This window comes from Cyprinus carpio, chromosome B20 (assembly GCF_018340385.1).
Source record: "Cyprinus carpio isolate SPL01 chromosome B20, ASM1834038v1, whole genome shotgun sequence".
NCBI lineage: Eukaryota > Metazoa > Chordata > Actinopteri > Cypriniformes > Cyprinidae > Cyprinus > Cyprinus carpio.
The window spans coordinates 30,494,141-30,565,212 of NC_056616.1; the positions used below are offsets into that span (position 1 = coordinate 30,494,141).

Consider the following 71,072-nt stretch of genomic DNA (forward strand, 5'->3'; position numbering starts at 1 on the left):
CATTACTACCCGGCTCTGCACATAATCAACACAATGACTAAATGAACCCATTCTCCAATACACAATTAGTCTCCCTACAGCCACATACATGTATGGCATGATTATTGCGCTTGTACGATTTTTTTCTGAAATCGATGTTCACTCTAACACATCTAAAGCACCTGCTAGTGTATTAAAGCATAGCTGATTCTGTCCCCTTTCCCGTTGCGTGTATTAGCACAGCTCCGTCTCCTCCATCTGAAGATGACCCTTTTGTTACGGCAATGTTTAACACCTGCACTCAATCCAGGATTTTACGTTAGCATTCTTGAATTCTCATGCAGTTTTGAAAGACAACCAATAAATACTGCCACATTTAATATTATCATAATTAGATTATTAATGAGCTTTTGTTCGAATTTCAAATTTTACAGCACATCCTCTCACATGTTCATTGAGATCACACAAGATAAGACTATAAAACCGTTTTAAAAAGCTTTTTTCTGTCATTGTTACTTCAACTAAACATTGTTTACAAAACTTGACACTTTGAACTTGTTCCAGCATATTAAAATGTATATTTGCCTTCAGGTAATTCTAAAAATAAAGCCATGGACAGAGCAAATGCTCAGATCTCTCACTGAGTACCAATTAAAAAAACACTTAATAAAACTACATTGTTAAGATTTTAAACAGTAACATGTACATGGCTGTCAGCCTGAGGAAGCACCACCATGAATCTTACTCTCTGAACCACAAATATTCGTGCTTAGGCCCATGATTCTTACAGAGGGAACCAATTAATTTTCTTTGATCAAATTATTTTGTGGTCAGAGTTTTCAAGAGTGATGGTTTGATCTTCACAACTCAGACTAATGCCCTGGGAAAAATGTACTTTTTTGCCATAAAGTGACATTTTGAGAACTTTTCCTGCAAAAATTTAGGGTGGCAATTCCCAGCAGCAGATGCAAATAGTCCAGAATTCATTAAAACAGCTCACCCTCTGTGACAAAGGCATTCATTTGATTTAATTTCGGTGCTAAGAAACTTTTACTGGTATTTGCCTGGTCCTATGACACCCATTTAGTTTCATTTCGTTTAAGCATATTACAACAAGCACACACTGAAGTAACGTGCTTGACGCTATTAAAAAGACAAACATGGCGCAGCAGAACAAGAGTGAGAGAGAAAAAACTGGTAATTTAAAGCATCAGAGAAAGATGTTTTCATCTGATCATCTGTCCTTTGGCAGTGATGTCTTCTCCCCTTTTCCAGTAGCCCTTCACTGCAGAACAACAAGATCCAGGAGGCGGTGGTTGGATCCCCATCTAGGGGGTGGAGATTGGTAGGTTAAGGGGTGGAGAATGGTAGGTTTAGGGGTGGAGAAGTGTGGGTTTAGGGATCAGGGGGTGGAGACGGGTAGGCTTAGGTATATGTAAGGTGGGAGGAGTTGGATCTGGATCCAACCACGCTCCCTGGATCTTGTGTTCTGCATTGAGGGACCCATCTCCCCTTTTAGAGCACAAACTGTTGACCCCTGGTTAGCTGTGATCCGTGGCAGGGTTTTGGGATGAGGTGGAAATTGGGGAATTTCTTGAGCTCGGTCCCTGGCCTTCTTTCGCACATAGATGATGGGACACACAAGAGCGTCCACACTAGCAACAACCTGACTTGCTCTCAGCAGGCACTGTTTGTTGGTGCAGTTTAATCTTGTCACCATTGTTCTCTTCACATGGAAGACCTTTATCATTAAGAAGAATGTTCTCCACCAGGAACCGGGCAGCCTCATCAACGTTGATGTTCTCCTGCAGTGAACAGAGTCAATGTTAAAGGGATAGTTAACCCGAAAATCATTCCTCATGTTGTTCCAAACCTGTAGAGTCTTCTTTCTTCTCCATAAGATAAAAAGAATACATTTTGTTGTTTCTTGAACTGTTTTTGAACATACAATGAAAGACAGTTGGGTCCAAATATCAGTGGACCTCTGTGTGATTTTCATTGTTGTATTTACAAAAAACACAGAGACATTCTTCAAAATATCTTTCTTTGTGTTCTGCAGAAAGAAATAAAGTAATACAGGTTTGGAACGACACTGGAATATTGAGATAATTGACAGAATATTGAGATAATTTACAGAACGGTCAATAGTCTAACATGTTAAGCTAAACTGAGTGCTTAGTGAAGCTTCGAGAGGTACTTCAGCATGAAGCTGGATTGATGGCATCCCGCCTACCACAACGTCTCTCTTATCATCGCTCTTTCGGACAATTCACTGTCTTTCCATTTACATCCCTCTATCCCCATCCGCAGTCTGGTGGCTTCAAAGCAATAAAGTGGGAATGAGACAGATTTTGAGGAAAAGGGCAGAAAACAGAAAGGTTTAAACAAAAGCCAACCATCCGTATTTGTCATTCACCCAGAGTACTGAACACAATAAAGGTGGCACAGCCATGCTGAGTGACAATGACCGTTTCTTTTAAACAACTGATGTCCAGCAGTGGGCAAGAAAAAAACAAGATAATCAGTAATGCTAATACATGGCCTACGGAGCACTATTTGCTTGCAGTGAACAGTGTAAATAACTTGAGTTTTTCAAGCTTGTTAAGAACACCATGAGACTGTTTTTGAGACATGACTTCCAGAAGGCGTTCTGTGCTCTTGCTTGTTTTAAAGGGCGAGTGAACTACTCTTTTGGTAGAAACTATTGCCATTTTGAAATCTGCATGGGCCACAGAAAGGCTTGATTGAACTTAAAGACTTGCTATGGAACTATAATGATAATCAATTAAAACTAAAGAGCTTACAGAAGCCCTGTAGCCTACTGGTCTGCCCACACATTTTCAGAGTATTTTGCCCAATTATCCAGTAAAAATGTCTAACATTTTAAAAAAAAAGACAAATTTTCTCTAGAATCAAAAATGTTTTACAAAGACTCTTTTATATTCAAAGAACATATCTTGAATCAAGTTTTCTTGCTCAATTTGTGCATTTTCTTCTTGTTGTTTTAAGCATTAAATGAACACAATTTTCATGAGATTTATGCTTAAACAATTTTGTTCCAAAATAAATGATGTTTAGTCAAGTTCACTGAAAAACAAGGAGGAAAATTAATTCTTTAATGCATGTTTTTTTTTATATATCTTTGGCGTTTTGGTGTTGTATACTGTATGAAAACCATATGTATTTTTGAGTATTTCTATCTCAGAAAAATACAAATTAATTGCAATTTCTATATCATTTGCTATATTATATTTCCCATGTCACTTCATATCTTGCAATGTGATTTCTTACCATTTCTTACAACGTTTTCACATTATAGCTCCCAATGTGATTTTATTTCTTATTTCATTTTTAAAACTTTATTCACACAATACTTTTTATGTATGTATGTATTTATTTATTTATATTTTTACTTCAAGGTTTATGGTCTTCCAACATTTTCTACAACTGTCATTTGTTCAAAAAGTGGGGTAATTTATTTTTAGGTGCAAAAACCAAAATACACATGCAGTCCACTGGGAGTGGAGCAATAGCAGGAGATAAAAAATAGAGAGAAAAGATCTTTATAGACGGACAGATCTTTTAGATCAGTCAGCGTTAGAGGCTTGATTGAAACACGAGGAGGTCCTGATAGATACATTTACCATACACAAACATGCACGTGCACAAAACACACATTTACACACGACAGGTGCCAGAGCTCCCTGCCAGACATCTGTGTGCTTGAGTCCCTAATGGAGAGATCTATTTCAGAAACATGTGCTTATGCAGACTGACTGATGAGACACCTTCTGTTAAACAGTTAAGACCAGACACTGCTACAGACAGAAACCGAACAAACACTTTTTAAATAGCAAGACACAGTTTTATGTAAGATATATTTAAGGCCAAAATGTGTGACTTGAAAATGCATTTCAAGGGGTACAATTTAACAGTTAAATACCTACACAATCACACAACCTTCAAGACACTGCACTCCTCGGATTTAACAAACAGACATTTCCTTCTCCCTCCTTCCTGTTCCTCTTTTCTAGCTTCTCTCAAACCCAGAGTATTTCTCTTTAGCCAATATGTATATACTTAATTTATCCAGACTCGCCTAGCATCCCTCAAATGTGTGTGTAATAATAGGAAAGAGATTAACGTGCAAAATATATCAAAGAAACGGCTGATGTAAAACTTTATCTTTTGCAGAGTTTTTAAGATTCCACCGATACTGTAAAATACAGTATGTGACTATATGGATCTTAGTCGGGAATGACAACCATTTGTAATAAAAACCATGTGAAAGTCAGCATACTACAGGCACTAAGAAAAATAACTTTATCTAGACAGGATGACTTTCCATGTCACAAACACAAGAGCATAAATAATATATAGTTAAATATAGTTGAATAAATCATATACATTAATTATAATAAGAATATAAACAATAATAATAAATAAACAAATTGATCAATTTAAAAGAAATTAGTAGCAAAATATTCAAAATGCATACATGTTTTTTACTGATGTAGACTGCAGATCATAATACATTACTGCTATTATTAATTGTGTCAAAAAGCAAAAATACACTACTGTTTAGTTTGTGGTCTGTTTTTATAATGTTTTTTAGTCTCTTATGTTTACCAAGGTTCCATTTATTTGATCAAAAATACTGTGATATACATTTTTTTCAGGATTTGTTTGATGATAGAAAGTTCAAAAGAACAGAATTTATTTAAAACCATTATAAACATCTCTAATGCCATTTTTGATGTTGCATCCTTGCTAAATAGAAGTATTAATTTCTTTTAAATAAAAATGACTCCAATGACTCTACCTTCAATTTAAATGACTCCAAAGTTTTGAATTGTAATATAATAAAAAATAACTCCTTTTAATAAATTAATAAAAACAATTTAAAAATGAATCAAAATAGTGTATTGCAATGCACTCAGTCAATCTTGATATTCAGGTTTTAGCCAATGTACTACTAAACATCGTGCTATTAGTACAACATTTTAAATCAGTGGGCAAAGTTTCATCAATTCAAGCTGAGATGAAAAATTTCTCCCTCAAAAATCCCATACATCCCGCTGCTTCACGTGATAAGTTACACATTGCGCATTTGACATTCGTCTGGTGATTCAAGCAGGAGGAGTGGCTAATGTTCTTAAGACTGCCGCAGTGGTGCCGTTTTGGCCTTAATACCATGGAGAATGTCAGCCATTTTAAAATACTTGATACTAATATGGCAGCTTTCATGGTAGTCTGAGCTGATTAGAGAGGAAAGGTGTAGTAAGAAGCTTCTATTCTTAGCAAAAATGTCTCGTGACAAGAACTCCTTCAGTTTGACCAAGCACAAACAAACATTTAAGTGGCTAAGTGAACATAGAATGAGCTTATATTACCTTAGCTGATGTTTCAAACCATCCCAAAAAGCCAGCCTCCTTGCAGAAGTTGTCCATAAGTGAGGAACTGTTGGATCCATCTTTCTTCTGGTCACATTTATTGGCGAGAAGGACAGAAGGGATGGGATTGCCATTGGCCAGTTTCACCTTGCTGTCCAAATCGTGCTTCCATTTTGAAACCGCCTCAAATGTAGAGCCTCGAGTAATGTCGAAAACAACAAACGCACCCACTGCCTCCTTATAGTAAACTCTGGTCATGTTCCCAAACCGTTCTTGACCTAAACTGAGACAAACATATAATACAAGCACAATTATTATGAGTGATAGAGAGGTTAACAAAATATGTAACAAACATATTCAACCAGTTTGAAATTCCCTAATGTGTTTTCCATACATTTTTATCATGGGAGTTAATGAGAGCATTTGGTTGCTAATTAAAAGCATGTTTTATATTAATCGCTGTAATACTGTGCTCTCGTGTTCCAGCCCACAGAACATAAAGTCTGACTGATTTTGGTCACAATCAGCTGAGATGTGCTGCTCGGTCTCATAGTTCATTTTGCCTGGGGAGGGATAAAGCCCAGCACAGCGCAAAATCTTTGAAAGCTAGATGGACATAAAAAAGGAAGAGTGGAGCGAAAGATTCGCCCAGCGGTAGTTGCTAATAACACATCAAAGAACCGTCTCAGTGCACACACACCCCTCTCATATCCCTCTCACCTAAATTCACCACACTCGTTGTCATTACATTTACTGCCTTAATGTGTAAAAATCAAGAGAATACACCAAGCTTTTATATTCAAGTGTACCTTTTTTAATGTACAAAACACGTGGAAAGCGGTTAAGAAATAGCTTTTGAACCTGCCATTTATTCTTACTAGCTTAAAAGGAAAAAAAAAAAAAAAGCTTGACCTCCTTTTTGATACAACACAGCAAGGCATTAAAACTAAGAGATGGTGAAGAGAACGGATGTAAATTGTAAAGAGAACAAGAACAAGACAAGACAACAAAAGGGAGACAAGCAATAGACAATTAGAGAAGGAGAAAATGATAGAAAGAGACAGTGGACTTGCTTCACTAGATACCAAAAGGGTTCTCATATTGAACCAAAGAGACAAGCTAGGCCTGTCGTGATTATTTGAACTAATCACAATCATTTATGATTACTGTGATTGTTACATACTTTAAATTCCAGTCACATATGACATCCAACATAAGGGAATTGTAAAGGGATAGTTCACTTGTACACACACGCACACAACACAAGGAAGTATGTACACATATATACCCAACAACACAAGGAAGAGTAAATAATGATGCATTTCTACAATAGCAAGATTAACTGAAGGCTTTTGAGTAATGCTGCATTTAATTGGTATATTTTTAGAGCGGTATGCTAAGCTAGATGCTATATTTTTAAAAAAGCGAGTTGTGAACACCTAGCATCAAGTAACCTAGAGCCCTCAGAATCAGATCTGTGACTTTCCCACAGGAACAAAAAGACTTCAGAGCAGTTTCATGAGTCTACAACACTCTAGTCTCAGTGTTTATGCAGCAGTAAAGCCAGAGTCCCAGCTGCTGTTTATTTTTGCTCAACCAGCGAAAACTGAAAGTTGAGTGAATGATTCAATGGCTCGCTCATTATGGCAGTCACTGAAGTAATTCATAAATGAATAAGTGTTGCTGAGTGAATGGTTGAATGAATGACTCACTTTTGAAGACAATCACTTGTTGCCACCTACTGGCATAACAATAGCTATGTTTCCATCCACCTATTTTTATGCGCATTTTGGATTATCGCATAAAAAAAAAAACACTGGATGGAAATGACAAGATGCGCATAAATTCTAAAAATGTGCATTAAAAACTTATGCGCACAACTGACTAGGATAAACTTTTTATCCGATAAGAAAAAATGTGCCTAAACTATGATGGAAACACATTTAAATTCACATCTTTTTAATAATTAAAATTAAGATTGACAGAATGCAGCTGTGCATAAATTTATTGTTACTTATTGCAGTAAATGTACTTTACTGCATCCTAAACAAAATTAGTGCTTTACTGTCAATTGATGCATTTTTAATAGGCAAAAAAAGCTATATTAATATAGTTAACTGCATCATATTCAGTAATATCTGCTGTTATAGATTTGTGGTATTTATTTATTTAAATTTAAATGTCCCAATAAGCCCTCAAGACATTTACAGAGGAATGTGTGGGCCACATGAACTGGATTTTTACAAGGCCAAATTTTTGTCCCAGTCCAACCATGCTCTCTACCGCTGCATTCAATACAGTAGGTTTATAGCGTGTAGACCCTTGGATGTCTATATTAGGTTTTCAGTGATCAGCATTGAAACATGGAGCACATTTCACCCCCCAACGGTCTCAGCTCCATTATCTTCGCTTGTTCAGTTACGCACTTCACACGCCAAAAGCTCCTTAGGTCTCTCAGCAGCTAATTGCTCTTGATTGCTGGTCTAAATTTAGACCATTTAACCTCAGGTGAACACACCGGAGGGCTGACACACAGACAGAACTTAATTCTTGGCTCCCGGTCCATTTTGGGCACACAGCCCTAAAAATCTTTTTAAAAACTCGCTCTGACGTATTAAAGAGACTGAATACCCAGAGATCACCCACATACGAACTCGTGAACGCATTTGGTGTGCTGGGCCAGCTGTCACAGAGCAAGTCAAGAAAGAAAATCTCAGAAATACTTTTAGTTCCTAGAAACAGCATGTGAAGGGCCAGAATCGTACCCTTGATCAATACTTTATGCCACAATATGCTGTGCATGCTGTTGTGAACTGGTATTTTCTCAGAATTAATTGTTCTCTGTGTGTGGCGCTACTATAGAAAAACAGAAGACCAGTGAACCAAGCGAACTGTACCTGCAGTGCTTCACAGACAGTCAGCTACTTATCGAAAGAGAAAAGGAGAACTGCTGAGAGAATAGTGTGAATGCTGAGGCTTAGCCCGACATGAAAAAAGGCAAATGGAGTAGAATGCTCTTGTATTAACTGTGAAAAAAGCCACAGTGTGATGTAATAGTTTCACAATGAAAGGTGCTTTCCCTGGTCCATGGCTCCCTGAGGGGTGTGTGAAATTGCACTAAAATGAAGAAGCCAAGAAAGACATTTTTGAGCTCATCTAGTTTGGCCAATTCAAAGAAATGCACATTTTCTTTGATTGTGAAAAAATTTGTACTGAAGTTGTGCTTATAAATACTTTTACTTTCTCTACAGGCAAGAAGACCTGATGGGCCTGATCTGAGGACAAACATACAACCGGTTCAGTTTATTTATATATATATATATATATATATATATATATATATATATATATATATATATATATATATATATATATATATATATATATATATATATATATATATATATATATATAAAATATGTGTGTGTGTGTGTGTGTGTGGTAATTTTTTTTTTTTTAATGAAAATGGCAGATTGTCCTAAAAAAATTGAACACATGGGAGGATTCATGATGATTACAGTGGTTGAAAAACCAGGGCTTATTATGCAGGAAAACCACAAGAGATCTGCACTTTGTTTTTTCTTTTGTTTTGTTTTTTTAATAGAGGCCTTTTTTGACAGGCGAGGTACAGTGATGGTAAGGTTTTTGTCATTTTTATTATTTTTCATCATTTGTGCTTCTGATCAATAATGTAGACGCTTCAGATTGTTCGTGCAGGGAATGAGAGCGTCAGGAATGATGGTGTCAATAATTGTGTGGTGGGAGACCTCATTCTCCCTCCTGGGGAAAAAATGTCAAGAATCAATCTCCATTTATCACCAATCAATGGACTTGTTTTTACAACTCACAAAAGAATCGATGGGACGTCGATCCGCCTGTGGCATGTGCAAATATAGCACAACACAAACTGACAGTTTCTCAACGGCAAAAAGGGACCTGAGGTAAACAAAAGCTTTGACTGCATGGCGGCAAAAGAGAGGGGCCAATCAACATTTTGAGAGGTCAATAGCGGCTAATGATTTAAAATAAATATGACTAACAATGAACAGTTTTGACAACACTGAGTGAGTCTTAATGATAGTGGAGGTTTATTCAGTGACTCATTCTGATAGCAGTTTCTGTTACTTCCTTTTAAAACCACACCAAGTAGCACTGGCTTTATTAAATATAATATATCAGTTCAATGAGAAATCATATGTGGAACAGAAATTCAATCAGTCATAGACAACTGACATCTCTAGCAAACAGCTTGCAATAAACTGGGTTAAACTTACATTTTTCAGAGTAAAAATTTAAAAAATTCAGAAGTTAAAAAATGCCATATCATAAAATATATTTCAATCATGACAACTCTCGGAACATTTTAGCATGGTGATGGATATTACAATGTTAATGTATTTGGTCTTGGCAGAACAGATCTGCTACACTTCTGCAGAAATTCCGCTGCTGTTGGTTATTGCTGTAGTTGTAGATTATCGCTGCTGCTGCAAGCAAGTACAGGAACTTGCTACTGCCATTGCATATGGCAATACAGTGCCGTGAGTATTTAAGACATACTGCTGCTGCAGAAATTGCATATAGAATAACCCATAGCAGATCTATACAGGTGGAGCTGGGGAAGGTGGAGGGTTTCAGAGAACTCTGAATGCGCACTGCAGGAAACTCAAGTAAATGCTAGCCAGCCATTTAAATGCAAGGCAGTAAGCTCATTGGCTGCATATGCAGCATGAACCAATGAGCTTGTGCCGAGTCGTTTAACTCTCTGAATATCATCAGTAACATTAACACCCCGTCAGCCAGCACCATAGAGTTTCATGACTAAACTATATATTGATTAAAGTAGCTGTATAATTGCATTTTTTTTTTTTTTTCATTTTCAATTAATTAATGTATAGGATAAAAAGAGTGTCATGACATTGACCCACATGCTGTAACTTTCAAACTATTACAGTAATGTGACGAGCAGCATTTTTTCTTATTTTAAAGTACCCTGTTGCTTAATTTCATGGTTAAATTTTACAACAAATCTATATACTTCTAAATATGAGTGCTAATGTGAATTATGGTGATCACTTCAAAAAAATCACTGAAAAGATCACTTAAAAGCTTGAGACAGTGAGAGAAAAGAGAGGGTGGTGGCGTAGGGAGACAGGGATACTCGCTGTCCATAGCCATGGCAACCTGAAGTTTCTCCTGCATGGCCTTTATCAAGATAACAATCTTGTGGGTGTGTTGCTATGGGAACAATCCAAGCCAGACGAGCCAGCTGCATATTTTTTTTGGTGTTTCGTGGAACATCAACACACTTCAGACGCTTTGGGCCACTGTTACATCCCTTACCAACAGTACAGCTAATGACCAGAGACAGAGGCTTCACAGCACTGGGGCAAAGGCTATCTGCAATCAACACCCCTGAAGACAACCCAATACTGACAGAGAACACTGTAACACACACACACACACGTGTGTGTGTGTGTGTGTGTGTGTGTGTGTGTGTGCGTGTGTGTATGTGTGCATGTGTATATATATATATATATATATTATTTTTTATTTTTTTAGTAAATATAGATTAATTTCATTAATTTCTGATGAAAATTCAGTTTTTCCGTCACATGAAAAAAAAATACTTTAAAATATAATAACAGTTATTTAAATGTTTTTAGAATATTTTACAATATTATTGTGTTTATTGTAATTTTGCTGAAATAAATGCAGTCTTGGTAAGCATTAGGCAATTCTTAAAAAACATTATATTTAGAAAAGAAGTTAACAACGTTATGTGAAGATTAAATAAATACATTAACAATGGGTATATATTTTATGGATGGATGGATGGAATGATAGATGGATGGATGGAATGATGGATGGATAGATAGATGGATGGATGGATGGATGGATGGATGGATGGATGGATGGATGGATGGAGGCACTGCTGCTCTAAGATGTCATCCCAATCCTTGGCACAATGTTAAGACTTTCTTTAAATCTCCATGTCTGTAATAAGCATGTCCCTTTCAGACAGCCCCAGTGGAGCACTGCTATTCTGGGCCAAGGTAGGAGGGTGAGCCACTGGCTTCAGTCAGGGTCCGACACATACGTATTTGCAGAAGGCCTTGATTACAGTCATCCAATTCAGGGTCATTATCATAAATGCTAGTCGGTGCGGGTATAGAAAACAGCGTACTTGATTACTACCACTGAGCTACCAATTATGTGCATGATTAACAGGGTTAATTAGCAGTGTAGAAGTAAATCCATAAATGGGGCAGACTTTGATCAACTTGATCTAGGATGATACAGGTCTGGACTAGCTTTGGGAACTGGGCCAGAATGTCACAGTGAACAGATGCCTGTGTTTTTAATCGCACATCATTGATATGGTACACCACACAGTAAAGTACAGCATTCCAACTGTTCTCCAGACACATTCACACATGCACCTACATACAGACTGAAAGAATGCAACCTCTGTGATTCACACTTCATTGATGTTGTCCTTGCAGCTCACTGTGACAACCAAGACTGAGGTGAGAGAATAAAAGGCTGAGTGAGAAAGCAATGAAGGAAGAAGGGTACATAAACTCTATTTTAAAGAAACACTGGCGTCTAAATGAAGGACAATCCACGGTTGATGAAACGCCACTCAATCCTCTAAAAATGGCTTTTAAATGCAGAAAACTCTAGCTCTTTGGCTAAGACAATGTACACTTGTTGCCATTCTAGGGTTTCAATTTTGTTTTATACTTTTTTTTACATAAATATACTTGATGGGTTTTTATTTGTTATACATTTCATTAAATATATAATGTACCTGATCTCATTCATTTAATCTCCATTTCCTATAAAATAATGCATTTTTAAGTATATATAGTAATGTTAAAATGTAATATAATGTGTTTTTTTCCCTATAGTGCCTGTTTTAATTTTTCATAATTGCTTGGACTTCATTCTTAAAATGTCCAAATAATTAGTGAACGACTAGTACAGGTAATTTTACAGATAATTTAAGAACATTTTCTGTGAAAAACGTATATAAACTATCAAAAAAATTTTTTTAACCTAAAATAAATTAAATAAAATAAAGTGTCTTACAGTACAATAACTTTGCCTCAGGATCTGAGATACAGAAATGAAACTACAAAAGGTTAACAAAGTTTATAACTCTTTGGCTAAAGACTGTATATTTGTTTGCCATTCCACGTTTTACAATTTTGTTTTATGCTTTTTACAGAAATGTATGCATGTTTCATTTGCTATATGTATATTTTTATTTGACATGAAATATACTTTTTTATTTAATCTCCACTTCCTGTAAAAAAAAAAAAAAAATCAAGTGTTTTTTTTCCCGACAGACTGTATACAGCCTTAAATTGTTCATAATTGCCTGGACTTTGTACTCAAAATGTCCACATGTTTGGTGAACAACTTTGTCCAGGTAATTATGCGAGAAAAAATTAGAAACTTACTGAAGAAAAAAATCTTATTAACTATCACACTTCCAAAAAAAACAAAAAACAAAAACAAAATTAGTCTTTCCTCATAATCTAAAATGAACAGAAATGAAGCTGGTCAGCTTGGCATTAAATACAGACAGTTAAATCATATACATTTCCTCTGCTGTATGTCTTGTTCAGTTTCATAATAGTGAACAAGAATGTTAGTGTCTCGTGTGTGTAACCAAGAACAGATGTCAGATGTTTTGTCTCTGCATTGTGTCCCAGTAACTGTGAAGTTGTGTCAGACTGACATTCATAACATCTATTAAAGAAACATGGCTTCAAAGAGAGCATCAGAGATATATTTCAATTTTAAAATACTTGTATCATTCCAGAGTACAGAGTTTAGGGTTCAGGGTAGGCAAGGTATAAGGTGATATATCATTATTTAGACCAATAAACCATCCCAGCCATACAAATCCACACAATTCAATTTCACAGGAGGCTGACGCACATGACACTAAAATTAAATTGAAAACTAAAGTTGTCCATTTGTTTGCTGTGGACAGTTGGTACGGTATATTGAATTACACATGCCTCCATGGTGCTATTGTGCTCGAAGAATAGTGCAGTGGAAAGACATAATCTGTCTTTGGGGAAATACAGAGATTGCAGTGTGGGTCTGCCTCTAATGACAGCAGCAGTGCAGCAATAGGAAGAGAAAGAGTGTGAATAGATTACAGACAAACAGCTCTCCAATGTCTCACAAGCACTTAAGTGTGAAAATGCGGAGTCATTACATTATTAACCTTACAAATCTTACTAGATCATATTTGATCCTCTAAATTATCAACTTGATCAAACCTTGAAAAACCTTTTGCTCCCATTAGTGACACTCACGCAGTGTTTACATACTCTATCACAGATAGTGATTAAAATGCGATATTTGTCAAATACCCAGACGTTTTAGAAACGTTTTCATGAGCAACAGAAACACTTTTTATATACTGCTTAATAAAGTGCCATCTTTCCAAAAATAAAGTTCAACATTATCATATACTATTTAAATACTAATAAAGTGGGGGTAAATATGCTTTTATCAGTGTTTTATGATAAATGTGACTCAATATAACAGTGCGACTACAGTAAAAAAAGCTTTTACCATTCTAAAAACACAGGTTTGTGGCCATTATTGGAATTGAAAAGGTTGGAATAAACCCGAAACACACTTGGTCGTTGTCATGTGGTGAATCTGGCCAATCGTGAAACAGCTGTGTTGTCATCAGCGCTCCTGCAGTCGCTGTGGCTTCCGCGTATGACAGATAACAGAAGTAATAAAAAAGTGTTTATTACGTTTAAAATATGGATATTTTTCTAACAAAAACACATGGATTCGCTACAGAAGGCCTTTGTTCCCCCCTTTAAGTGTAACAGGGACATGATTATATGTTGTTAATTGCCACAGATGAGATTTTTGACTCTTTGTCCATTATTATGTAGAAAAAAAGAAGAAGAAAAATATTTGATATGTCAGGCTTTTCAGGGTTAAATGTATGACAGTATATTGTATGGGTGGAGAAATTTTTATTGCATTTTTATTTTATTACAACAGAATAGCTATGGAATATTCCAGTCGTGTAGCCTAGATGTATGTGAAGTGCATGAAAAGTCCACGAACAGTGTTATTAAAGCTGTGTTCCTTTTTCATGTGGAGCGCCAGGCAATCTGCCGAATGTGATTTTATAAGCAAGTGAAGGCTAGTAGTTATACAATTCTCTCTCACTGTTACCTCACAAGGGAGACAGTGAAAGAAAGAAAGAAAGAAAGAAAGAAAGAAAGAAAGAAAGAAAGAAAGAAAGAAAGAAAGAAAGAAAGAAAGAAAGAAAGCTCAAAAAGAGATTGCGTTCTTGTTTTATGACTCGCTTGCATTCCATAACGTCATATGTTAATGTTTTGGTTGATACGTGATTTCACTTCCCTAAAGCATGTTCAGTTACACAGCACTGTAGCTCAGTCTGTGCCACCAAATCAACCAAAGATATTGGTTAGTAAACTTATGTACATTTAGGCTGTGTCTCAAAACACACTGAGCTGCTTACTGAGACAACATTTTTTAACACGTTCTGGCCCCTGTTATGTCTAGATTAGCAGCTCACGGAGTCATAATAGTGGCATGAAGCATATCGCTCCCCTCCCTCTCGTCTCACAACATGACCTACATTGCGTTAGTAATTATGTTGGCTAATGTGATCACAGTAAGCTAGGACTCACACTTATTCTGGGCTTTCAGAAATTTTAGAGCATTCTTTCCAAACTGATTATTTATTTATTATTTTTTGTGCATTTATTTAAATGTCATAATAGCCAGGATTTCCCTTTTTCATTTGAAGTAGCCTTGGGGTGCCTAACCGGGAGCATCTGGAATCAAAGCCATATCAGAAACGTTCATCGAGTCAGATTTTTTTTTTAAATTCACATAACACCGCTCAAATGTTCATGCAAAGAAAGAATGCGTAACTTTGATTCTCACTGTAGTAAGATGTTCATGTCATGGAGATGCTGTTGTGAAAGCGAAAACTACTTTGTTTGGCCTTCTAAAAGAGGACGAGGAAAATCTCCTGATTTCTAACTAACATTTCCGTCACACGCTTGAGAAATTCAACCAAAAAAATCAGATGTGTGCAGTGCATTTTACAGAGGACAAGGCCTTTAACCTGGGAGAGTAGACTACAATGCCGGTGTTCTGACAAATAATGCTGACTCACAGCCTGTCAGTATGTTTTCATATTTAAAGAATTTGCCACTGACGATTTAAACGCAAGTTTTGAGCAGTGTAGAGCAGTGCTAGTTGTTTGTTGCTTCTTTGATCACAAATACAGACATGGTTTTATGTTTATGCGGCATGATGCAACGCATAAAAAGACAATATAAGTCATTATAATCAGTAATTATGTCCCCACTGGATGCAACTAATGCCTCATTTGTAATGGATTTTATTGGTTTTGTCTCATCACACCGGGACATGGCATCACAGTATGGTAAGGGGCGTAACATTTCCGTCACACGCTTGAGGTATTCAGCCAATCACAACGCTCTGGATAGCTGGCCAATCAGAGCACACTTCGCTTTTCAGAACCATGAGCTTTGTAAAAATCGACACTTTTCAGAAAGGCAGGGCATAGAAGAGAAACAATAATGTGCAGTATGTGGAAAATGTGTTTTCTGAACCTTACACCACATAAACATGTTGCATTACAGCAAATACATAAAATAATGTTATTTTTTAGCAACATCATATTACCCTTTTAAGTTTTTCAACCGAGCAATAACAAAAGTAAATGTTGAGTTTATGTTGTAGCCTAAATGCAAATTATTTGGTTTGTGTTTTGAACCGAATCAAAGTGGACACATGAAATTAAACTATCATTTACATTTTAGGCTTTTAATAAAACTTAACTGAAATTAAAAATGCATATAGCCAACTGTTCTACAGACTTTAGGCTATATTTTATTTACCGTATTTACTGAAATGGTTAATCGCATATGTAATATGCTACGTCAGGATACAGGATACCACGCAATACCGGAACACGTCATGATTTACATTATAAGAAAAGTTGAATCTGTATACGATTCATTTAAACGAACTGTTCAGAGGAACCGAAACTCTGAATGAACTCGGACTTTCCATCATTAGTCTAAACTCAACATTACATTAAGAGTCATGTGCTACCTTGTGTGCGTGCCTGGAGGCTTATTTAATGTCGAGACAAGGAAAGAAAAAAAAACTTATAACTAGCTACTATAAGGGTGGCCATATAAAATACAAAACATTTAAAACTGTATCTGTAGGTTTATAAAATAAAACCGAGATTTAAGACATATCCATTTACACGTCCTTACCTGCGATGTCCCATAGCTGTAGCCGCACTAGTGTTTTACTGTCCCAGTTGAGGACTTTGAGCGCAAAATCCACTCCTATGGTCGCTCTGTAGTGTTGCGAAAAGAGTTGGTGCACGTATCGCTTGATGATGCTCGTCTTTCCCACACCAAGTTCCCCGATTACCAAAACTTTAAACAAATACTCCTTACACTCCGACACAGACCCGCCTGCCATGCTGCCAAATGTCAGTTATGAGAGAGGAAAGTTTTGGCAACTTTGAGCAACCACTTCCTCTCTACTCCCTCACACAGTTTGGAGAAGTGCTTTGGGCTCGGGGACGTGAGTAAGGAAAGTATTCAAACAGAAAGCACACGCTCCCTCTCCTCCCACCGGACAACCACCTGATAAGTCATAGGACCCGGAAATATCACGCCTCGATTGGATTGCTGTGCTTTTCACAAGGTTGGGCTTTATGGTCAGTGAAATAAAGAACACACACACTCACGCGCTGCGGTCTGGTGAGTCGTGGAAGTTACATAAAAGAGTTTGTATTTCAACATGTGCGGTTCCTGAGCGCGAGTCTCGAATGCAAAGATTGCGCAACATCATATTTGGTGTGATCAAAAGCAGACAGAAACGAACACGAAGATGAAATAAAACCATGATGTGGGCTTACCATTTAGAGTTCTTACAATATGAATAAATCGCTTTTATGGTGATGTGAGGTTAGAGAATGATGCTATTACGAAGTAACATTAAAATCTAATTTCGGAGATATTAAATATAATGATACCATGTCATAATAAAACTAAACTGACACTAAACGGTTCTTAATAGTGTATTAAAAACCCACTTGTATTTGCAATTCATAAAATAAAGATAGAAGTGCATAACCATTCTAAATCCATTAAAAGCATCAAGCTCTTAAACAGAAAAGGTGGTTAAAAACAAAAACAAAAGAGAGCATCAGATATAAAATATTTATTTTACAGCATGATTTCTCCTGGCAAAAAAGAGCATTCTCCTCATTTTTAAGTTTGACCATGTAAACAGGTGATCTTGTCAATTACTTTACATTGAACAAAGGATTCTGTTCCAAACAACTTACACTAAAAGACCTAATAATATTACAATCCATTATAACAATAACAATATGTAAGATATTCAAGAATATTGTTCTTTTGAGAGTTGCATTCTAATAGTCCTGTGAAACTTAAAGAGTTACAGTCGTAAATTCATGTGATAATCCTACGTGAGATTGGCAGTAAATGCTACAAGTTACCACTAGAAGCAACTACTCAGTTACAGTTTAAAAATGGAACATTAAAAGTTTGTAAAAGTCGCTGAAAAGTTACTCCAGCTTCAGTGCCACCATATACAGTATGTCCCTTTATCACAAAGAGCAAGTTATAAGATGTTGTTTTTAAAACTTACAAATATCTCACATTCTAATCATAGAAACATATAGCAGAAATACAAAGACACCATCTGTGTGGAAAACGATAGATGGCAGAACAGTATACAAACATTTGCAAAACATTTCTCCCTTTTTCAAGGATGAGTTCACGCATGAGACAAAGTAAAGTTAAGAAAAACAGTTTCTTTAATTTACCTTGGCTCCACATTTAAGCTAAAATAGTATTCTATACTTTACATTACAATCAGCATTCTTGCCCTTGACTCTCTAAGCAAAAGCACTGAAACTTACATTTAGGAGCCACAAGGAAATTGGAAAACACCTTAGTTGGGAAAACCTCCACATTTACTCATCCAGTCAACCAAGTGAGTTTTGTGCGCACATGATTTCTGTGTTTCACTCTGACTTGTGCACTGTTACTGAAGCTGGAAATCAGATACCAAAACCAGATACACAGCAGGGTGCTATGAGATTTGATTCTCTTGTATGCACGTGTTGCACTTATTTGTCTGTGCCTTCTACATCCTAAACCCTCATTTTTTCCACAACTGTTTTTGTGTTGCCAATAGAAACTAAACTTTTGAATCAGAACCAAGTCCAGCTACATAGTTCAAAAGCACATCAAATCCAAGAACGTGTGTCTCATCCTGCTAAGAGTGAAATAGTAAAGCAGTAAGCTGGCATTATCACTCCTGGACTATTGCGATGTCACTTGCCAGCGGATTTCGGGCACAGCAACACAATAATATTTGGCACTCCAACTTTCGGCAGCATTTTGGAAAACGGATGCTGCCAGCGCTGTCTCAGAGAAAAATATTCCAAACAGGATGTCCCATTTGTTTATTGTAAGGTTCTTCCTGCCTTCCGAAAGAGAGATTTACGAAGACTTACGAAGATAAGTAAGCAAGCAAATGATATCCTGCAGTGATCGAATAATAAACAGCGCTGTCCTGAGCGAGTGCTTTTACAGTGTAAAAGAGCTTTGTTTTGGGCGTAGTTCATACTTTGGGGAAAAGGGAGGGAGGGTTGTCAGAGCCGGGGGATCCGGGAATTGACCCCCCTGCCTGAAGCGAGTCCCTGAAGGGGGAAGGTGGAGTAAGCAGAGTCAGCTTACTCTGTGCCAGCTCTCCCTCCACACCTTCCCCTTCCTCCTCCTCTTCTTGTGTGGCACTCTCACACAGAAACCCCTGAATCAGGTCAAGAGCTTCCAATTCTGAACCTTCCTCAGGGAACGCCTCCCCTTGCAGGGGAAGAGGCAGCTGATTGGCGGATGACGAATAGGTGACAGGGCTCGACTTGTTGCCCGTGCCGATTACAACATTTGGTCAAAATCAGGAACCGTAGAGCTCAGGGTGTCCACCGGCCTCCCTTGAGGACAATCAGTGCTGTGGTCTATTAAATTAGGAGGGGAATAGGAAGGTGGTACCCCTCCTGCGTGGGTTGTAGGAGTTGGGGACCCCCATCGTGCCCCGCGCTGAGGTTGTAGAGATCCTTGTTGTCGGAGTGAGAGCCGTTGGGGGCTGTGTTGAGACCAGCATCATATTCAGACTCGGGGGGTTGTGAGGCATTAGTTAGGGGGTCGTATGACCGCCGTCCTGACTCTGGCCGACTGCTTGCCTCCTCACATGCACAGACAGTCTGTGGAACACACACTCGACCCCCTCCCCTGGGGTCTGGCACCTGATTCAGACCATGACACAGACTTTCCATTAGGACTATGAATGAAACAGAGACCCAACGTTATTCCCACGAAGACACGCCAGAATGCGACACAGAGACAGAGAAGAACATCACAGAAATGATGATCATTATGCATGTCATCATTCATACAATTCATACAATTATCAGCCATAAAACTCTCATGATTAGGGTTAGCACACGATGCATAACTCAACATTGTTAATTCATGAAGTCTCTGACAGAGTTCCCTCAAACATGCCAAGTGCGTATCGCATAATGACCTGCTTACAGAGCATTATGAAAGCCATGATGGCTCATTCTCTGCCATCCCTTCTCTCCACTTCTCTGCTTAAACTGAACGCCATGCAGTATGAATAAGGGCTTCATGGAATTCCCCTCAGTTTCAGATCAACATGGCATTCGCTGTCCGCTCTTAGTGTAATTAAGTTTAACTGGACAGTAAGGCCTCAGAGCTGAAACCTGCGTCAGAATCAAGGGGCGTTCACACTGACAGCGATTTGTAGCGGCAAAGTGACTGGAAGTCATTTGTTTTTAACAAGAGTGGGCAGATTTTGGCAATGTGATGTGGGGGTGTCTGGTGATGCATCAAAATAGAGAATAGTTTACATTTATGCAAATGAGCAGCAATGTGCCAAATACCAGCAAGGGTAAGGTTATGCAAACCATTTACATTTATGCAAATGACCAGTGATTACCAATGGCAGGAAAGTTTATGCAAAAGTTTAGGTTCATGCAAAAGAGCATTGATTTGATGAGGGCGTCAACATTAAGAGTATTTCAAGTATATGCAAATAAACAGTGACTTGATGCAGCAGCTACCAATAGGAGTGAAGTTTTGATGCAAATGAGCTGTGATTCATGTGAAGAATATCAAATGATTTGTCAAGTTAAGAAAAGTTTAATTTATGCAAATGAGCAGGGACTCAATGTGTCAACTACCAATGGGAGTCAAGTTTATGCAAATGTTTTCATTTATGCAAATATGGAGCAAATCACTGTGTAGTAACCAGTGAATACCAATAGGAGTTAAGTTTATGCAGACGTACTAATAATTCAATTTACAAATAAGTAGTAACGTGACATTGCGAGTACTAACAAAAGTTTACATTTATGGAATCCAGTAACAAATCAAAGTTGAGAATAGGTTATGCTTATGCAAATGAGCAGCGACGAGTCTGTTTCGTGCATAATTGTTCATCATGTTTACAATGCACTATGACTTGCTGTAATCTACAAAAAAATAGTACTTTATGTTTATTTTAATGTTATAAGTTTACTCTTTTAGCAGCCAGATTGCTCCATTAAATGAGCCTGGAATTTAATTTTGCCTGGAATACATCTCATTTTGTGATCAGACTTACTAAAGCCCACCAATCAACTTTTCCAGCAGTAGGAACGTAAATTATTATCATGCAATATCCAAAATCGCTATCAGTGTGAATGGGGCATTAGAAGGGAACTGGATATGGGGAGCTACAGCCTCTACAAGAACTGGGTTAAATATTTAGTCAGGAGAAGGTTTTGACATGGGGGAGGAGGCACACTGAAAAGTGGGTTAATACTGAGGAGGAGAGTGTTGTTGGGGGGGGACAGGGACTAAGTGGATGGGTAGTTTTATGAAAATTAGGTTTTGGACAAGGATTCAGCACAGATAGAGGACGACCGATAGTGTCTGGCTCTAGCTACATACATACTCGGTTTGCAGCAGGTAGAAAAACATGGGAGGAACAACTCAAATACACAACACTGCTAGAAAGAACATTTTCAGAGCTATCGCTGCAGTCCAACTTGGCGTGCTTCTGAGAAAGAAATACTATTATTTTATTTCCATCCGTTTCATAGCCTGTATGTGCATTTAGCTGATATTTCAGAAATGTGACTCAAACCTATTATTATTTGTCACTCACTTGGTGCTGCCGGTCGCGTTGTTGTTCTTCTTCTTCCTGCGAAACATGTTGAGGATGCTGTTGCTTTGGCAAGGAACCACCTTCCCGTCGCCCACATGCATACGAACCACGTCTGAGGTCGTAAAGGCGCTGCGTACGTTGCGCTCGGGCCTTGGCGATGATGAATTACATTCCTTGGGTGTGAACATGCAGCTCAGTGCTACAACAGTAACACTGAGACTGACTGAGAAGGAGGTGGTGATGATCTTGTAGTTGAAGAGCCGAAGTGGGTAGCTGTCAGCATGGGCACAAAAGCCAGCCAAGATAATACAGGTTGGTACATGGTGAATGCAATGTACTTGGCTTCGTTGAAGTTGGCAGGCACGTTGCGGGTCTTGAAGGCGTAGTACGTGCAGCTCATGATGAGCAGGCCGTTGTAAACCCAACGGACCACTACGCCCAAGTTACTTGTGTTACAGATGAGGTACACCTCCCTGATGCCTGGGGTAGCTCTTCACCGGCTCGGGGGGTTTCCAGCACGATCAGCGTAACCTCCCTACGGCCAGCTGGAGACTAATCAGGATGAAGGCCATTACCACCTGTGCCCAGGCGCTCATGAAGCGGGGCTTACGTGTGCAGATTTTCTTCTTGCTGCCGGCCAGGATGCGTGCAATGCGGTTGGTTTTAGTAACCAGGGCGGAGTAGCACATGGCAGATGACAAGCCCACTAGAAGGCGCTGCAGGTTAACAGGAGATCACAGTTTGGACGTGCGATGAGAGTGAAGGGGCAGATGTAGCCAAGGAAGATACCCGCCAGGATGATATAGCAAAGCTCACGACTGGAGGACTTCACCACTGGCGTGTCACGGTACTGGATGAAGATGAAGGTGACGAATAGAGTTACCAGAATACCGAGGCAGGAGAACACCACCGCGATAATGGACTCCACGCTGCTCCACTCCAGGTATTTGAGCGGGAGAGGCTTGCATTCTGGAATAAAACAAGCAGATGGGAAGTCAGATGGATGGAAAATAAATCAAGAACAGGCCAAAACAAATACAGATTTTTAGGACTGTCTGACTTCTGGATGTGCCAATCTTCTTGGCAAAGGTTGTTATGGTGTGTCCATCATGTGGTGTATGTACTATGTATGTACACATGAGTTTTATTGCCTTAACATAGTTTGAAGGGTCAGTGGCATTTAAAAAAGTATGCAAATCTAAAAAAAACACAACAACAACACGTTGGTTTTTCATATGGTATTGAAAAATTGAGATAAAATTTTCAAGAAAAGTATTTTTAAGTATTAAGTTCAAATGGAATTATGGTGCAACCATATTTTCCTTACACCTGGAATACCTGTAAATGTACTTGTGAAGCTTGTAAATATATTTTTTTCAAGGCAAAATTAATTACATTTTTTAACAAATATTGCAATGCAGCCAGTATTTTGTTAATAATAATAAGAACAGTGAAGCAGTAATGATGCTTGATATTAGGAAAATTAAAAATGTTCTTTTTAGTTCATTGTTACATTGTAATTTTTTTAATGCATTAATTTGTACCAGCAGGATGCATTAAATTGATCAATAGTTCCATTAAAAACTTTCATAATATTTAAAAAAAAATATTCTTATAAATGCTGTTCTTTTGAACTTTATGTATATAGGTTCCACAAAAATATTAATTTTTTCAACTTTGATAATAAATTTCAGCTTTGCCATTATAGAAACAACTTATTTTTAACTGTTATAATACTTCAAAATAATACTGTATTTTTTTTTATTCAATGACCTCAAACTTTCCAACGGTGGTGAATGCAATTGAATGTTTCAAATATATTAGTGTATATTAGTCAAACAATTAATCGCGATTATCACATCCAAAATAAAAAGTTTTTTGTTTGCAAAATATATGTATGTGTACTTTTTGTATATTTTATTATGTAATATATAAATACACATACATAGAGTATATCTTTTTTTTTTTAAATATTACATGTATATATACATTTATATATTTATATTCTTATATTTGATTTTATACATAAATATATTTAATATATAAACATAACATTATTTTTTCTTAAATATATACATGCATGTGTTTTTTATTTATATATACAGTACATAATAAATATACACAGTACACACACATATATTTAAACAAACTTATTTTGGGAGGCAATTAATCTTGATTAATCATTTTCACAGCACTAATATATATATGTGTATTTTTTCATTTATTTTTAAATGAATAGAAAAACATCACGTCATTGACCCTTAAGCTTCATATGCCCTACTTTTGTGTGTATTTCTTTCTATGGGATTCTGAACACACCTCTCATTCTTTGTGACAAAGCCTTCTATACATTGTTGAAGGGTCTCTTTTCTCACAATCAATATGACAGAGTTTTTTCTCTATCTCAGATCAGTCTGTCTCTCTGGTAATCAGAATTTCCCTGTTGCCTGCTCAGGTTCCGTGGTGAAACTGTTGAGCCTGACACACGGCTGCTGGGTACTAATGGGATTCCAGCCTCACCGTTATCCAGCTCTGCTCGCTGCTGCAAAGAGCTGTCAAAATAACGCGCGGTCTCACAGCCCATAGGATTAGAAAGTGGTGGGTAAGGCAGATGCGAAGGGCCCATAGAGAGAGGAGAAGAGCCCAAAAGGAGATAATGGGCTGAACAGAATCTAAAAGATAAACGTTGGAGGAATACAAGCAAATATAGTTTGAGCTATTCTCAATTAAATACTGGTCTAAGTTATTTTTTAAATGAAGAGCTATTTTAATAGATGTGGGGGATAATAAGGCGGATGAATGAAATGTAAAAAAAGTCTCTTACCTGCCAGTTCATCATCAGGCCACCAGCCCAGGTCACAAGCTCTGCATGTGAACTCAGCTTGAACGTATTCATTATCTTTACACGTAGTGCAGATCCAGCAGCAACTCACTTCTCCCTTTACGGATCACCTACAATCAGAAAACACCCAGAAATTTTTTACTTTGATGGCCACTATGGTAACACTTCACAATTCCACAAGTTTCATTGGTTCAAATCAGTTTAATACATCTCCAACAACTAACAATGTACATGTATTTATATATATATATATATATCTTATATATATATATATATATAGTATATATACTGTATACCACGGCAGGTAAAATAAGTATTGAACACCATTGTTTTTCTCAGTAAATATATTTCTAAAGGTGCTCTTGACATGAAATTTTCACTAGTTGTTGGTAACAACCCAAGTAATCCATACATACAAGGAAAAAAAAAACAAGTTCAGAAATTAAGTTCTGTATAATAAAGTGGAATGAGCCAGGGAAAAAGTATTGAACGCATGAAGAAAGGGAGGTGCAAAAAGGCATGAAAAGCCAAGACACCAGCAGAAAATCTATCAGTAATTAGAAAGCAATCCTGCCCCTAGTCAGTGGAAATTAATGTTAGCTGTTTTAGTCCCAACTGATGGTCTATAAAGGGTGTCTCGTTACCAACATGTCACACAAGAAACATTTCATGATGGGTCAAAGCAAAGAGCTTCTCAAGACCTTCACAACCTTATTGTTACAAAACAGACTGATGGAATTGGTTACAGAAGGATTTCTATACTTCAGAATGTACCAGTGAGCACTGTTGGGGCCATAATCCGAAAGTGAAAAGAACATAATTTCACCATAAACCGGTCACGACCAGGTCCTCCTCCTCTGACAGAGCAGTGAAAAAAAATATCAGAAGAGTTTTCTAAAAGCCAAGGACCACTTGTGGAGATCTTCAGAAAGACCTTGGAATTAGCAGGTACAATTGTTTCAAAGAAAACAATAAGTAATGCACTCACTTCAACCGCCATGGCCTGCATACACGCTCACCACACAAGTCTCCATTGCTGAAGAAAAAACATGTTGAAGCTCGTTTAAAGTTTGCTGCACCACATTTAGACAAGCCTGTGAAAATACTGGGAGAAATATAGTCTAGTTAGTCCGTGAGACCAAAAATTAAACTCTTTGGATGCCATAATACACACCCATGTTTTGGAGGTCAAATGGCACTGCACATCACCACCCCAAAAAACATCATGGTGTGGCACTGGCAAAATTCATACAACTGAATGAAGGATGAATGGAAAAATATACTGAGACATTCTTGATAAATATCTGCTGCCATCTACCAGGATGATGAAGATGAAACAAGGCTGGACATTTCAGCAAGACAATGATCCCAACACACAGCCAAGGCGGAACTCTCAATTGTTTTCAGAAAAGAAAAAAAAAAGCTGCTAGATTGGCCCAGCCATCGCCTGACTTGAATCCAATAGAAAATCTATGCAAAGAACTACAGATCAGAGTTCATAGAAGAGGCCCCAAAGAACCTTCAAGATTTGAAGACTGTTTGTGTGGAAGAATGGGTCAAAATCACACCTGAGCAATGCATATGCATGACTAGTTTCTCCACTCAGGAGGGTCTTGAAGCTGTCATTAACAACAAAGGCTTTTTGTACAAAGTAATAAATCAATTTCAGTAAGCATGTTCAAATACTTTTTCCCCCTTGGTAAAGATACAAAACAATCATTCTGTGCAGAAGAAACTTCAGCAAACTGAGATTGTAGATAGAATGTCTATGGTCCAATTTAGAGATAGGTGGTGGTAATGCACTTATAAGACTGCGATCTGCCGTAAAGCAAGAAGAAGAAGAAGATGCGAACACACGACACAGACAGTTTCGGACAAAAAACAATATAAATACTGTTCAATTTCTTGCACAGACCAATCGTTTTCATGTCTTTACACATCAGTGCATCGTCACGAGCTGCAGGGTTTAATTAGGTTTTGTTTGTGTTTTTTTTTTTTTTTTTTGACTCTCAAAGCCGTGATTCCCATTCACTTCCATTATATGACTGACAGACTGCAATGGTTTTGAGTTAAAAATCTTTGTTTGTGTTCTACTGAAGAAATAAAGTCACCTACATCTTGGATGCCCTGGGGGTAAGCAGATAAACATCAAATTTTCATTTTTGGGTGAACTATCCCTTTAAGGCAGTCATTGCCTGCAAAGGTTTCTTAAAGGGGTCATATGATGCGATTTCAAATTTTATTTTCTCTTTGGAGTGTTACAAGCTGTTAATGAACAGATAAGATCCCTAAAGTTGCAAAGACTAAAGTCTCAAACCCAAAGAGATATTCTTTTTTATATGAGTTTCAGAAAGGCGGGGCATAGAGGAACAACAATAATGTACAGTATGTGAAAAAATAATGTGCTTTTTGAACCTTAAACCGCATAAACACATTTTCTTACACCAAATACATAAAAAAAAAAATTTTTAGCAACATCATATGACCCCTTTAACAAAATATCAAAAACTTAACATTTTTATTTATATTTATTAGTCCAATTACATTTGAGCCCCTGAAAATGGTGGAACTGTGTATAAAAATTGTTGTAAATCCTAAGCATTTTGTTATGTTTTTGTTCAACCCCTTGAATTAACGCTTAAAGTCTGCACTTCAATTTCATCTTGATTGTTTCATTTTAAATCTATTCTGGTGCCATACAGAGCGAAAATTAAGAAAATTTTGTCAGTGTCCAAATATATGGACCTAACCATATGTAAACTGAAAATACAATACCTACATTGATTATGCTACATACAGACCTTGATCTGTCCCTTAGAACATGGTTCGCTGCAGACGGATCGGACCATTTCAGTGCGGTTCGTCATGAGTTTATAATCACTGATGCTCAGGAGACCTTCATGCCACGACCCCACTTTAATGTAATCATAGCGGCCCAACTCCTCCACATACTGAAGATTCATGATATCATACCTTAAATAAAAGAAAATGAGGAGAGGGGGGTAAAAGATATGGGTGAATGAAAAAAGAGAAAGAAAAAGAAGCAGTCTGCCATAATAAGTAGCTCAGTGCTGCTGAAGCCTCGGGGAGTAGCAAGAGGCAGAGTTCCACTTACACACTTTTACCATGTCCCACACATCCAAGTCTCTCAACTTCACATCCTCCACCTGGGATATGAATCCACAACCTCCTGAGTGCTCAGTCCACTCATCCATACTAATGACACTCCCTAGCTTACAGATGAGGCAAAGTGTCGCAAGCTCACACTTGTACACAAGGCAATGGCGGTCTTGGCAGCAGTAGAGCTGCCATATTTTTGTTCATATATAGCCAGGGTTACAGGAGCTGACCACATCAGGGTATTGGACTGGAGAGGACTGAAGCATCTCCTTGAGACAGGCAATCTGTTCCACTCCAAGTCGATTACCATCTGATACGCCACCTTTTTGCATGTGTTGGCAAGGGTGCCAAATCTAACCTGAGAGGGTGCGTGATCAATTGTTGCCTTAGAGAATAAGTATTCTTAATGCTCAGTGTCACACTGGACATTCAGGTACAAACTGTCATATTGACATTAAACTAAGCTCTGTTTTAAAACCTAATGAGCTGACTCGATACACTTGCCGTTTTCCTTCCACTCATTGAAATGCCTCATCTGGAACACCTCTACATAGACAGCAATTCAACACACAATTGTGTGTGATGTTAAGGGTGGCCATAGGTCCTCTTTTTTTTTGGACATGTTATATGGATGGGATTTATAAATTGGCAAAAATGTCAGGGTTTTGACTTTGTTTTATATTTGCTGAAGGTTAGGATTAAAAAGTAGTGCACAGGCATTGTACTGTATATAATTGAATTTATGAGGACTGTAGAGAACGTCAAAAAAAAAAGTCAAAACCTAGACATTTTAGGCAATTTAGAAATCCTAGTCAGGACCAAGAAAAATAGAACATATGGTCACCCTAGTGATGTTAGCACGGTGCTAAGCTAACAGTGTAATAATCCAAGCATAAAACTACACACAGTAATGGGATTTACTCTAATCTATAACTAAACTGGTCTTTAGCTGGTTTTGTTTTTACAGTGGTTTGGAGCACATTTCAAGTGGTCAGAGTAGAATGGCAGCTGACCGTCAAGGTAAATCAGCTAAACACCTGTTTGGTCTGGCTGGGAGACCACCTTAAAACTATTTATTTCTAGCAAAGTAGGTAGAGGCTGGTTTAAATGTAGGCTGTTTTTTTGGTTGTTTAGTTTTTGTTTTCAGCAGGTGACTGGTTTGGAACAATCTACTTTGCAATGTAGCAACTGCACAAGCAATAGTTTTTGACATTGGCATGTTAATAAGCTAACAGCATGATTCAGATTCAAATGTCATATGTGAGGTTAAAATTGAGTATCTAAGGAGAAAGCATTATTAATTTGTCTACCCTTGCCTCCATATGTAGCTTACTAGGTTTTAAAATAGAACACTAGTACTAGTACATACAAAGTATTCTTGATATTTACCTCCCAGGTGAGTCCCCATTTACATCAAAGTAGACTTCCTCCCCAGACACGCCGGAAAAGGAGGTCTTCAGTATATAGTCCAGCAGTTTACTGCCGTCAATGGGATCCATTGCCTCACACAGGCCAACATGATCTGGGCACAGCTCTTTATGCATATCATGAAGACCATGAGCCATCGCATAAATCGCATTGATCACGAAGCCCATCTTGCTGTCCTGGACATAGTTGTCTTTCAAGCTCTCATTTCCTGTCAGGAAAAGATTCCAAACCAGTGTGAGCAAAAGATTAAAAGTGAGGACTATAGACTATAGTCGTATTTGTGTGCCACTCTGCCTCCATCCATCCAGGATTTGTGTTTTTATATGCGTTTATCTATTGAATTTGTTGGCAATTTAGCAAATAAAAAATTTGGATGCTGAACAAATTAAATTACCCTGAAAAACTAAGTACAGCCAGAGGCTCTGTGCTGTCAAAATATAAACCAATACATTTGCAAATTTCTGATTATTAGTGACTAAAGGCAGAATGTCACTTTATCTTAATGTAATATATAATTTTATGCCCCTAATATTAAAATATGATCACATTTAACACACTGAAGAGACTGAATAAAGGGAAGGAGAGTCCCTGCTGGCAGGCTGGCAAACTACATGCTTTCATTGAATTTCATATCTTAGAACTGGCAAGCCACTGGACAAAAATGCCATATTCATAAGCCAACTGATGGAAAAGCCATTCCAGTGCTACATATACATTCAAGAGAGATCAGAAGCAAAAAAATTAAATCATAGATTAATTAAATATAATTATAATTTAAGTGCAGTTCCTGGAACTGTGGGCACAGCAAATATTAATTTCTTAATCAGTATTTTTGTCTTGTTTTCCGCCAGTAAAAAAATCCTTAAAACCATCCATCCTTAAAACAAAATAAATTCAAATGAAAGGAAAATTTGATATATATTTTTTAAAACCCATTAAATTGATTTCCCTACCCAATTAGTCCTTTTTTTCTTGTTTTAAGATTAAATTATCTAAATTTAATGAGATTTATGCATAAAACAAGAACAAATTTGCCAATGGGGTAAGATTTTAATACCTTTTTATTTTTAATTAAATCCAAGTAGTTTTGGCTTCTCACATACATTTGTTTTGTTTTAAGGATGTGTAGATATTTATGCTTGAAAAAAAGACAAAAATATTGATTCAGAAAGTGATTTGAGTGACTGTGACTAAATCAACCAGGTGAAGTCTTCACTCTCACACACATGCAGACAGTGTGGGTACCTCGTTACACTGTGATTGTGTCCTTTCTTTGCACATTCACACGGTTTCTCACACACACTTTGTGAAAGCTTATTTCTTCTTGTGCAACAAGCTTCTCTTGTGCTGTCAGTGCCATCAAGCCTACCTTACAAGCAGCACAGAAAAGCTGGACTGATATCTTGTTTTGGGCAGCATACTGTCTGACTTTGCTTGAGTTTTAGGCTAAATTGAAGTCTTGTAGAGATACAGCTCATCAAAATTTTATGATCGATATCAATCTGATGCCTTTCCAAACCCATGGTCAGGATACAACCATAAAAAATATGAAAAAAAGAACAGCCTTCGTATCAATCTTTCAGATAAATGTTCATAATATTTTTTCAGGATACGTATATTTTACAGAGGGTCTACAGCTTTTTATAATGAGAATGATGAAACTAACTGATGTTTTTCTGTCACTGTTTTCATTTCCCATCTTCAACTGTATGCGATACCTCTTTGAATTGCACATCATCTTCATAACTGAGAATAGCTCTGCCAATCAAAGAAGCCAAACACAGTCCAACCTATTGTGCTGTCTGTTGCCATAGTGAAGTGCTTCTTCAGTGCAGGTATCATAACATCATAATGTCTCTCATCAACTCTCACTTACCACCATGAGGGTCTTTCAGAAGAAGAGAACAATAACAAAACTATAAGCTCTTGTCACTTAATAAAAACAATCAAAATCTAACCTACATTACTACACAGATTTAACAGGCTTTAGTGAATCAATTACATTAAGATTATATTTGTTTTTGTGTACAAAGATATTCAACTATATTTCTATGTGGACAGGCAAAGAGAACAATTATTAGAAAAGCACAAAAGATGAGGGGGCACAACTCAGTTACCTATATCACCTTTAAAAGCGCCGACCAGATGATAATTACATGAAAAAAAATGGAGGGAAATATACAGAGTTACCATTAATAATTCAGTAAAATATCATGCATATAATATATTCCTAAAAACTGATTAATTCAATCAGACAGACATCAGTTATGTAACCGACAATATATAATGAAAATTATATACTTCTACTTGTTCTTCTTTATTTTATTTAAAACTAATATTAAATGTTACTGATAGCATATTGATATCATTTGAACAGCTTCTGGTTCTTTGTTTACCTGTGCAGATTTTCTGGTAGTTATGGTTCTCCTGAGGATGACCGGGAATGCGGCATTGGAAGCGGGTACTGCCAGAACTCAGCAAACCATGGGTTTCCCTTGTGTTGGTGTCCAAACGCAGCTTCAGAAAGTAGTCATTAAATGACTGAACTTCTTCCGTTTGCAGCTTCATTGTGATCCCACCATCTGCTTCCTGCTCATATCCTTCTACCACCTCATCATCACGATCTGCCCAGCCATCGCTTCAAAAACAGAGAGAGAACATAACATGTCAGATGATGAGGAATTTGTGTCATAAAGATCCAGCTTCTTTGTATAAACACAGCTTTCATATTACTGCATACAAATGAGATTCAGGTTTTGCACTTAAATCACCAGTGGGCACCAAAGCATTTTAGCTTTGGGCTGTGAGTGTTTTGTTTAGCTGATATAATGTAATCCTGGAAGTAAACTGAACAGTTTAGAAGAAATTTTTGAACAAATAACTTGGTTTTTTTCAGACATTATTAAAATGATTCACTTGAATGCTGGTGTCATAAAATTAAAAAGGCAGTATATTTGTCTTATGTTTTCATTTTTAATTTTCAAGGCATCTTTTACTTAAACTGTTATGTTGGCTCTTATACATGTATTTATAATATAAATAAATTAATGTAAAATATAAGCATTTTTACTACTTGTCACTGCAGCAGACTTTTAGACCTTCATTTTCTTTCTCTCTTCCTCACATATTTCTCACAGTCAGCATTTTTGGCTTTTTTATGTTTTGTTATTCAGTTACTGTAAGTATGGCATAAATCCATTTCCTCATCATTCTCTGCTTGCCTAATTTCACTTCAGTGCACAGCAGCGGTGCTGTGGTATCATAGAGCGAATCAGACAAAATTACCTTTAGAGGCTTTGACCTAAAATACATCTCCCTAAACAGCTTTGCACCCCACAGTAGAGCGGAAAATGGCAGAGATTAGATAGAGCAGAGTTCTACAGAGAGTTTTATTACCTCTATGAATAATGAATGAGCTGAAGCTTAGGTAGAGATTCACTGTGCTGCTATGATAGGCAGATATGGCAGTGTCCTGAGGCTGAAGACAGGCTAACTAGAGCAGCGATGGCACATACTGTAGGAGGACAGGAGCTGTTTGATTTCATCACGGCTCAATCCATCCCTTTTTCTCTTCTTAGATTAATCTCAACATGTTCACCTTCACCACATCATTTTTGACGCATCCTCTCAGTGCACACTTGCTATTACGCCTGCTTTTTTCCCCCATTTGTTTTTTTTTTTTCCCCGCCCATTCCTACTCGTTTTCTTTTCTTCTTCCTCCTTTCCTCTCCTTCCCCCTCTTTTACTTTAAGAAAATATATTGCAATAAGTAACAGAAAAGACATTTATTTCATTACAATAGATTTCTATTTTAAATAAATGCTGTGTCTTTTGAATGTTCTATTCATCAAAGAGTCCTGAAAAAAAAGTCTCCACAAAAATATTAAGCAGAGCAGTTGTTTTTAACATTTTTAATAAGCAGGAATGCTTTCATGAGCACCAGTACAGCATAGAATGATTTCTTTTGTCCTCTTTTTTTTTATTAGATTTTTCAATAAAACAACAGTGGTACTGGGTATCTCATAACAACATGTACAGCTAGTTCTTATTAGACATTATAAAAGAACATTATAAACCAAAAAATAGAAAGACATAGTCACTGACTATCCTCAAGAAAGTTCCAGAGAGAGGATCAAATGTTACAGAACTCCTCAGATCTTTGATGTAAATCATAAGCTAATTTTTCCAGTGGTAAAAGAGTAGTCGCCTGACTCAACCACATATTGACTGAAAGTACCTGAGCAGTTGACTATAATAATAGTATACATTTTTTGGCCAAGTATATACAAAAATTCAGTACACATTCTTTATCAGAGTCAAGACACAGACCTGCTGTACACTGTACACACCAGAAGGTATACCTTCGGGGACGATACCAATACATTTTGTATTGTTTTCACATAATTGAATAATTTTGTGAATCTCTTTCCAGTACATTTTGATTTTGACACAATTCCAAAATACATTCATCACTGTTCAAATGTCTGCCTTACATTTAAAGCATAGCCAAATTTTTATTTTGTTCGTAAACCGAAATTGAAGCACTTTTGGGGAAGCTATTTGAAGAGACAGAGAGCCACTCCTCATCACTCAAACTAGACCCTAAGTCCTTTCCCCATATCAACCTTAAAGAGTCATAGATTGAAGGACCAATATTAGAGAGCATTGTATATAATTCAGAGATCCTCTTTTCAAGAGTAAATGAGGAAAAGCTGTTTTTTCTTTTTCAAGTTAGATTTGAAAAATTCCTTGAAAAATACCTTCTTTTAACTGTAACTCTAAAAAGTGTCGTATTTGAAGAAATTGAGGTAAAACTGTCTCTTTACTGGGCAGGTTAAATTACGCGTCTTAACCGTCCTGAAATGATCTCATTTGGCAGTCATCAAATAAACCTAACTCCGAAACTCCTGTTGACCTCCAATATAAACCAACTTAAGGATATGAAAGTATGTGCTTAATTTGGTGGGCAGACCGAAAATATAATATTGAAAATTGGGTAGTGTGTGTAACCCCATCTAATCTATAATTTTTGTTTCAATCAAAACCGAAACCGAAAGTTTAAGTCTGGGTTTTCTTGTGGTTCCAAATATAATTGAAACTGAAGAATTCATCCTCTTAAAAAAAAGTTTGTTTTTAAGTAGCATGGTAGATTTTGGAATAGGAAGTTTAATCTCAGAAGGAAATTAATACTTAAAAACAAAAAAAGATAAATTTCTGATTAATTTTCGTGATTAAATAGAGATAACTGGCTTTAGAGAAGTCTTCCAAATTAGGAGTAATATTAATTCCCAAATATTGAAATCAAGAAAATTGCTAGTCAAAAGGGTGATTTTGAGATGGCTTTGGAGGAAGCATGCATATACAAAGCATATTTCTAAAAGATTAGCTACACTGAAAACTAGACTATTGGCTGCTGAAAACCTTAGTCATCACAGGAATTAGGGCTGTGCAGTATACCGTACCTATCGAAACATCTCAAATGTACATATTGCAATATGCATATCACTACGGCTTGCAATATTTTGGTGCCATGAACAAAAGACAAAGAGAAAAATCACTCACTGCTCTTATCTAAATAACTTATGTAGCTTAAATAAGAATCAGTGCATATTGAATTCATAGAGTAAATACTAAGCAGTGTTGTATTTTTCTGTTTTATTATTTAGTTCCTAAACTTGTTAAAATTATTACACTAATGTTAAAATGAAATTTTTATGTAATGCTAGAGTAAAACACACTACTGTTCATTTTCAGAAGGTGTTGTAAGGGTGCTTTCCTCTCACAAAAAGTGAAACATGTATACTAGTTATATTAGAATCAGGATCAGAATTAGCTGTTGTGATTTTACAGGAGCTCGATACATACATACGTACAAATAATAACCATATATATATATATATATATATATATATATATATATGACACAAGACAGTTATAGAAGTTCACAAAAACTGACTCAGCAACAGCTTAGTAAAACTGTTTCATCTGAGCATGTGGCACTATCGTATCGCATACTGAATATTGCATTATTTAATGAGTTATCGCATATTGCATTTTTCTTCAATATCACACAGACCTAACAGAAATAAATTACATTTTTATAAATCGTAATAAAATTTCATGATATTTCTGTTTTTTTTTTACTGTATTTTAAATCAAATAAACGCAGCTATGGTAAGAATAAGAGATTTCTTTTAAAAAAACATAAAAAAAAAATCTTACTAACCACAAACTTTTGAATGGTGGTATATCTGTATATTGTAAACGTATATTACAAACTGTCATATAATATAAATAAGAAGTCAGCTAATAGGTTATCAAATGCATCACAGTAACAGTTTATATTTCATTTTGATTGAAAAATGACTCCATTCAGTGATGGAGTCAGTTGTCAAACTGCTAACTCAAGGTTGTTTTGTGATTCTTTTCAAGTGACTCATTAAAAAGAACCGGTTCATAGGAGTCATTTGTTCAAATCAAACATCATTGTGTGTGCTGTGTATTTGTTGTTGTGTGCAGGACACGCTAAAGATCTAAAGATGTAATTAACTAACCTCACTTGATAAAACAGCATATGATATGCAGACAACGTTGAGCTATGGTGACTAGATGCTCTGCTTTTTTTGGTCTTCCTCCTCTTTTCTTTTCCTATTCTCCATTCTCTCATTACTCATTCAAATCCAGTATATTGTGCATGTGTGCTCTGGTTGACTGTAGTTCGATCCTCTCTAGAGGACTGAGTAAGACAGTACAGGCTTAGGCTGAGGGCCATTAGAACTCATCCAGAAGCCTTTACTAATTCATGGCGCTCCAGTTAGCAGCAGCCTGGCTCTGTGTTTCACAAGCAGCATTGCTGCTGCGAGCCCCTATCATGCCTGCTCTCGCTCGCCCCACACCAGCTTTCATCTGCCTCTATTACTCTCTCTCTCTCTCTCTCTCTCTCTCTCTCCATCTTACATTCACATGCACACATAATGAGCCTTTGTCATGTCCTCTCTGCATGTCCTTTTTTTATCCCCCTCCTGAACACCCCAAATCAGTCCATTCATACCCAAAACCTTTCAATGTCAGCCTCTTTTCTAATATTCTTTGAATTCACATGGGACAAAACTTGAAAACTTGCGTAGTGACGTAAAGTAAACAGTGTAGAATCAACTTCTTAAACATTACAACAGCAGTCTGAGCACAAACAGATGTGCTTGAAGTCCTATGGGACATGGTGTAATACAGTTCCAATGACAGGGCTGCTGGGATGCCTGCAGGCTTTCCTCACTCTAATGTAGTTTCCGCTGTAGCTGTTTGAACCTTAAAGACTTGAAAGTGACCTCAGAGCGCCTGTGAAGCACAGCAAAAGACTGGCAGGTCAACACAAACCACTTTATATCTCCAGCTTCTCAGAGTCTATATAATGTTAGTGCTGATTCAATCCAGCTACCTTGCTTTCTAGGGTTGTTTTTGTGCCAAAATCTCACAGAAACACAGTCTATTTTTCTTTCTTCCTGTATCTTTTCTCTCCCTTTTTACAGTTCCATCCCAAGCTTTACTCTAACGAACTGATTTTACAAGCCAAATGTGGGAACTTCCCATATGCAGAGATTTAGAAAACCTGTTAAAGTCAGTCTTTCTCACTCTCTGCTCGCCTTCATGACTAATAAATCTTTTAATACGTTCAAAATGGAGGGCTAATGAGAAAGAGATGTTTCCTGAGAATTAGCCTCGGCGGGGCTTTACAAGAGCGGTTCTCTTACAAAACCGCAATATCTGCAAATGATAACTTCTACAAGGAGGTCACAGGCAATCATGCAGTACTGAATGCACTGAAGAATGCTGAATCCAATTCTCCACATTACTTGAGAAGAAAATAACCTCAGAAGAAAAGCTATTTGGAGAGTTCAAGCGCACCTATGAGTAAATGACCCCACTTAAATACAAACGTGGGAAAGAATTGTGCTAAAGCCAAAAGGCAAGTTTAGAACATGAAACCATAAAGAGTTACACAAGAAGCAAAAGTGAAGCCAGGACCGAGATCAAAGGACGCAATGCTTTATTAAAAAATACTGATTGTTGAAATCAGAAAGTCAGTTTATCATTAGCAATGGTTGCAGGGTAATATTATCAAACAGACGCCCTTTTACAATTTGATGAATGGAATTTAAAATTATTTATTGAGAATCGTAAACAAATAACAAATTACAGGAAAATGTAATTCTGTTTTAACTTCTGTTTTAATAATTATGCCTTTTAGAAATAGTATTTCTAAAACAAGTTAACAAAAAAAAATACCTTTTTGAATGTATGATGCATGCATCTATCTATCTATCTACCTATATATATATATATATATATATATATATATATATATATATATATATATATATATATATATATATATATATATATATATATATATTAGCATTACAGCTGTTTTCAACATTGAAAATAATTATGATAATGATATTAATAATAGATAATGTTTTTTGAACAACAAATCATCATATTAGTATGATCTCTGAAGGATCATGTGACACTGAAGATTGGATAATAAATTAATAATTAATAATTATAGATTTAATGTAATATATTTAATAGAGTGTAAAAAAATTCTATGTAACAGGTCAAGGTTATAATAATACACAAATATTATATATATAATAATTATTTGTAAAAAATATCACCACTAAAAGTGAAAACATTTTGTCTTTAAAAAACTTTAACTAGTGAACTTTAATTTGGAGCAAGTGAAAAAGGGGGAGTGATTTTATTGCACCAGAGGTGTGCCACTTTGCTCACAGCTGATTGGTCCAGAACATAACCTTCCCCGGTGATAAATAAATACTGCTAAGAACTGAGCCACTTTCACACTGCTTAAAATCTGGGCTTGGTATGAACTAAACTGAAATATACCATACCATTGTATAGGTCCCTGGTGAATGGGACACACTGATAAGACTACTAATTTCTATCCATGAAGAGACACAACTAAAAAACAATGACAAGATGACAGCTGATTACAGAAAAAAAAATTGCAATATTCTCACAGGATGAGCAGAGCTGAGAGGCAGCGTGATGCTAATTAAAGAGAGAGGGCTTCTCAGGGACACTCAAATTGCAAGGGGAAACCTAAAGGATAATAACACAAAAATGTGCATATACTGTACTACTTAATATATTACATACCAAGTGAAAAAAATATATATAAATAATTGTGAGAGTATATATATATCCACCAGATATGTAAGCAACCACCTAAACAACCTTGCAACGATATAGCAATGCTCAAACAACCACTCAGAATACTGATAAACTACCCGCATTAGTCTATCATCGTGGTGCGAGTTTTGAAGATGAAGAAACCCAAATTCTCTTTTCTTTTATTTTTTCTGTTCTTTTAACTGAATGTGTAATAAGAGGCGAGAAGGAGTTCTTGGAGGAAAGCGCAAAAGGATTATTGGGACTGGGAACACAGAAGGCACTAGGGGAGGAGAGTGCTGCCATTTAAACATTTAATTTGGATTCCTGACAGTGCTTGAGACACAGCTGAAATACTGAGGAGCTGATGTTGTTTTTCTGTCCTGAGAGCAATACTATGTGCTTATGAAAATATCTCTGGGGCAAATTCTATATGGGACTCTGAATAAGCAGTAAAAAAATATAGCGGGAATGAACCATGATCATTAAGAGGCAGAAGCAAACACAGTGCCCAGTGTAGCCTAACAAATTCTGGGGAATCCAATGCAATAAGCTTTTATTAGAAGCAGCCTGTGAGACTTGAAGATGTTGATTAAAAAATTACAAAGTCAATGTTTTTTTCTGCTGCTGTGGAAAATTACATAGCCTGGTTTTGGGCTGGCTATGAATAAAACAAAGCAGAGGAGAAGAACACCTGGACCTCATTCTCTTTTTTACAGAAGAGCTCTCCAAACACACTATCTCTCTTTTTCTTAATCACTCTCTCTATCTCTATCTCAGATACACATCATCAACTGTCTTGGCCTGAAGGTTTAGACTTCGATTATCACGACAATGCAAGATATGTTTTAATGAATAAATCTCCATTAGTTCCCAAAAGGCGGTTTTGCTGTCTGTCTCTCCTACCCTCTCCTTTCCTCTCAAACATGTACTGATATAAACACACATGTTCGCTTCTATTACCCAGCTGAAAACTGAATGAGACAGGGTCATGCAAATACGAAAATAGATGAAAATCCAGACTCCAGACACAATGTACCTGACCTAGAAAGTCTGTTAGCTGAATATGATGGCCTGTCTGTGATCGTACGTGGGTGGGCTATAGATGTTGCCTTGATATAGATTAAACAAGATAGCTGCTACAATTCATTTCCAGATCTTCAAGTCTGCAAGGATTCCGTCCGAGAATATTATCCAGTGTTGCTCTGATTTTGCTATCAGACAGTTTGAGTGATCAGATAATAGCCTTTGTAAATCAAACCCAGAACTGTGGCAGAAAGTGTGTTTGATTGTATGATGATAACACTGGTTACCAAATTTGTCTGTCCACTTAGAGATATCTGAGGGGTCTTGTATCATCATAAAGGGTTTTTTTTTTTATTTATATAACGACTAGCTGACTGAACAGTATTCACCTTAATTATTCAGCAATCGAATTTGCCGAATATTAGGGAAACATCGAACTGCTTGACCAATTGACCAAACTGACCACATGCCACAGCTGACTAATTAGAAGTATTCTCAAGAATAAGTATCAAATAAAGTATCCAATAAAGAATATAATATTTTACAGGGGCTAATGGGGACCAGTATCTGTTTAGTGTCTTAATGTAGTATTTATAATTTTTTTAATTAGCTTTTATTTTTATATTTTCAGATTTTATTTTAATTTTAGTAACATTGTTATATTCTTTTGCCATTTTTATTATTATTTTTATATACATTTCTATATTTAGCTTACATTTATTTTTATTTTACTTTTACTAATTTCAGTACTTCAACTATTTTGCCAAGGCAACATCTTTTGTTTTTTCATGGTTTTTTTTCCATCAAGTTTTCCTTCTAATATTTATACTTTATATTATGTCAGCTTTTAGTTGTAGTTAATAATACTGATAAGGCCCCATATTTGATTCCGCTCCCCCTCTATCTACTTTATATGACCTTTACCCTTATATTACCCTTACGAAAACACTCAAATAACATATGGCACATTCTTAATTTCTTAATAAATTGCATGATGTATTTACTGTTGGGGGACCAAAGATCATCTTTTGCTTGCCTACTGGTTATTTGGCATCAGAAACATTTCCTGAGAGGCTGTGAGATTGAATATTTAATACCCAGCCCACAGCATTTTTCCATCCCTATCTGAAAACAAATGACCACCCTCTCTGGCACACGCACCCACACATAAACTCAAACACTCACATCACATAAGACAGAGGCAGGAGACAGTTTTCCAGGGATTTGTGAGCCAGCTACTGAATCACAAATTATTCATTAGCAGTGAAAAGTGTGAAAAGCGCCTCTGTTCACAATGTCCATATTTAATCTCATCTGGTTTCCCTGGAAACTTGTGTATTCGGTAGCAACACTTTTATTTCCAAGCATTCCAATGTCTGCTCTTCATTCGCAATAATATGAAACACATACATAGGCAATTAAAGCAACATATAAAATGTACTAATAATAATTCACAGTGCTAGAATCACATTTGCTTATTTTGCACACAATATGCAAAATAAAAATGATTCAGTTGTGATATAACCATGAGCAAGACACGTGGGTGTCATTTTGACTTCTTTGCCCTCTGTGTCTCTTCCAAAGCTTGCAATTTATTCCTCTGACATGATCGAACATTATCAAATTATTTCTAAGCATCGTGAGTGATATGGTTTCTCCAGCCCTGAAACGGAATGGTTTTCAGCCTTACCTTCCAATTAGCTGGAACTCTCCAGAAACCTCACGGCGCCGCATGGCCATCAGCAGGCCACGGACAGTCATTCCTTCACAAAAGCAGATGACCACGCGGGCTTTGGGCAGACGCTCCCGCAGTTTCTTAAGCAGACGGTCAAAGTGCTTTTCCCCAGCATTACTGTATATCTTATCAGAGTGTGCAATACATAGACCCTCCTCTGCAGCCAACTCCTTAAAGGCCTCCATGCCACTCTCGCCATAGTTACCTGTGTTCAGACACAAAATGTAGGACGGTTAATAAAGGATAAGCTAAAACTCATATGAAACTAGTGCAGCTTTAATCAAAGACACAGAATGGAGGATGGATTACCGCCACTGATCCAACACCTGTCAGACCAGTCAGAGCCCAGGATAAGAAATGGATGATAGTTGACTATGGAGGACACAAAATGACAGGCAGACAGGCAACTGAAAAACATGAAATGGAGAAATGGTCACCACCATTTTGGATACAAATGGTGTCATACAGTTAGAACGAAAACACAAAATAATAAAAAACAAATATATAAATCTCATATAAATGCCTTTTTGGAATACACGATTCTGAATGGTTGATCACAGCATTCTGTAATCAAATATTCTTGTTTAATAACTGATAAACAGCAACAGACTTTCTACATAGCTTGTTTATTCCCCATCATGTGATTCCAAAGCCATCATAATTTCAGGACACAATGAAAATCAAATGCAAAAACAGTTGAAACATTCTTCAAAAACATAATCATTAAGGTGACAGAATTTTCATTTTTGGGTGAACTACCCCTTTAAGTAGCTCATATCCCTCTCATGTTTCACAACCACATGTTTATTTATTATGAAAGTAGACAAAGCAATAAATCCCTTCAGAGTGATTCAAGACCTGATCACCCCGTCGGGGTTTATTTTGCGGTAAGGACCGGCTGACTGAACATTATCCTTTAATTATATTCCACAGGCATTGTACTGTAACTAGACAAGTAGGACACCAATAATACTTTGTGGTGCTCTTGAGAATTACTGCAAATTACCATAATAGGTCACTTGAACGCACTGTGTCCTTTTCAAAATACTGTATGAATCAGAAACTGGTCCGTACAAAAGCTGCAGGCTCACAACAGTACACTTAAAATATCTTCCGTTCCATCCTACTGTACGTCTGGGCTGCCAGGCGAAATTTACATCTTATTGTGCAGGCAGCAGAGGTCACTGCTGTTGACTGTGCTCAGGAGAAGAACAGTGCTTCTGTCTAATCAGGAAAGATGAGTGGTGTGTGGTCACTCATGACTGTCTGGAGGTCAGTCTCTCTAGTGTGGGTGTGCGGATAACAATTTGAGCACATTCACAGTTCTGTGGCTCTCTAACAATTCCTTTTTACTCTGTTTCTCTCTTTCTTTAGGTTGTTTGGAACAACTGTATTTGCAGGTTTAGGTTTTATTCTTTGTTGCTTCATTTTTCTCTTTCTCTCTATAAGCCCTAAAACCCTATTTTTTCTAAACCATGTATTTGGAATAAAAGGACACATGGCACCAGTGTTGTTATTGTTAACTAGCTAAACTGAAAGTAAAATTATTAAAAAATGTTTTTGGCTATTAAAATAAATTAGACATAAAATACTACATAAATGTTGTTGATTAATGAATATCGATGAACTTAAACTAAAATTAAACAGGTTGATAATATATACATATATATATATATATATATATATATATATATATATATATATATATGAAATCGTTTTAGCCTTCCTGCTTAGAATCATAAAATTATGTGGAGAAAAAAAAAAAAAAAACAAGACAAAAAAAAAACAGATTTGTGAATTAAGATACTGAACTCAAATGAACTTTAAAATCAAAATATTATACAGAGCACTCAATTTTTTCATTCATTTCATGCCTTTGTTAGAGTATGTGAACCTACTTTGAAACAAAAATAATTAAAATATACAAATGACCTACAAATGAGAGGTACCACAAGCAGAGTGTTAAATAAACCATTTTAATCTAATACTCAAAGTTCACTGCTTTGTTGTTTTGGTGATAACTAACTAGTGTGCCGATTTGGCTGGTTTTAGAGGGATTTTTGGTACTTTTTTTAGCTGCTCACACTGGGAGATCTGCCAAACCAGCTGAAGACCCCACTGAATGGCCAACTTAAACCAGTTAAAAGCAGCAACCAAGCTTTTATTTTTGACTTTTCAGCAGGATTTACATCCATAGAACTCCATGTATTGAGTGATTATCAAGCTTGTTTCAAACTGGTGCCTGTTTAAATATGGCCATTAAAATGTCTCTAAACCAGACAGATGAATTTATATTTGGCTGGGTAATTAATGTAATCAAAGATCTCTGCTGTTACTACGAGCAACAGGCAGAAATGTCCAAGACAGTTGCTGATGTTGTGTTTATGAGTCCACAGTTCGTGCCTGATAAACCATAACAGAGTCAATTCTGAGAGGGAAAATTCATCTTACTAATTATTTATCACCAAACTAACAGAGCAATGAACTTAGAATTTGCATTATATTGCTTATTTGTACATCTGTCTAAGGGTGCCCCTTTACTTTAGGAAATAGGATATTCTGATTTTAACAAATGCTTATTAGAAGTAGGTAGATATGAAATATGAAAACAAGGAGGGCATTACTAATAAAATTGTAACTTAGCAGCAGTTAAATTGTATTTTAGTCACTGAAGTATGCTGACAGTAACCTAAAGAGTTTATAAACCAATCATGTTTGACCTTATTTACATTCAATTCCATCAGCTAGTGGAACAGAATTAAAACACTAAAAAAAAAAAATAATAAAAAAAAAAAAGTGATGTGGCCCATGAGGACATAAATCACCACAATTGTGGTTTAACAGACAAGCTTTCCACCTCTGGACATTTTATAAACAAATCACCAGCTGAATTGAAAGTGATACACACAACAGTGCTGGAGGGAGCAACAAAAAATGTGTGTGTGTTGTGACCGAGAAGGGAAGAATACATTATTACCCTCATTTTGCATGGAGAAACTGACTGAGTCATTAAAGCATGCTTCCATATGCAAATAATAAAAGCTCTTTGGTCCACTTGCACTACAGCTCTAATGGGAGTGCATTACCATTTAGGTACATTTAAAGAGTGGTGCACTCATTATCTTCAAATACAACATTTCCAATTGTTTTTACTTAATTATAAATGTTAACACTTAAATCCTGTGTGTTATACGTTCACGCTTTTATATTTAAAGTCAGACTTACAGGACCTAATCTAATTTTGTCCACCTGTACTCAAAGTAAGGGAAACTAGAGAGTGTTGTAACATGGAGTCTTATCAATTAGAAAAGAGCTACAATGGTGAAATCCACTCATACCAGCACCCTCCTAAATTGACAGCAGAAGTTGTAAGATTCTGTATGTCTATACCCTGTATATACTGTATATAAGCCAAATTTCTGGCTTGATTTGCAATCATGTTAAAGGATGTTAAATGATAGAACTACTTTAGCTTTAATCTACATGTTTGAGAAAAAACAATGTTCTTCTACTGAACCCACAAATATTGCACATACACTGTATGGGCTATACATATGTGCACAACACCTACAATTACTGTTATGTTGTTTTTTTTTTTTTCTATAAGTTGCATTTTCTATACCTATTTATTTTGCTGTTTAGAATCGAAATGTTTAAAAATAAAATTGGAGGAGTAAATTTTGACAGTGTTTTGAAGTAGATTTAAATTGTGACATAATTTACTCACCCTTATGTTGTTCCGAACTTGTATGACTTTGTTTCTTTTGTGGAACACAAAAGAAGATATTTTGAAAAATGTTGGCAAGAAAACAGTCCCATTAATTTCCATTGTACTGTTGTTGATACAATAGAAAGTCAATGGGAACCAGAACTGTTTGGTTATAAACATTCTACTTTTTTTTCGTACTATTTTTGTACTCTACAAAATAAATGAAGTCATACATGTTTGGAACGACATGAGGGGGAGTAATTAATGACAGAATGTTTTCCCATTTACAATTCATCCAGTAATTCTTTGTTCTCTGCATTACTTCACACAATTTTGGGATAAGTTATATATTTCTAAACTACTTTGAGTAACAGACTTTTTTAAGTGTTACAACTAACACAAAAGTGCTAAAACACTCCCCCTTCTTACCAAGACACCAGCTCAGATTAATTAACTAATTTACACATTTTAGGGATCATTTGTAGATTTATAAACTATACAACCATTTTGAGCAAACAAATATTACACAGAAGTTTGAGTTAATGAGCCAAAATGAGCAACGAAAACGTGTTACAATCCTCAGTGAACCTGTATGACATTTGCGTCGTTTAGAAAAGTTGTTTAAAGGCCTCATACTTTTAAAGGAACAGTGAGAACGGTGACTTACCCTCCGTGTGAACCGCAGACACGTAAGTCCAGTTATAGTGTTTGACAATGTCAAGCATTGCGCGCGCCTGCAGCGTGTCAGAGGGCACGACACGGAGGAAGTATTTGAAGAGAGTTTTGTCGCTCAAGTCTATGCTGGTCGCCGAATAAGCGATCTGCGGGATGTTAAACAGCTGGAGGAGATTCTGCACCTGGATGGCCACCGAGCTGGAGCCCGGACCTATGACTCCTGCGATGGGCTTCTTGCTAGGAGGAGGCTGGTTGGAAGGGGTCCCGTCAATGCACCACTTAGATCCGTCTTTGTCGTCCCGAATAGAGATGAGGGAGTCTCGGATGAACTCGATGCTCTGCTCTAGCGCCACGGAAGAGTGCCAGCACGAGTCCCGGATCTCGCAGCCCAGGGTGATGTTGGGCAGCAGGTTCTGGTCGGCGTTAATACGGTCCAGCGTATAGAACATCGCTTCCACTCGCTGAATGCCGTACTGCTCCCGCACGTCTCCGCATTTCCTGTCGGCCACACGCTCGGCGGACGGCTGGTGGTGCACGGAAAACAGCGCACCGATGATCACGTCGCCATCCATGCGGGCGACAGATCGGGCCGCCGCGCGCTGGACCGCCGAACGCTTGTATATGTTCCCAAGCGCATGAGATGAGAGTGTCGGTAGAAACAGACATAGGAAAAGTGGAAAGTGTCCGCACGAGACCCAGGGCATCTTCAAGCGTGCCATGTTCAGCATTGTGTGACGGGCATAGCTTGCGAGCTGCTTGTGCCAGGTGCTTGTTTCTCTGCAGTCCCAGATTCAATTAAGGGACCATGATGCGCACGCGAGACCACATGAATGCGTCCTGACACCTGTCGAGAAAACATAACACAGAGTTAGTTAGAGAAGACAAGTGCATCTATTAGGAAAAGCGTTTTAAAAGCATGCATCCTTTAAAGGTCAGTGCAACCTCTGGAGAAACAGTGTATAGTTTAACACCGATGAAGTAGGGGAGTGATGTAACAGGGTTAGTTGTAACAATTTAGCTACCCAATTAAAAATGAGACACATGGGTGAAATCACTCTGACCACCAGCCTAATGCTGAGATTACAGTTGTAAGACATAAAAGATATGGAACAAATAAAAGGAGTTAGGCTTGGTTTAGAATTTAAGTGTGATTGATGACAGAAGTGGTATATCAGCAGTTTTCGTTTAATCTGATAAATAAATCCACACGCTTTTCATCAGTCTTTAAACTATAAACACTATTTTCAGGGGTTGTAAAACTTTCCCATCTATTTCTTCCCAAAAGATCGCACAATATTTTATAGACCATAGGCCACAAAGTTCCGTAACTATTGTGCTTTTAGCAAATGCTTGATGCATTTGCAGGTTTGAATTATAGGTCTACTATTTTAAATGATATAGGGTGGGGTGGCTTAACAATTATTTGAACAAGCGCATTTGATCACCACATTACGTGCACAAAATTTAAAATGTTTTCAGTTGTTGTTAGCGCTCACCTAGTGGGGCAGTTTGTAACAACAGCACCCTTTATAACCCTTTTGGCATTCATTTACATAGATTAAGAATAAGCGGTATATTTACGAACTAATTTTAGTAGCAGACAAAGGATTATTATATTAAAGTTTGAGACGCATAGCGTAAAACACAAAGTTCAAATCAAAATACGTAGGCTAATACGCGCCGGTCTCTGTTAGGTGACACTTCAGAAGCTTTCTGTGAACTACGAAGACAATTCATTTCAGACATTTTTTCATTCTGTGCTATATAATTATCGAACGAAAGACTCTCTGGTCGAAGAAACATGTAATTTCAGAATGAGCATCATTCCCAAGTTTTGTTGGCGAGGTCGTCGTTTTCACGTTCTTGCAGGGGTGATATCAGCACCGCGGACAGCGCAGACAGCCGGATGACGGACAGTCAATGAAACTATAAAACGTGCCTTTGTAGTCAAAGCACAACTACTAGATGCAATGTGTTTGTACACAGAACCACAGACTGTGTGCCCCCTTGAAACCCAATGCGAATATAGGAGATACAAGATATACTTGATTCAGGAAGAAGTAAATTGCGCTCATCTCACTAAAATCTTAATCTAAGTCTAAATTCAGGTAAGAGAGAAAACAGAATCCTAAAAAATAACTATTGTGCCGTATGATGCGTAACAGCAAAGACAAATGCCATACATTCAGAATCGTTTCTACGTTTCTTCTTCTATCGTTTCCATTCAGCACTTATAAGCATCAATGGCTTAATCGATTGACAAATGAGCCATAATCACAATGCAATGCCTCCTGTACTCTCACTGACTGACATTGTCGCACATCTGTCTGTACCTGCAGTTACAAAGAATACAAGCAACATTGTAAACATCTGCACAGGAATTCGATCATTACGCACCTGAGTCAATGAGACATCGCTTTACCTTCCTTCTGAGACAGCTGCTGCACTGATGATATACTTCAGTTATCAGTGTGCAGCCAGCCAGAGGAGCTCTCTCTCTCTCTTTCTCTCTCTCTCTCTCTCTCTTTCTCTAACATTTTGATATGTTAGTGGGCGGGATCCACCAGACTTGGCTTGTCAGTACAAGTCGTCAAATAAGTGGTGATGTGAATGTAAATATTAGTGCTGTCAAAAGATTATTCGCGATTAATCGCATCCGAAATAAAAGTTTTATAGTTTTTATATATAAATATACACACATAGAGTATATATTTTTTATATTTAGCCTACATGTATATACATTTCTATTCTTATATTTTATATTATACATAAAATATATTTAATATAGCCTATAAACATTACAAATTTTCCCCCTAAATATATGCATGCACGTGTTTGTATTTATACCTGCATAATAAATATACACAGTACACACAAATATATTATATAAACACAAACTTTTATTTTGGATGCGAGTAATCTTTGACAGCGCTAGTAAATATCAAATGGAACATAACGTGGACTGATTGACTGTCATAATAACCAGATGTCAACTATTTTTAAACAAACCACTATTTTTGTGATGAATTTATTATTTGTAGATTATCAAAGAATATGAAATAAGTTTTAAAATAATGATATTAATTATTAATTATAAGTGGGTCGAAATGTGTATGGCCTAAAAGTACATTCTTCTTTTATTGACAAATATATGGGGAAAAAAATTGACGATTAAAATGAATAAAGAGCTTGGTCCTCAGACAAAGGCTTCAAGGTGCAGGCAGCAATGGATGAACTTCTTACTGTGAAAATACTTTATGGTAAGAGACATGAAATACTTATGGATATTACAACACAGTTTAAACAACTGCTTCACATTTAGCATATTTAAAAGTAGTAATACATATTTTGGTATGAATCTCATGTGAAACAACATGACAGGCTGGATATTATCTATAGGCTACTCTCTATTCACTGTCAGAGCAGCACTCTATTTAGAAAGATTGGACTAGAAAATGTAGTATGAGTGTGAATTGGATTTGGAAGTATACAGTGCCACCTGCTGACAGAATGACTCTTCTGGTGTTTCTAGATTTGGCCATGTTTAATTGCAGACAGTAGTTATTCCTAAAAGGTTTAGGCTGTGCCAGTGTTATCTAATTTTCTGACCTAAAAAACTGATACTGATTTCCAGTTAGCTGAGCAGTTGTAAAGGTATACGTAAATGAAACAACTGAATTGGACTACAGATTATCTAGGCCTATAAAACAAAAATGCTGTTCAATATTTATTGCAGTGGTGCTCTCTGGTGATTAAGGTTGATAGTGCAAAACAATAAAATAAGGAGGTGTGAAATGTAGACTCATTACGTCTAGCTAAATGTTATTTATCAGTGTATTTTCATCTTTATTCAAGATGATAACACGAATTCAAGATAAACATTACATTTATTTTTCAGTTTTTATTATATAATTCTTTTTCGGTTTAGCCCTGCTCTTTTGTTATCTTATATTTATAGAAACGTCATAAAATTTTGAAATATCAATCTGTTGTTTTTGCATTTTGAAATGTAAACACAAAAAGTGCAGAATATTTTTTGTCCAGTTTACTTATATATATATATATATATATATATATATATATATATATATATATATATATATATATATATATATATATATATATATATTTTTTTTTTTTTTTTTTTTTTTTTTTTTAATGGACTCGACCACTGGGTGGCAGCATAACAAGAGTTCATGATCCAAGAGCTACCATGTTTATAATTCTATAAACAAAATTTATAGCCTACTGTTTTGTTTGTATCTTCTGTACAAACACTACGTTTGACAAATATTAATCATTACTTGTATGGGATTTTACAGCAGTTGTTGCTTGCTGGTGAAATGTCAATGCAAAGTAAAATACTAAAAAATATATATTATTGTAATAGTTTCATTGCACTGATTCGTGAGCGCTTGAATACACCTTTTTTTGGGGGGGGGGGCTGGTAAAGACTCATATGGTAAAAGTACTTTATAGTGGTTGGAACGGTCCCTCTACAAACACATATTGCACGCATGGTTTCGCCAGTTGAGCTTTATTATTATAAATGGTAACACTGGGAGGAACTGTGAGGCAAACACGTGGTAATACGATAGTGGAATGGCTAGTGTCATGTGGAACGAGGTCTGAAAAGAGGCGGAGCTTAGCGGCCAAACTAAATAATACTCTTTATATTTAAAGTTTTCAATGTCTGTTTTCATTTCAAAGGCTATTAATGTTTCACTGTCATTATTTGAGAGTAAAATATCACATATATAGCGGTTAAAGTAGCATGTGGTCCATGTTACTTTTCTCGGCGTCTGTCAGGACGAGCCAATCCCGACTGTTTGTTAGTCAACTTATTTTTAAAGCAGCTGTCGGTGCGGGTTTCTGTTTGCATGTCAAGTACCAGACCTAGGAATTAATACATTTAAACGGTACACTTTTTTTTCCTGTTTAAAAACACATATGTCTTCAATCAAACACAAAACATTTGTGACATTTGATTGCTGCTCAATGAAGATTTATGTTTGTGAGCCGCCAAGCGCCCCCTGCAGGAAAGCAGTTTTTGGTCCCAGGATTTTACAAGACACCGTCGTCATCCTAGTCACGTGATGCAGAAAGCAGGAAGCGCATCAACATCCACAGCAGCACTAGAGTGAAATTGCAGACAGCTCGACCTGAACGCCCGAAACAGGACTGCGAATAAACCAACTAGACATCATGTTTTGGAGGCTTCTCTTCGTGACAATATTACTAGCCCTCTTCGGATCGTTGACAAGCCAGGGATTTGCGCAGGGTGAGTGGATTGCGAATCTGTAAATGTAACAGTGAAATAGCGAGTCTTGCTGGCACAACACACTCCAAAACCGTCTCTATCCCGCCATCGGCTACAGCTTAACTGTGATTTTAATTAGGAGTGGTTGCGATTCCGGTTCCATAACGCATTATTTTTCACTTGCAATACATATTGGGTAATGATTCAGTTCTTCTTGCATCAACTGCACCCGGTAATGTTAGTCTGTTGCCAAATGACGAGGTCATTTTAGATTTCAAAAGAACGGATACAACTATTAAAAAATAAATTAGTTTTGAAAAGTCTTATGTAAATTAGAGAGACATTTTTAATGAACCGACTTATTTGAACTGGATTACCTACTACATTGACCACCCTGCATATTTTAATCCACTAAAAAGAACCGGCTCCCAAGAGTCGTTTATTTAGGAATCGAACTACTTCGGTCGCTGTGTATGTGTTTGATTCAACAAAAATACCTGATTCTTAAGAGTCATTTGGTCTTGCATTGAAATTTCCTGGTTCTGTATGTTTCGCGATTATAGATTCAGTTGTGATGTAGTTACAATAATCCACGGTGTTTTTGAATGAATCATTCGAAAGAACTGGTTGTTGATTCCCAACCTTAGGTTTAATAAAATATTGTTAAACGCGGGTGATGCACTTTGGCCTCGTTACGATTTTTTTGCGATCTTTTTCGATTTAACGTTACCATCTGTGTTTTAGATATTGCCCAATACTGAACTCAATCTGTACATATTTTTTAAACCTGTCTAAAATAATTGAACTCTTATCGTGTGTCTCACAATGATCGCTGGCTTGCCCTTTTTATGTAATCCTACACATCAGGGTTTATATTTTATTCTCTTGTGGCTTTGCTTCCATTGAGATCAGCTGCGTTGTGAAGATCTATATTTATCCAGAGAATCACATGCTGGGCTGTAAAATAAACCAGAGAAGACTCTCTCTCTCTCTTTCTCCCTCCTCTGTTGGGGCAAAGGCACTAAGCACTTGGGCTTTATCTTAAAATCTACTGGGCTGCCTACATACGCAACCATTTTGGGCCCAGCATGAAAATCGAATTAATTCTTTATCTATTTAATGCATGTTATTAATCTTATTGTGAGCAGTTGTGATCTTGTAATATTTAATCTAAATGTCATAACTGGACCTTTGGTGAAAATGACAGGCTTCTCTCTGGAGATGTATACAGGGCTTTCTTTTGTGATTTGTTATACTCACAATGTGGGGGAAAAATCTTCTGTCTTCTCCATCTCACAGAAGCTTTAAGCCTTTCACAATGTTTTTAAATGACCTTGGTTTGTGTGCGAGTTGCCAGAGACATCAGATCATGTTCATTTGGTCACAAGACTCATTGGTCCTATTGCCAGTTTTTCTGTTACGCCTCTTCTACACAGTTTAAGATTAAATGTGTCAATTCAGTAGCAGAAAAGATTTTAGGTTTCCATAAAGTGGGTATGGCTCTGATGTGTTTCAGCTAGAGACTTGGAGAATGTTTTGCTAATATTTTGTGGTTACTCAGTGTGCCTTGTTTTTAGGTTTAAAGGCGAAGAGTTAACAATGACACATACTCTGGCAACAAATCTAGGTCGACAACACAAGAAACCTGTATTAAAATGCCAATGTGTTTGTTGCTTGAATATGACATTCTTAATGGAAATCTCAGTGATATTTTTTTAGGTATGCAAGATATGCTATTTAATGGGTGGTTTCTTTTGCAGATGAAGACTGTGGTTCATTGACATCTTGTCAAGCATGTGAAAATGTGACTCACTGCCAGTGGATGATGTGTTCAGGTCAGTCCCTCCTCCATGTCAAATTCAAAGCTCATATGACAACAATCAACTTGCCGCCAAGGCGCATTACTAAAGCACACTTGAAAATTTTCTGTTAAGCTTTTTCTATGTTTTTCCAAGCCAACATTTTGATCTGTTTGGTATGATGCACACATGCTTCACCTGACTTTTTAGTCACAGTGAATTGTCTGCTTTAGCATAGTACTCGTTTCTCATTAATGGTAAATGGATTTGGCCTTCCAGCAGCATGTGATTTTTATTTTTATTTTTTTTGCTGTTGTTTGAATATATAGCTTTGTTTTTGCTTCAGTGGTGTTGATATCCAGTTTTGTTTGCTATCCAGTTGTATTTCCCCTTTACATAAAGAGAAAATGAAAAGCATAACCTTCAGTTTTCCTGTTCCCAGATTATAATTATGGATTTTCTACCAAATCATCTCAGATGATTAGCATGGGTCTGCACATTGTTGGTTCAAAACACCAATCCTGTAACTGTCTAAAGCGTAATGTGGTGTACAGATAATAGATAACATTGTAAACCAGGGTTTATGTGTTTGGCGGTTCATTCAGTGCTTAATGCTGGCTTCGGTCAGTGTGAGCCTGAAGTAACTGCCCTTTTATCCCTGGAGTCCTTCTCCATGCCTCTTTGCTAATGGATGACGTGAAATGAATCAGGGAGAGTAAACATACTAATGAAACACACACACTGTTGCTATGGTGCTCGAGGCTCTTCAGAAAAAAAAAAAATGGGAGAGTAAGTAAGCAGAAAGTAAGTGGCCATTTCTTGCATGAAAAGAGCGGAAAATTCAAATTACAGCAGGAATGAATGAATAATAATGAAATATCTTTCATATGTTGTTTTAAATAAAATTTAATTTTATTTGGTTTTAAGACACAGGTGATCTTAAACGTTTATCCATTTTGAGTTTAGGTGCATCAAAAAATCAGATGTAAGGTTTTCACTTTGGCCCAGCATAAAGTCACTGCACTGAAGTCAGACAGCAAATATCCAAAATATAAAAAAAAAATAAATGAATAAGGCTTACCGGGTCCACATGTGATGCAAAATATCTTTACAGGGCTGTGAATTAACATATAAGTTTTAACAGAACATAATAACCTGTTCTGGCTCTGTTGTATCACTTTTAATTTATTTATTTTACTTTACTTACTTAAGTGACAGTGTGTCTTGTAGGTTAAGTATGGTAACCCATACATGAAATGCACACATACTATAAAAACTCACCCTAAGAGCAGTGGGTGGCCATTTGCAGCCATGAGGGTGGTGTATGACTGTGTAGCGTGGTGTCAAACTGAGTGCCGATTACCCTGATGCAGCGAGATCAGAGCTGTGTTATCAGAACTCTCTGCAGGTGGTTGAGGCAGACCGGAAGCTGAAGCATAACCTAAGGAAGAAGAGCACTGCAAACAAGAGCGCTTGATGCATGGCAGTTGTGGCCTAATGGTTAGAGAGTTTGACTTGTAACCCAAAGATTGTGGGTTCGATTCTACCAGCAGGAAATGTTGGTGGTGGAAGTGGCACGCTGTTCCACACTCAATACCTACAACTCGATACTTTCTTCCACACTCAATTCCCACACTCAGCTTGACGGCACACTCTGCACAGTCATTTACGACAAAATGGCAGTGACAGTGGGTAAATAAGTAAAGGAAATAAAGAAAGAAATTATGTGCAAGTCACCAAACCCCCAATTGCTCCCGGGCACCCCAGCAAAATTGCTTGTCAATATACAATTTAATATGTATGAAATTGTTTTGCTACTTGACATGCATTAGTTATAGGGCCAAAAAAAAAGTTTTAAGAGGTAGAATGTAATTAGCATGTAAGCTTGTTGTTTGTTTTTGTGTCGTACTTTTTATTTCGTTTGAAATCTGTCCTCTGGTTATTAGTGGAGCAGATCATTTATATTAAACTGTCTACCACAATACAGTTATAAACCACTTCCTTTGCAGTTTCACAGGCTTTGTTCTCGATCTTAAATTAAACATCACCTGTTATTCTCCATATTCAGAGAGTCTGTATTGTTTCTCTAAGTATGAGAGCTTGACAGTAAGGAGAAGTGGTCTGACGGGCCTGAGCAGGTGTAGGGTGTCTGTAACCGCACCTCCCCCTATAACAAAGCCAGTAGCGTTAGCATTGTGCTATCAGCTCCCCAGAGATGATGCGATCGGTTTACACTGATTCAATGAAACATCTTACTGGAAATATCTGGGTCTTTCCTGCTGTAGTGCAGACTAGTATAATCACGTTAAAATGTTTCAAAGTGTTAAGATTATTAGAAATAGGTTTGCGAATAGTGTTGTGTTTAGATACAAAATATGGGGTAAATGCTGGTAATCAGTTTTTAGGACAGGACTTTTTGATTCTGTTTTGAGGGTGTTTCTACAAAGCTATCATGATTTTCATGGCCTATTTAAAACAATGTTCAGGCTAAATCAACATGTTGTGACATGAGCTGTAAATGCGCTCATGTGAATTGACATATGGCTCTTTGTGGGTGTAGGAGGAAGGTGAGACGACCTCGAAGGTGTGATGTTTGTGCAACAAATATTTAACCGTTTCACTACATCAGTTGCATTCGATATTAGATTTACAATTAGACCTGTTTGCTAACCTTATCTCAGAACTTGATAGCATGCTGTATGTAAACTTCTGACCAAAATCTCACACCTGTTTTAGAATATGTATGTAGTGCTTTTCTTACAGATTTGTGCCACACAGATTCAGACATGTTTTAAATACACACACACACACACACACACACACACACACACACCCACACACACACATACATATATATATATTCTGTCACTCTTACTACATTTCTACTCTCACACACTTACATTCTCCATTCACATACATACATTTCTACTCTCACACACTTACATTCTCCTTTTACATACATGCATACATTTTTACTCTCACGCATACATTCTCCTTTCACATACATGCATTTCTACTCTCTCACACACATACATTCTCCTTTTACATACATACATTTCTACTCTCTCACACACATACATTCTCCTTTTACATACATACATTTCTACTATATTTCTGTTTAAGCAGGAAGTCACTCTCAGACCAGGAAATACATGTGCAAGACTTGCTCAGCTCTTCCTCACTATTTTACAGTTATGCTATTCAGCGTCATCCTGTTTTCTTTTTAAGTACATATTTTTACAAGTTTTTAACTTTAACATATCATTATGTAACCTACGTGTTCTACAGATCTGTGTACAAGTGTCAAGACACTGATTTTGATCGTATTGACAGGGCTTAACACTAAGGAAGTGTTCTACTGGTCCGGTTCGGCCAGTGGTTTAAATTTTTTACTTGCCCTGGGAAAATTTTCACAGGCCTTGCCACAATCAATCAATCAATAAATCATTAAATAAGATTTATTGTTTTCACTGTTGACTGTAACATTGTATTGTAATAAATATTAACCATTTTGCACAAATAGGTACAATAGTTCAAAGATAAAACTGAAATGAACCATGCTTTTTCAGGTAGGTCTAACTCTATTCCAGTTCAGGATGCACTGATCAGGATTTTTCATGACTGATTCCGATTTTATTTATTTATTTTACAATCAAATGAGCCGATTCCCATACTCGTTGCCAATTTATTTAGTTCTTATTACTTATATTATTATTATTTTTACATTTATTAAATATTTATTTTGCTCTGTTACTGGCCAAACTAACCTTGAACAAACAAACAAACAACCAAAAATATATGCAACATGAAGCAACTGCACAAAACAAAAATATTACTACAACACAATATCATTACAACAATAACAACCCCAATAATATAAACACACTCACCAATAAAGTACTTTCTGTACTGGAAGCTCCTGACACCAAGACGAATTCCTTCTGCGTGTAAACACACTTGGCAATAAAGCTCTTTCTGATTCTGATGAAAATGCAAATTCAATCTCTGACAGGTGGCGCTTATAGAACACTAGCGTTTCCTGAGTTATTGCTGCACGCAGCGCTGCGCTAATTAACACTCCTTTAATGTGTATTTAACGACAGTAAGAGGAAAAAGAAAATGCCATCGAAACTTTTCGGAAGACTGTCAGTTCTCCTCAGAAATACATCCTTATTCACCCCACCCTTATTCCATAATTATGGTTTTCTTTCAGTATTTCAATGAATTTGTTCTGATTGGTACAGTATTTTCTCTGCTTGCGTGACTATTTTCTCCTCTTTGTGTCCGTCTTCAGTGCATCTGTCTTAAAGATAATATATCATGATGATCACTATGTTTGTGTCACCAAATTGCATACTGTCAGGAATAACCTACCCGCGCTGTTTTTAACCAGCTCGTTTTTGATTACTTTCAGTTATACTGGCGTTGCCAGATATTGAAAACCTTTTTTTTTTTTTTAAATAAATCAACCGCAATGAGTCCAAATCTTGAGTTATGGAAATAATATAAAGATATTGCTCTCCCTAACTTTTAAACTCCCACTTTATTCACTTCCTAAATTAAGTGAAAAAAACCAAACAAACAAACAAAAAAAACATAGACGCTTATAATACGTGTATCTGGCAACACCACTGAGGCTGAGCCCATGTCCTCAATCAACCTTTTCACAAAGATAATATTTATTTATTTATTTTTATTTTTTCTAACCTGCCTTCCGTTTCCACTATACTCTCTCTCACACATACATACATTCTTCTCTTACATACACACATTTTCTTCAGACATACATACGTTCTATATATATGTGTGTATGTTAAAGGAGACTGTATCTGTGTGTGAGAGTAGAAATATATGTATGTGAATGGAGAATGTATGTATGTGTGTGTAAGAGTAGAAATGTATGCATGTGTAAGGAGAATGTAAGTGTGTGAGAGTGCCAGAATGAATCATGGCTTGTTTGGCCAAACATGCATATATATATATATATATATACACACATCAACCAAAATATCCAGAAATAACATATTATATAAAGGTTAGGAATTGATTTGCATTTCAGTGAGTGAAATAAGTATTTGATCCCCTACCAATCAGATTGGATATGTGCCCATACGAACACATATTAGTCCTGTCACTTTAAGAAGTTACTCCTAATGTCAGCCCGTATAAAAGACAACTGTCCACACAATCTGTATCTTCCATTCCAACCTCTCCCATCACCATGGGCAAGACAAAAAGAGCTGTCAAAGGATGTCAGAGAAAAAATTGTAGGTCTGCACATGGCTTGAATGGGCTACAAGACCATCAGCAAGAAGCTTGGTGAGAAGGAGACAACTGTTGTTGGGAGAAGCTTGTTAATTATCTTAAGGCAATTGGGACAACAGTCACCAAGTAAAATCATTGGTAACACACTACGCCGCAATGGACTGAAATCCTGCCGCACCTAAGGGTCCCCCTGCTCAAGAAGGCACATGTACAGGCCTGTTAAAGTTTGCCAAAGAACATCTAAATGATTCAGAGAAGGTTTGGGAGAAAGTGCTGTGGTCAGATGATACCAAAAAACACCACTTTCCTACTTACCCTACTCACCATGTTTGGAGGGAGAGAAATGCTGACTATGACCCCAAAATCACCATCCCTACAGTCAAGCACGGAGGTGGAAACATTATCCTTTGGGGCTGTTTTTCTGCTAAGGGTACAGGAAGACTTCACTGCATTGAGAGGCAAATGAACGGAGCCATGTACTGTAAAATCTTGGACGAGAACCTCCTTCCCTCAGCCAGAACACTGAAGATGGGTAATGAATGGGTCTTCCAGCATGACAATGACCCTCAGAAAATCGTGAGGGAGCTTAAACTTTGAGTTGCCAAACGACAGCCATTCAGATAGGATTCAGAGAGGATCTGTAAAGAGTGGATCAAAATCCCTCCTGAGAAGTGTGCAAACCTGGTGACCAACTACAAAAAACGTCTTACCTCTGTGCTTGCCAACAAGGGTTTCTGCACCAAGTTCTAAGTCATGTTTTGCTTGGGGAACAAATACTTTATTTCATTCACTGAAATGCAAATCAATTTCTAAACTTTATATAATGTGTTTTTTTTTTCTGGATATTTTGGTTGATATTCTTCTGTCTCTATACGTTAAAATAAACCTACCATAAAAATTACTGACCCTTCATTTCTTTGTAAGTGGGTAATCTTACAAAATCAGCAGGGGATTAAATAAATATTTTAATAATAAATATTTTATATATACATATATACATACATACACACATACATACATACACACACACACACACACACACACACACACACACACATGTATATACACACACACACACACACACACACACACATATATGTATATACACACACACACACACACATATATGTGTGTGTGTGTGTATGTATGTATGTATATGTGTGTCTGTGTGTGTATATATATGTATATGTATATATGCATATGCATGTACTCTTATTCTTTATTATTTTGATAAAGAAACCAGGAAATGTATGTGGTGCTTCACTTACGCTTACGTGTACTGAGACAGAAGCACAGATGTTCTCTCTGTTCTTTTAAGAATAGAATCTCAGTGGCAGGTTTTGTGGTCTAATCTGTGAAAACCGGTAAAAGCAGGCCGGTTGACATCATATTCATTCATCTGATTGCTCCAGAGTGCTTGTTCAGTCCTTTTAAAGTAATGAACATGTATGCATTTCCCTTCAGTCATTACTTGAGACTGGGTAACTGAATTTGTTTTGCTGTCTGTACAAACTGAGGGCTAAGAAGTAGTGTGGAACGCATTTCTGCAAGTGAAGCACTTATTCAGACAGCAAGGAATTGAAAACATCTTAACGTTGTCATAGTATGGAATTTCAACATGAGAGTTGTACCTTTCACAAAAGCATGTGTCATTTCTTTCTCAGTGTTGGCTGTTTTGAGGCCATAAAGAACACAATGTACTTCCATACATGGATGTGTAGTTTAGCCCACTTGTTAAGATGTTTTCTTGGGGCTCTGTTTACATTTGACATAAAATACTCAAAGCCTGTCACGGTTCAGGACATGTATTGAAAGAGAAGGTCACAAAGCAACACACGTTGTAGCAACAGCCAAATATCTTTTATAATGGCCTGGACTACATTATTTCTCAAACATTGAGAACATAGTTATTTGATTAATGAAAATGTATTTAATATTTTTTTTTTTTTAACGATTAACAAATTCCATAGATACTGAGTTATTTTATGTGATTTGAAGTTCTACATTCTGCTCTTTTTCCCTATTATTGTAAAGTGTTTAATTTCTAAGTAATTTAAAGCATAAATTAATTGGTGTATATGTTTTCTTTTTGAAAAGAATTTAAGCACATATGTCATGTGTGTAAGCACAGTTAGTGAATTAGACTGTTGTGACTCAAGGCTTTATGAACTTAAGTCAATGACAAACATAACTGTCGGTAAAGTGGATTACGAAACAATGCATAAAAATTGAATTATTGCTATCAATAGGAATTTCTGCGCTGAGCTGTCAGTTGAATTAGCACACAATGCTATTCATGTGTAACGGGAGGTTACTCTAAATGGAAACCAGCTGATAGTGACAGAGGTTTCTGGAAAATCTTCCTTGTTTCCTCCTTTTCTCTTTATCTCTTTCTTATGTCAATATGACATACTGTCAGTTCATCCACTTATTTCTGTGTCTTATACCTTTTTATGAGTCGAGGAAGTGTTTGTGATTTTATTCTTTATCTGATGGTATGTAAGGTTGATTGATTAATTGATACGATCACATAGTTCTTTCTACATTTTTATAATCTATTTTATTACTATTTTTATTTCATTTTATTTATTTATTTTTGCCTTTTTTTTTTTTTTTTTAAGCCACTTTGCATTTTATTTTATTTTTAAAGACCAGTAAGCCAGTTACTCAGTATGGTGTTTTTTTTTTTTTTTTTTTCTTTCTCCCCATGTGCTTCTGGTTATTAATATTAATTAACTTGTTTCAGATATTTTTTCCCCCTCCAGCTCTGGTGTACAGCAAATATTATTTGAACAAGACATAGTTCAGAAAATATTTGAGCAAGTTACTTTTTTTTTTTTTTTTTTTTCATTTTCAAATGCACAATTACTTTGTTTGGTCTTGTGTTGTTGTTTTCTCTCTCTCCTTAGATTGATGTATAAATAGTTTTGTTTTTTCACTACATTTCAGGTACTCAGAACGCATCTTGTGTTAACAGCAGTGCTGAGAACCAAACAGCCAGCTGCAACAGTGTGAACTGCACAGGTACGTTCTGTCCTACTATCTTAAGATCATTTTTACACTCATCAACTGCAAAAAAAATAAAGTTGCAAGTTGCAAATATGGCATGGCCAATTGTATGTTGGGATGATGTGGGTTTAATATGTGCATTTTCTCTGAACTGCAGAGCTGAACCCGATCCCATCAGTGAGCCCCCACCACAAACGCTACCATCAATGGTACAGCCATCCAGATTCATCTCTTTTACATTCATGCACACCTGCTTAATTTAAAGCCAATTGCAAAGCCCAACACCAATATTTTATCAACCATAAAATATAAATAAAGAGCCATAACATATAAAAATGTACCTGTATCCGTTCATAACACAGAACAGACTATACAATTTGATGCGTCTGCTTCATTACTGTTTATTGCTGATGTAGAAAAATTATTCTGAACAGCACTTTTTTTTTCTGTTTAGCTTCCACAACAGCCCCCACCACAGCAGTTGTTCCGACTCAAAACAGCACCGTCACAAGTACGTACAGCTTTCTCTAATAGAATGAACACTTCCTTTATGCTTTTAAGTTTCACTGAAAATGTTGCCTTTCCTCAGATGTCACGTCTACGTCTCCTACTCGTGCTCCTACTCGTGCTCCTACTCCTGCTCCTACTCCTACTCCTACTCATTCTCCATCTAAATCATCCACATTTGATGGTGCCAGTTTCATCGGTGGAATTGTGTTAGTCCTTGGCCTTCAAGCTGTCATCTTTTTTCTTTACAAGTTCTGCAGATCCAAGGATCGCAACTACCACACCCTGTAACACGCTGTCCACCTGGAGGCACCACAAAACCCACACTCCGACCCAAAAAAGAGAGAGACAGACACATTGTACTCACAGATTCTTAAATACTCTTGTAATTCCCCATGTTTAACCTCATATTTGACATTTAATTCCTGTGACTTGAGCTTTGTTTTGTTAATGTTAGAGCTCTCACAAGCATTCGAGTTCATTAACACAAATCCACCCAACACAGAGTAAATATGAATTGTGGGGTATACGAAACGTGTCCTGTTTCGTGTACAACCACAGCTGTCCGTAAATGTTTCAATATATGACAACACAGCTATTTGTCTGCTCAATATCATGGTGGTTCCCCTCAAAGGCATAGGAGGGGGCAACTTCTCATCATGCCTGTCCCAATACTTCCCAACTTCCAGTGTTAATTTCAGGTAACTTTACTAGAACAGTATTTTATATAGTTGCCATGACTGATGGTTCTCAATATTCCACCAAGTCCTTACTCATCACCATCGTCATCATGTTCAGAAATAATATCTATATAGTTCAAGACTGGACAAATGAATGAACAAAGTTTTTCCCCCTTCATTTCAAAGTTGTTTTGAATCTTCACATAAACCTTTGGGTGGTATATGTCCATGTGTGGTGTGATATTAAAAAATAGTATTTTTTTCCCCCATTCCTCTTAATTGTGCCAACCAAGAGAGCCAAAATGTTGCAATAAATTACATTCCCCAGCTTAGTCCCTCACTGTTAACCATCTACAGTTCATCTACAGAACATCATTTCTTAAAACTAGTTAAAAGAGCCATCTCGCTCCTTTTTCTCCCCCAAATGTGTCAGTGGAGTGCTGGGTAATATCAGAGATTTATTATATACCCATAGTTGGCATCCTGTCATTCTGGGGGACTTGCCAGCATATCGGCCATCTTTAAGTTATACTTTTGGGAGTTTGTGGATTTGAAACAATAGAAGCTCAGCCAATCCAATTCCACTAACAGCTGAAATGAGTCTTCATTAGAATTAATCGATTTTGCTGGACATGCGAATAGAACCAGGCACTATGAGAGTGGAGGATCCATGATCCCATTCAGAATTATTGACAGTTGAGTCAAAGTGCCTTTAGGTGGAGGCAGTGGCTTGCCTGCCTTAAAAGTGAGCCTTAAAAGTGTGAATGCGTTTGTGTTGGGCCTCCGTCGAGGCCAGGCTCTGTGTAAGTGTGTCTGCTTGTATGTCCGTGTGTTTATAGACACGCATGCGTGCTTGTTTCAATGATGTAGATCTAGTGTCTGCCGGCTGGACTGATCGCTATATTATACAGAGTAGATAATTAAAAGTGAATTCATTTGTTGGATAATATGTCATGGTTCCTAAAAGCTTCTCTCAGTTCTGGAGGTTTATTTTTTGCTAGTGCAGAAACATCGGTCGGATTCTAGCACTCCCTTTCAAAAACATAGATATTTGTACATAATCAGATCTCTTTGACCATGAACTGAATTAATATCGTTATATATAAGGAATTCAAATGTCTTAAACTGAGGTGTAATACTTCAGGGTAATTAAAACAGGCTTGTATGTAGATCCTGATATTTTTTTTAGGAGCCTTTGTGTTAAATACCATAAAGAGAACTGAAATATGCCCTAGAAAAGTGCATTTAGGATATATTTTTGCTTATTACGTCATTTTGTTTTTCTGTTGCTACAATTATCTGAAGATTTTGATGGAGTCTTAGAATAGAGCTGTGTCAGTCTCATAATTTAATGCTTGGGTTTGATTTTTTTAAATATAGTTACTGGGTAGATTTGATTCAACTGCAGAATTGAACTACACTACGTCTTATTACTGCCTTGCTGAGCGTATTTAGTTTGGTAATCTGTTCATAAAATCATTTTGTCTGGGTAGTGTTTTGGCACGTTTATAGGCTGAGGGCATGTATATTTTTTTCCCCCTTCATTCCTGGGATATGAAATTTAAAATGTAATAATCTTAATTAGTTTGCAGCTAATAACTTCCTCTGTGAGTCAGAATGTCATTGGCTTGGGAAGTGATTTGCGTTATTTGGGTTGCAAATTTTGTAATGGCAGAAATGAATTGTTTTGTTTGGTGCATGCTTTTGTTTTCAGCTGCTTTGTTGACATCCTAATGTCAAAGTGTTTCATTCCCAGCATGTTTCTCAGAAGATGACTATTAAGGCCTTACTTTCTTTGTTGAACCACTCTTATTGCTTGTCCATTGTCGTATCACAGTGCTTAAATGCCAACGGTGTCTATTTTAGCATGAGTCACTGAAAAGCTGCTATAATGCTTCACAAGCTTCATCGTTCCCAAAGTGTAGTCAGATGAAATGAAATCCTATTGTTTGCCATTTTGCTTCAGCTTTGCCAAATTAAAAGCACTGTTTACATAAGAAAAGTTCAGACTGCACGGTGTTTTTCGATTGTGTATTCTTTTTCAATAATTAACATAAAACACAATTACACAACTCATCACAGTATTGTCTGTTTAGAGTCAGGCTACATCCAAAGATCCCACTTAGTTGCAAATGGATTTTAGCTGTGCGTGCAAAGGGCTGTAAAGGACATGCTACATTTTCGGGTGAACTGTTTTATCTGTTTTAATTCCATATTCGGAGCTCAGTGAAGGATGCTTATGTTTGAGAAGGTAAACGGCTCAGAGAATTCAACCTACTTCAAGTAGTCTGTGGCCTTGATTTCTTATGCCTTTATGTTTGTGTGAATGCGTGCATCAGATTTCCACAGAAACATCTATAACAATGCCATATTCTGTCATCGCTCTGAGCTAGTGTTGCATTCCTTGCCTGCACCTTTTGAAGATGAAGTGCCTTAATTATTTAAGATTAGACGATGAAGATTATAATTGTCATGAAGATTTGCACTCAAAGGGACTTGAATGTTTTAGAGTGAAGCTTTGGTTTATTGAAGTTGTGAGTGTATAATGAGAGGTACATGGAGTATAGCATCTTGCTTGTGCCACCATTTTGTTATCTAATTGCTAAGACTTAACTGAATTATTAATGTTTTTTTTTTTGTTTTGTTTGTTTAAATGACTGTAATTACTTTTGGCCTGTTGTCTAGTAGTGCATTTTTTTTTTTTATTGCTTTACATAAACATGTACATGCCCCACATTCACTCTTGTCAATTAGAAGATGCTTACTGTTGCGTCTGTGTCTGTCCAGAAAGTATGCCTTAATTGTTTTATGCTCTAGTATGGTGGTTTTATTTCTCTAGAACTCTTTCTTTTGTTCTTGTGTTTTCTCTCGTTTCGGATCTGCATTTGCAATTAGGTTGGAAATGTGATTAATTCATTAAAGTTTGAGTATTGTAAAACAGTTTTGGGTGTTGTTTTATGTTGTCTTTTTCTTTAAGAAACCTTTGTAACTCAGACCTTTACGTTACCATATATAGTTATGAAAAAAGATGCATTAAGAGTTGGGGGGTGAAAACTTTTGAACATGATGAAGATGGCCAAATTTTTCTTATTTTGTTGAAATATATATATTTTATTCCATTTAGTTCTGCCCTTCGTAAGCAACAGAAGATACTTGTATGTTTCCCGGAACACAAATTAAGTACAATTTACCTTAATCTTCAAAATTCCAAAAGTTTTCGACCCCCAGCTCTTAATGCATCTTGTTTCCTTCTGGAGCATCAATGAATGTTTGAACCTTTTTTAATAGTTGTGTTTGAGTGCCTCAATTGTCCTCAGTGTGAAAAGATGTATCTCAAAAATCATACAGTCACTGCTGAAAGGGTTCAAATATGCAAAGATGCTGGAAAACTGAAGAATCTGCAGGACCTTAAAGATTTTTCTGAAGAACATTTCTCAGTTTAACTGTTCAGAACAAACAAGGGACTCATGCACAACCATCACAAAACAGAAAAACAGTCGTGGATCATCCAGGTAACCCACACACAGCATTAAGAACCAAGGGTTCCCAAACTTTTGAATGGGGTTATTTTAATAATTTCAGCATTTTTTTGTCTTGTAGACTAAATGTAAACATCTTTTATGTACAATATCTTACTCAGGACAGTACTAAATAAAAAAATAACATGCAATTTTAGTATGATCTCTCTGATTTTTTTGAAAATTATTCACATTTCACAGATTCTGCAAAGGGGTGGCCCAAACTTTCAAGCCCCACTGTATATATACTCTAGGAATATAGAGTGGAGAAACTCTTATTATTGAGAATAAAGAGCCTTGAAATAAGTTTACATTCTCATTAAAATGTATTTTTAATCCCTGGACTATATTTAATCTATTTCAATGTCACTGTGTCCTAGAAAAGTCCTTTAAATACACACACTGTAATGTTTAACTAACAGGATATGCGCTGTCACCCTGAGGGTCAGCTCTATTTTGCTTACTTTGCATCAAATGCCTAGATTTTTTCTCTTGACAGGATGTGCATGTGTTGAGATTCAATGTTTTCCCTCATACCACACTACTGAAAAGAAGACTATAAAGGTCATGAATCATTTAAGATAAATACAAGGATACAAGGACATTTTGCCATGATGCACTGTAACAACCAGTCAAAAACCGGTTAACATGCCCCAAATCATAATCATGGATTGTGAGCACCAAGAATCAGTGATATTACATTGTGTTTTTGCCAGTACTTCCAGTATTCAAATTGAGTTTATGCAATATTGATTTAATCTGTACTGTGTCACAGAGCATAATCCAATAAGACCGTATTGAACAAAACAGTCCATCTTTTTGCCTGGTTACATGTAGAATGCTTTTGTTCATTTTTTGTCATCTGCTCTCCTCTCTTTTATATTTTTTCATATTTGTGGTCTTTCAAAGTTTAAACCTGGTGACCGTCATCACTTGTGGTTGTAACAAGATCAGATGTCGGAGAATGGGATCATTTTGTTGTGGAAACTGTAGAAAACAATGTGTCAGCCGCACAAAAGCTGATGCTGCAAGAACACTTGTTTTTTTCCCCTCACGTTTTTCAGCACCATCACTACCGTTCTTGGTGTTACTTTCTCACACTTGGAATAGAAGAAATAAATAAAAAGTCTTACAAACAGGCCTTTTTTTCATTATTTAGTGATTGTGTAAAATGTGTTTAAAACTGTATGACAGAACTTAATTCTATCCACTGGAGGGTGAAAAAGTGACCAAAAGTTTAGACTACAGATAAATAAGAAGCCAAGTTGGTCTGTACTATAAATATATGTAGATATTTTATTTACAACTTATTCAAACAAAAAATATTAACAACCAATTAAAAATCTCATTCTCAAAAGTCATTCAGACTTATGTGGTTTTTTGGAGTGAAATCAAATGATTCAGTGTTTTCTGATCTTCTGAGGGCAAATTTCATTTGGTATCATTCCAGTGTCCTCTTGAGGTGCTTAATAACTCTTCTAAGCCCCGTATGTGTGTTTCAGGACAATGTAACTACGTCTCCCATGCAATGGTCCTGTCTGCGGAGGCTAGAGCAAAGTTTCTGTCTCTCTCTGAGGAGCCTTGGGGACTCTTGACTGCTCCTGCTCTGTTTCTGTCCCGTGCTGGCCGAGGCTTTGACAGGGGACGGTGGCAGTGGTTGCACCCCACTCTGTGCCCTGGTTTTGCCCTCTACACTAGCAGCCCTATGATGCTTCTGCTGCTTTTGCCTGGGGCTACAAGATGGCTGGGGAGAGTTTCTGAACCTAAAGGAAACAGCTTGATATACATCAGTGTTTTCTGTAGGACGTTTTTATTTAAATACTATTACAAACTAAAAAAAACTGTTGATATTGTAATGTGTAACTTCAACTGTAACAAAGTGCGAACTTACTGTTTGCTGATGCTTGCGCAGTTTGGAGATTTGAGCTGCTTTCTCCTCCATTCTCTTGACAAGACAGTCCAGCTCTCGCTCCAGATCATCACGAAGCTCTTGTTTAGAGGTCCTCGTCTATCTGCTTGACAAGCTCCTGGTGTTCACTGTCACACACAATGTTCACATTGTATCCTACTGTCCTGTCAATGCATTACACAAAAACTAGTATTGATGGTCAAGACTAGTGTAACTCACAAGCTCATCTGTCCCAGTTCATCCTGAAGGGTGACCAGAAGATCAGAAAGGCTGCCCAGTGTGGAAGCTGCTTTGCTGGAGGAGGACCGAGGTCTGCGCTGGGCCTGCTGGTTCTCAGAAACTGACTTCTGCAGTGCACTGACTCTATCCACACAGCCTGGTGGGTTTCTGTGCTTCATTCAGGTGCAAAAACACTCTGAACATTGGCATTGACTGAGTGACTGGGACGGTCGACTGAGAGAGAGAGAGGGAAAAATGAAAAGGCTCAAGATAACATTTTATTATTATCAGAAATACCGAAATACACAGTTGCTGCTTAATATTTTTTGTGGAAATTGTTTCTTTTTCAGGATTATTTGATGAATAGAATCAATATTAGAATATAAATAAACAATATTTGGAAAAAAAAAAAAAGAACATTTGTACCACCATAAATGTCTTCACTGTCACTTTTGTTTAATAATAACCATGTATAAATGTAAATTCTAATCAAGTTAGTGTTGGGGTGAGGTCATACTGACTGTTCCAGCCACAAACGGAGGCGTTTAGACTTTGGAGTGGGAGGGCACCTCCACCTTCATCGAGGGAGGGGCTTCTGACATAACATGAAACCGAAGAAATATTATTAACACAATCACTGCAGAATACATCTGTAGAATTCTGTTCTGTCACTATACTGCCACCTTGTGCCTGATCATTATTGTACCTTACTGCAGAGTATTTTTTTTTTTTACCTTGCAAGAGGCCTTTCTTTCTTCTTCTTTTCTTGCCTGTAGGCAAAATGAGTCAAAGCAGAAAAGGAGAGGAGATTGTTTTCAAGCTCTCGTGCAACTGATGCCAAGAAAAGAAAACAATAATAAAAAAAAAAAACAAAGAGACAGCATGAATGGCATGAATTTTAAAAAGGCTTTTTTAATAAAAAGCTACTTTTTCTCTGGGGGGAAAGTTGATTTTTTGAGCGAATATGTTTTGCAATTTTGCCTCCTTTTTTTTTGTTTGTTGCTACCTCCTCTGCTTTCTCCTGCACAATTTTGCGTTCATGTTGCTCCTCTAAAAGTTTACTGTTTCTAAGAGCTCAATCTTCCATCTGTAAATTAAAAGACCAACACAACAGATTTGAAAAAAGAAAACTGTTTTCCGACCATGTAGATTTTTTTCTCTCCCAAACTACCTGAGTGCATACAGCCCAGGTGGTGGATAGCCAATGTGCATATCATATGTTTGTACCTCAGCTATAGACGGTGTTCTTGTGAGTTTAAGATACCTCCTTTTCCAGTCTTTCCAATTTGTTGAGCTGTGTCTGCATTTGTGGGTCTGTGTGTGTGCTTTCACCTACGACACACGGGTTTAAGCTCTTGGAAAACACGAACAGAGAAAAGGAGAAAATGAGAGAGATTAAAAGAGGCTTTGAAAGCTCAAAAGCTCTTGAGTTTGTACACAAGCTGTATCTTTTCATATGAGAATTTACCAAATGTTTAAGCTCTTGGAAAGTAGTGCACAATCTCTTTTGGTTTTGTCTGATTGCTCACCTGTCTTGTCTGGTGTGGGTGAGTGAATTCTCCTCTCTCTCTGGCGCAATCCACCAAATTTTATCTCCATGGCTAGTCGAGCATGTGTTTACAGTCTTAGCGAGCTTTTTCCAGCAGAGAGCAGCGTGTTTCGTGGATTGGAATGAAGCTTGGACAACCAGCTCTGGAAAGGAAAGGAGTTTTTTTGAAACAGAGACAAACTTTTGTACACACTAATTAATAACACAGTGGCTGGACTTTCTGATTATATTCAAAACAGACTGAAACCTGCTGTGGAACACTTTTACCTTTTACCTCTGTGTAGAGTGTTTTCTTTGTTGTGTGTTGTGATCGCGGTTCTCTCTGGCAGCAAGCATCCGCCTGATGTCGGAACAGTCTTCGAGAAATGCTGGACGTTGCTCTCTGCCTGAACTCTCCTCTCCAGCTCCAAGCGTCGCATCTTCTCCTGCAGTGTTTTACAGGGCTGCTATCACTGCTGTTCAAACACAGGAAACATTTACATTTGGTTTTAAATAATTTGGTTACCAGTAATATGGTCCTCGGCCTCTAATATAACTCAATTCACCTCTGCTTCCAGCATCCGGTACTGTCTGATAAAGCTGTGGCTGATGTCGCGGCAACACCTGAGCTCTTCTTTCCTGTGGATGTGTGGGCGTGTTCATGTACAGAGCTCTTGACAGCTTCTCTCTTCTTCTCTCTCATGGAGGTTGGTAAAAACTGCCAACATAACTCTGTTTAGATGGAGAGTCAGATTTAGACTCTGTATTCAGAAATCAAAAATTAACAGGATTATACCTTTTTATGGCGGGGAAAACCAACACTTGCGATGAGGCGAACGAGTATAATACAGTTATACCGAGTCATCGTCCTCTACAGAAAAAACAATTGCTGTTAAATAATCCATACATACATCAGAAAACAGTCAAACACTCACTAAAACGAAAAGAGCAAGTTACCACAAGTGTTGTATAATAAAGGATTATTGTAACACTTTACAGTCAAGAATAACGTCACATTTTCTGGATAATTACTTGAAATGGCTGTGTGTAGAAACCTAGAAAGCTCTGTCTAGGTTAATAAACGTTTTCGACCCAACACTTGTTCTCTCTAGGTGCTAACTGTACGTACAAAATCGTGAAATAAGATAATAAGGCTAAGGCCTGTGATACAGCAATTGTAAACATCGCTAAGAAATACTAAAACCGCAATGAAAGATAGTAGCATTAAGGCCATCTATACCTGTCTACTGAAGTGACTCCATTATGACTTAGTATCGTCGTTAACATAAAAGACTAATGGATGCAGCCTATTCATCGAGGGGACAATGAAGTAGTTGAAAGGATCTCTCATCTGTAGCAAACTGGAGCATACAGCGCCGCACAGTTTCCAAATTGTCCCTATTCCTGTACCGATATCAGTGGTTCCGCCTGCCCACCATGACAAAAGCTTCTACAATTATATATTCCAGACAAGAAGATAGATGATAGATTTGATAGATAGTAGAAGAGATAGATAGATATATAGCATGGATTGAGGATGTTACTATAACTTTCAGACAATAAAGTGAGGTGAACAATGCTGGAAATCTACTGCCCCAGGCACAACCTCAAGGTCTAGGTTATTTAATAAAAAAATAAAGACCACAGATTTAAACTTATCCTTCTAGTTATTTAATAGTCATGTTGACCAACATATTGTACTGTCAGTCACTTCTTATTTTTATCGAGGATGCCTTCAATATACTAATACAGGAGGAACTTTGAAACAAAGAATAGGGCATTACCATGAGCATAGAGATCAGGTGAGCATTACTTCATACTTGTAAAACAGAAGATGTGGCATAGTCAAAGCTATTCAATGATATATAGATCAGGAGCATTACTCATATGTGGGTAAACCAGTAGATTTGGGCAAATAGTGCAAAAAGATATTAGGTT

At 36.9% G+C, this 71,072-nt stretch overlaps 1 protein-coding gene and 2 pseudogenes across 1 annotated transcript; all 3 read right to left on the minus strand.

Moving 5' to 3' along the window:
* Nucleotides 1–1,611: 1,611 nt before the first annotated feature.
* LOC122141000 (ras-related protein Rab-32-like) lies at nucleotides 1,612–17,125 on the minus strand. Its single transcript, XM_042746583.1, has 3 exons — nucleotides 16,712–17,125; nucleotides 5,373–5,650; nucleotides 1,612–1,784 (listed from the first exon to the last, which is right to left on the minus strand). Exons 1-3 carry the CDS (start codon nucleotides 16,923–16,925, stop codon nucleotides 1,635–1,637), a joined length of 642 nt encoding a protein of 213 aa, XP_042602517.1. The 5' UTR covers nucleotides 16,926–17,125; the 3' UTR covers nucleotides 1,612–1,634.
* Nucleotides 17,126–17,661: 536 nt separating this feature from the next.
* LOC109066231 lies at nucleotides 17,662–48,008 on the minus strand (annotated as a pseudogene).
* Nucleotides 48,009–66,957: 18,949 nt separating this feature from the next.
* LOC109092225 lies at nucleotides 66,958–69,797 on the minus strand (annotated as a pseudogene).
* Between the last annotated feature and the right edge of the window lie 1,275 nt (nucleotides 69,798–71,072).

Bases quoted from the DNA above. Each gene is read 5' to 3' on its own strand.
- LOC122141000 (XM_042746583.1), bottom strand. From the start codon at position 16,925: ATGGCAGGCGGGTCTGTGTCGGAGTGTAAGGAGTATTTGTTTAAAGTT. The intron at 5,651-16,711 runs GTAAGGACGTGT...GTCTCAGTTTAG, and splicing joins ACAGCTATGGGACATCGCAG to GTCAAGAACGGTTTGGGAAC. The intron at 1,785-5,372 runs GTAATATAAGCT...TGTTCACTGCAG, and splicing joins GGTTTGAAACATCAGCTAAG to GAGAACATCAACGTTGATGA.